General features: G+C 36.2%; 2 protein-coding genes across 2 annotated transcripts; one reads left to right on the plus strand and one right to left on the minus strand.

Annotated features, from left to right (window-relative positions):
- Nucleotides 1–7254: 7254 nt before the first annotated feature.
- Nucleotides 7255–7842, plus strand: LOC122298822. The gene has a single exon (XM_043108673.1). The coding sequence runs from the start codon at nt 7255–7257 to the stop codon at nt 7840–7842; it is 588 nt and encodes a 195-aa protein (XP_042964607.1).
- Nucleotides 7843–17279: 9437 nt separating this feature from the next.
- LOC122299269 lies at nt 17280–47735 on the minus strand. The gene is made up of 11 exons (XM_043109405.1): nt 47211–47735; nt 46264–46598; nt 44642–44719; nt 42845–42947; nt 29497–29585; nt 28371–28482; nt 26729–26782; nt 26576–26624; nt 19157–19257; nt 17997–18109; nt 17280–17751 (listed from the first exon to the last, which is right to left on the minus strand). The coding sequence occupies exons 1-11, from the start codon at nt 47625–47627 to the stop codon at nt 17403–17405; spliced, it is 1800 nt and encodes a 599-aa protein (XP_042965339.1). The 5' UTR covers nt 47628–47735; the 3' UTR covers nt 17280–17402.
- Between the last annotated feature and the right edge of the window lie 24354 nt (nt 47736–72089).

Consider the following 72089-nt stretch of genomic DNA (forward strand, 5'->3'; position numbering starts at 1 on the left):
TTTCTCACCTATAAAGAGTATTTATACCCAACAGTCAGTAAGAAAATTCTTGCCACGTGTGCAAGTGGGAATTTCCCTTTTCTTCTCTCTTTTCTTTTTATCTTTTCTTTCAATGTCATTCATTTAAACTCTGATACTTTTCTTTTGTACATGTGTCCTTTCCTTGTAATGCAAGTAGATCGTGTGTTCCTTCTTTATGATAATTGATCACCTATCACCCCTTGATGCACTTCATCATGCAATGTGAAATCCATTAGCTTGTTTGACACACCTCACACCTATTTCTTCGTGCATCATAGAATACATGATTTGTTTAGCGTATTCCTTATGCTTTTGACATGTGGCACCCTTTGTTTGGCTCTAGCCATTATGCCATTTGCCATTTCACCTTTCCATAACTGTCACCTCCTTTCTTCTTCTACCTCTCACACTTCCTTTTCTCACTCTAAGTATCCTTTGTGTTTGCTCACTTTCCTCCTTTTCTGCCTTCAAGTTTTTTGTGTCTTCTTTCTTACATTTCCCTCTCCTACCTTCAAATCTTCACATTCCTTTACTAGAATGGCTCCCATATATGCTTCCCACTATGCTCCTCGACCTTTTTTTACCACATCAGTCCCTAGATGGGCCTCGTGGTGCCGATTCCTCACGACATGTCGTTTATGAGGGGAGTTGTTGAACTACCACCACAATTCAAGTGGAGCTAGATTCTATGAGGGATTGGTATCATATCCCTAAATCAGTGAGGATGACCCCTTTCCTGATGCTTATAGTGGCATCGTTAACATTGAGGGAGTCGCTGAACATGTCGTGCTTTATTTCGGCATGTTTTTTATTGAGCTAAGACTCCCATTTTGTCACCCAGTCTATGACATCTTGTACTATTTGGGCATGGCCTCTACCCAACTCTGGCCCAACGCCTTGAGGATCATGTTATTCTGCTACATTGTTTGGAGGTTGTAGGAGAATAGAATAGTGGTGAGATTTTTTTCATGTCCATGGCGTTAGGTGGCATGATAGGAACCAACATAGCTTCCTTTCATGAACGAGCTATCGGGTTGTCCATCTAAAATCCCCTACTCCCACATTAACAATTGGGACTAGAAATTCTTTTTTGTTTCAAGAGTAGGCTAGGAGTTTCCTATTAGGGCCTCTCGGCACTCTGTTCATGACAGTCGTGATTTCATAGTTACTTCCACTAGGGTGATGGATTATTTAGACCTCTTCTACTCATGGGTTAGGAAAATCTCAAACTCTTTTGGTTCTAACATGGTCTTTATTCGTGGGAATATGGACCGTTTCTTGGTGGTTCCCAACCAATTGATGGGTCTAAGACCCTCTCGTGGGCACAAGAGGTCTAGTCCTACTCCATCAAACACCAAAGGGAAAAGACCTTGTACCAAAGGTGATGGAGTTAGGGTGGGTCACATGCCCCTTAGGCAGCTACGAAGAATCCTCGGCCATTGACTGCTCCTTTGTTTGGTAGCTATCAAGAAAACTAGCATTCACCTCCATCATTACATCCCAATCATCTTGTGGATGTGATTAATCAAGGAGCCCAAGACTTGGATTTGTTGTTGTACTCTAGTTTGAGACACAATTCTCGATGTCTTCTTGAGTTCCTTTCCCAAGGCATTATACGAAATATTTCTCTTTGATTGCGAGTGAGTCCGTTAAAGTGTTGAAACTTGGTGAGGAAAAGCCTGCTCCCACTATTCCCGTGACCATGGCGGAAGATATTGAAGTCGTTACTAACTTGCTTGCATCTGTAAGATAGACAATTGTTTTGTGCGAGAAAACTCTTGAGATTGTTGAAGCAACCTCTCCCGTGGGTGTTCACTCATTGCCATTCTTGGTGAGGAACTTCCAAGGGTTGTAATTGTTGTTAGTTCGACCCATTCCCCGTCATTGCGAGTGACTATGCTTCTACTAAGCTTCTAGGGAATCAATTCATGATTCCCTCCCTAAACATGGGGACTTCTCCTATTGTGTTCCCTCTAATGGCTTCGCCAGTGGCTCTTGCCAAATGGATAGACCATCCTTCACCTTCTCCGTCTCAACCTCAAGATCCCAATTCTTGCCTTGGGGCTTTTGGTTCCTCCTCAACTCAACCTAGTTGAACTATGGAAATTATATATATAGGAATTATAAAAAAGAGGTAATATATGTAAATCATAAACCAAATTTTGTATTTTGTTGAATAATGTATAGCACTAGTGTCATATATTTAAAAATTTCTAAGTATCATAATTACATACCGTGTAGTTAGCTATCCATGAGTGAATGTGGGGGCTTTTTTTTATTAAATATGTTTCACCAAAAGGATTACAAACTTTAAAAGAGAAATAATCTAATGTGAATATTATATTCTAATTTAATTTCTTGAAATAAAACAAGAAAAGAAAAAAAAATGTAGTTTAGATAAAATTTTAAGTGAGACCAAATTCCAATTTGATAATATATAAGAAAGACCTATTAAAAGATTGTTCAGAATTTGCAAGTGACCCTTTGAGACTGACCATTTAAGAGTATTGGTCATTCCATTTATGAATTGTGGACAGGAGTAACAACAGAAGTGACAAAAACCAAGAGAGACATACAAACTGGGCAAGATTATATATATATATATATATATATATATATATATCTTTTGTCAGAGTCGATGCCCTCCCCCTTCCTCTCGGCCTTGTCCCTAATATCCAGGCCTGGCACACGAACGAATCGTTTCATTAAAGTGGAACAGTTTGTTTCATTAAACCACACTATACCTGGTGTGGGCATTTGCCTCATATGTGATGAAACAGTGCGTAAAGGAAAACCCTTCGTCCTCATATCAAACCCTAGCAGAGAGTGTTAGGTGCGCCGTGAAGATCGCAAGAGCAAGAGGAGCATTAGGGTTTGCCTTGAGAGGAATCGGGGATTAAAGGGATATATATGTAGTGGGGTATTTTTATTAAATGTCAGGGGTTTAATTGTCTTTTGGTTATTATGTATGTAGTCCGTTTGAAGTGTCTCGGGTATGGGTTCCTGTTCATTGACTGGGTGCAATTAGTTACTTTCTTTCCGTAGGAATAATGGCCCATATTTGATAGTGGATCTCGTCAGTTATTTTTATTGTATTTCTATTTAAGGTTCAGTTCAACTATGAATGAATTTATCTACGTATTACAATTTACATAAACTGTATTGGAGGGATTGGCTCCTCCAAACGCCAGATCTACATTCATAATACTACCCCTAACAGTGGTATCCAGAGTCTCGTTCTGGCACCATGGCTGAAGGAACGCCCCACGCTCAATTGAACGAGTCAGTTGTTGCTTTGAAGACTGAAACTGAACAAGTGAGGGAAGAAGGACAGGCAGAAGCTAATGTTGGAAGGTATCTTGCAGCAGCTCAACAGTTTAGCATCCAACTATAAACATTTGGTGGTTAATGCTACAAAACAAAACTCAGAAGGGAGTTCATCAGGTAACCATCTTAAAGTTAATGGTAACCTTCTATTTGAGGGTGATGGGGGACTCCAAGCGAGAACTCTTCGTTTGGATTTTCCTAAATTTGATGGACCTGATCCTGTTGAATGGATCCTAAAGGCTGAGCAGTTCTTTCTTACTGCAACACTCCAGATGATCAAAAGCTTCAGATTGCTTTTTTTCATATGGAGGGAAAGGCCTTGACTTGGTATTGTTGGCTTGTGGAGTCCAACCCAGTTAACACATGGGATGAATTTGTTTGGGCACTCAAAACCAGATTTGGTCCTACGGCTTATGAGGACCCGATAGGAGTTTTTACAAAACTCTACCAAACAAGTTTTGTTGAAGAATACCAAAGTCAGTTTGAAATTCTGTCTAATAGAATTAAGGGGATTACTGAAGAATTTAGATTGAGTACTTTCATAAGTGGATTAAAAGATTAATTAAAAATTCTAGTGGCCATGTTTAAACCAACAACGTTATCAGCTACCTTTGGTTTAGCAAGGTTACAAGAAGTGGAGGTGGGAAGGAGGAGTCATGGTTACCAACCCAAATACCAGAACCCACAGCCAATAAACCACTACCAACCACCTAAATTACCAGCAGCCCCACCCATTCTTAGGTTGCCGGCACCTCCATCCAAATCAGACCTTAGAGACCAAAATAACAGCTTCAGATCACCCTTCAACCCAAACCGTAAACCAACTCTACCCATAAGAAGGATCTCTCCAGCCCAAATGCAGGAAAGACGAGAAAAAGGGTTATGTTATTTTTGTGATGAGAAGTTCCACCTTGGCCATAAATGTAGTAGACCTCGAATCTTCTTATTGGAAGGAATGGGAGAAGAGGAGGAGTTGAAGGAAGAGATAGGGGGTAGTTTGGCTATTATATAGCTTGGGAAGGGTAAGGAAGAGGAAACTGCTGAGCTGTTAAGCATCTCCTTACATGCAGTAGCAGGTTTAGTAGCTCCTAAAACTATGAGAATTCTGGGAAGATTGGGAAATCAGGAGGTATTGGTTCTAATAGATACCGGGAGTACACATAGTTTCATTGATCCAAATGTAGCAAGGAAGATGAGACTGCCAGTAGAAAAAAGTACACTGTCAGTACAAGTAGCCAATGGGGCTAGCCTTCCATGCTAGGGTTTATGTAGGGCTGTACCACTCCAACTACAGGACCTATGTACTACACCTAATTTATATTTACTGACCTTTTGAGGTTGTGAAGTTGTGCTAGGAATGGATTGGTTGAGACTCTTAGGCATTGTTTTATGGAACTTCACAGAATTGGTCATGACATTTCATTTTCAAGGTACTGACTTTACTTTGTGTGGAATACAGAGACCTGCAAAGGAAGTTGAAGAGGCTGAGTAGATTAAGACAATGGTTAAGGGGACTGCTAAAGGCATATGGTTACATTTAATAGGTGATGTTGCTGATGACAGGGAAGTTGAGTTGTCAAAAGATGTACTGGAGGTGTTATCTGAGTTCAAACAAGTGTTCAAGGAACCTAGTGGTTTGCCTCCACAGTGGAGTCATGACCACAAAATTCAATTATTGGAGGGTGCCCAACCCACTTGTGTTTGACCGTACAAGTATCCATACTACCAGAAGGAGGAAATTGAAAAATTAGTGGCAGACATGCTAAGAAGTGGGATTATCCAAAGTAGTCAAAGGCCCTACTCATATCCCGTATTACTTGTACGAAAAGCAAATGGAGGATGGTGTATGTGTGTGGATTATAGAGCTCTCAACAAAGATACAGTTAAAGATAAGTATCTCATTCCCAATATTGATGAGTTGTTAAATGAACTCCATGGAGCTCTTATTTTTTCAAAGTTGGATCTAAGGTCAAGTTATCACCAAATTAGGATGAATCCTAATGATGTGCCAAAGACTGCTTTTAGGACTCATGAGCGACATTATGAGTTCTTGGTCATGCTTTTTGGCTTGACCAATGCTCCATCAACTTTTCAGGGGCTGATGAACGAAGTATTCAGGCCTTATTTAAGAAATTCGTACTGGTTTTCTTTGATGACATTTTGATTTACAGCAAGATGATGCTGGAGCATTTGCAGCGTTTAAAATTGGTTTTGCAGGTCCTACAAGACCACTAGTTCTTCGCTAAAGCATCTAAATGTGTGTTTGGCAATAAAGAGGTAGAGTACCTCGGGCACCTGATTTCTCAAGCAAGGGTTCGAGCTGACCCCCAAAAGATTATTGCCATGCAGAGTTGGCCTTCCCCAAAGAACCCTAAAGCTCTCCGAGGGTTTCTTGGACTAACAGGCTATTACAGAAGATTTGTGTAAGGTTATGGGACCATTGCAGCCCCCCTAACCTCATTACTAAAAAAGAATGCATTTAGTTGGACTGGTAAAGCACAGGATGCATTTGACAAGCTTAAGGAAGCTATGATGAACCCCCCAGTTCTTCGGCTACCAGATTTTTCCAAAACTTTTATCATAGAATGTGATGCCTCTGGCTATGGGCTAGGAGCTGTGTTGATGCAAGAAGGATGGCCCATTGCCTACTTAAGTCAAGCACTTAAAGGTAAAAGCTTACATTTATCACTTATGAAAAGGAATTACTTGCTTTGGTGATGGTAGTTAGGAAGTGGCAGCATTATGTGTTGAGACAAACTTTCAAAGTTAGAACAGACCAATAGGCCTTAAAGTATCTACTAGAGCAACGCATTGGCACTCCAGTCCAGCAAAAATGGGTCTCTAAATTGTTGGGGTTTGAGTTTGTGGTGGAATACAAAAGTGGTAAAACAAATAAAGTTGCTGATGCACTCTCCCGATTACCAGAACCAGAAAACCAAAGCCTACCTGAAACACCAAATAACCCTCTCTTCCACATACTCAATTGCCACTCCACAGATCCCATTACCTCTTCACCAGATAATACCAAATCCATACATTCTTCCCACAATGGCAACACAAATCCTAAAACAGTGCATGCAATCAATATGATACAAAGTAAGTGGCTTGAGGAGTTAAGAAAATCTTACCCCCAGGACCCCCTGTTGCAGAAGCTGATTAGCTCCTACCATTAGGGCACCCTGGACCTTTCCCAGTACTAGCTTTGAAATGAGCTACTCTTTTACAATGGTAGACTCCATCTCGAATCTATGGTGCCTTACTAGCAGCAGATCCTGCAGCAATTTCATAGTAGTCCATTAGGGGGCCACACTGGCGTGCATAAAACAAGTTAAGAATTAAAAGGGAGTTTTACTGGCCTGGCATGCACAGTGTTGTGCGGAGTTTTATCAAAGAATGCGACACGTGTCAACGAAATAAGACTGAAACCCTCCATCAAGTGGGGTTGCTTCAGCCTCTTCCAACACCCAAGCAGAACTGGGCAGATATCAGCATGGATTTCATCGAGGGGTTACCTCCCTCAGGTGGTAAGACTGTGGTAATGTTGTGGTAGACCGCCTAAGCAAATATGCTCATTTCATTCCTATCACTCACCCCTACACAGCTTCAACCATAGCTAAGGTGTTTTTGGAGAGTGTGGTTAGGCTACATGGGGTACCTCAGACAATAGTGAGTAACAGGGATCTTGTCTTCACTAGTATTTTTTGGCAAGAGCTTTTTCAGATTTGTGGAACAGAACTCTTAATGAGCTCGGCATACCATCCACAAACGGATGGCCAGACTGAAATTACTAATAAAAGCTTGGAGTGTTATTTACGGTGTTTTTGCAGTGATAGGCCCAGGGACTAGATCAAATGGCTAGCACTAGCCGAATATGTGTATAATACTACAATGCACAGGTCCACCAAAATGACACCATTTGCAATTGTTTATGGACACCCTCCCCTTAGAATGTTACCACATGAACCAGGATCAACACAAGTGCAGGCTGTGGATGACGAACTGAAGAGCCGTGATTTCATCGCCACATTGGTCCGAGAGAACCTACACGAAGCAAAAAATAGAATGAAGCACTATGCGAACTTGAAACGAACAAAACGGAAATTCGAAATAGGCGACCGGGTGTATCTAAGGCTGCGCCCTTACCGACAGATGACCATAGCAGCTCGACGTAATCTCAAGCTCTCCCCCAGGTACTACGGGCCCTTCCAAATCATCAATAAAATCAGAAAAGTAGCGTATCGGCTGAATCTTCCAAGCGACGCCCAGATCTATCCTATATCGTGCCTCAAAAAGCAGCTCGGAGCAAAGGTACAGCCACTGCGTCAACTTCCTCAGCTTACTCCCGAAGGGACTCTAAGTCCTAAACCAGACCGAGTGCTTCAACAGAGATTACTGAAAAAGGGGAGGCACGCAGGCGTTGAAGTGCTCATACAGTGGAAGGGAGCCACCGCAGACGAAGCTACGTGGGAAGATTTGGCCTTATTAAGACAGTGATACCCAGATCTTGTGGGCAAGATCCTCTGAAGAAGGGGAGTGTGTTAGGTGCGCCGTGAAGATCGCAGGAGCAAGAGGAGCATTAGGGTTTGCTTGAGAGGAATCGGGGATTAAAGGGATATATATGTAGTGGGGTCTTTTTATTAAATGTTAGGGGTTTAATTGTCTTTTAGTTATTATGTATGTAGTCCGTTTGAAGTGTCTCGGGTATGGGTTCCTGTTCATTGACTGAGTCCAATTAGTTACTTTCTTTCTGTGGGAATAGTGGCCCATATTTGATAGTGGGTCTCGTCAGTTATTTTTATTGTATTTCTATTTAAGATTCAGTTCAACTATGAATGAATTTATCTACGTATTACAATTTACATAAACTGTATTGGAGGGATTGGCTCCTCGAAACGCAAATCTACATTCATAATACTACCCCTAACAGAGAGGTCGATGGTGGTGGAGGAACCTTGAGCCATGCATAGAGGAGCCTTGACCCTCACCATCACGAGCCTCACCAGTGAGTTTTAGACGTGAGGTCACGAACCCCACCATCTGGACACCAGATGTACGTCGCACTCCCTCCATCTCCTCAATTCACGCCTTGATCACGATAGGTGAGAAATTAAAGTTGAGCAAAATCTTTATGTATTTATGAGCAATATTTAGTCATCTTTGTTCTGAGGGAAAATCATTAAATGTAGATGTCACGATTATGAGAAATTTGAGCAAAATCTCCCAATCTCCTCATCTTTGTTCTTTAGCATTTATTGGTTGCAGACTTATTTTCATAAATGCTACATTTAATGAAATTGAATCTACCACAAGTTGTTGACTTCTTTTCTTTGTGTTTCCCCTTGAATTTCATACTGATTGACCATAGTTTGAAATTGCAGAGGTAGAGCACATACCATAAAAGTATAGAAATAGATAGAAGTGGCGAATTGTGCACCAGTGCCCACTGCCCATATGCATGATCTTTAGAACATAGTTATTTTTTGTACAAACAAATCTCAGTTTATTTATGTTGGAAGTATTTGGAAATTCAAGGAATTATGAAGACCAATCTTTAAATTTGTAAATATGCATAGAAGGAAAAAAATGGGTAGAGAGTTTAGGTGATGATTGTCTTAAACCTTGCTGATAAGAAGACAATGATTTGGTGAAGTCTCCATTCCATGTTGTTGCCACTTAGGTTAACGGTTTAAAGTGAAGTCATCTGTTAAATTCTTAGAGCACAGAGAAAACAAAGGTGGAGGAATGCAGGCTGCTGGGAAAATTTGCAGCAGGGTCTAGGTAAAATTTGAAGTCAAGGGCACTTTCGTCATTGTGTGGAGAATGGGCATTTCAGTCAGTAAACTCAGTTTATGGGTGGGCAATTTAGACCAAAAATTTCAGGTCTTGCGCGGGGTCTGGATGAAGGGGAACTATACCCAACACTTCTCTTAAATGAAATGATGCGTTTCATGGGTGTGCGCAGGGTGTTTCCATTCACGGAATGCAAGAAGAATTCTCCTTTATGAAGTTATTAACCTTTCTTGTCATTCTCCTAAGTCTTGCTCACTCTAAAATTAATTAAAGTTTGAACATAAAGACAGCCCTATATATGACCATACAAATTAACTAATTCTCCCGTCATTAGCCATCATTAATTTCTCACCATTCACTAATGCAATATCCAAAATTGATTGAAAAGTAAAAAATAATGCACACTTTTTTTTTTATCATTTGATGTTACCACAAAAACAGAAGAAGATGATCAAAGTTAAAACTACTATTAATATAAATGCTTTCTTGTGTTTTTTTTTTTTTAATTTTATTTTATTATCCAAAATGGTCCACAAAAAGTGAACTAAATATCACAACGTAATAAATTACGCAACTAAATTAAATTTTCCCATCTACAAAATTACACTTTACTATATTATAGACATCAAACAACCCTTACTAAACTATATATATTTATATATATGGATTTAAAAAAAACCAGTGAACCAGTAAACCGAACTAACAGGTAGGATCGGTCCGGTCCTGACTTTGGTTCAGTATAATACCAGTTTTATTTTTCTTAAAACCGGTCAAAATCGGTCCAGTTTTGATATTTCGTTTTCTAAAATTGGACCGAACTAGACTGGACCGGTTCATATATATATATGCTAGATACAAGTACATTTCGTGCACTAATTCGCATACTAATGACTTTTTTTATTTAAAAAAATATAATTTTTTTTTATAGATAGAAGAAATCTCATGAAAATTATTTTTATCTTCAATTCACATCATTTCATTAAACATATACATTGCATATCAATATTGGTGCGTGAATTGGTGTACAAAGTGAGCTTGCAAAAAGATTTTTCCTGTTTTAATTTTTTCTATTGTACATAATTTTTATATATAATTATATATAAAATAGTTTTGTATTAAATGATAAATTACTAATTAATATAATTTTAAATTTTAAAATCTTATACCATTATGTTTATTGTATTAATAGTTATACTAATATTATATCACTATATAGTATAATATATCATTATAGTACTCTATAATACAATTATAATATATATTATAATATACTACAATATATTACCACTATATTACAATATACTATATTATATATAATATAGTATATAGTATATTAAAACCAAAAAATCAAACTGAACTGGACCGGAAACTGATAAAACCAGAATATCGGTTTAAGAGGGTAACCAGTGTGTAATTGGTTTTGAAAAATGTAAAACCAGTACATATCAATTCAGTCATAAATTTTGTCCAAAACCAGACTGGACCGGACCTATTACATCCCTATATATATAATCATATCAATTTCGTACATATCATTACATGAATCTGATCATTGGATCTTATAGAACCGACTTTCCCTTTCTGTTGAATATTTTAATATAGGCTACTCATCAAAATTGGTACATCATGGAGACAAACGCTTTCGCATTGGCTACCTTTCTCATTCAAATCTTCATTTTCCAATATTTATATAATGTTTTCTTTTTCTAGAAAATAATGATTTCACTTGAAAAAAGATCCAAATCAAGGAAAGGAGTAATCATGGCCATTAATTGAATATTAAAAACCCATAATGATATTAAGACAAATGCATAAAAACAATTTTATACGAATTATTTGTTTACCTTTGTTTGGGATATCAAGCTGATAAAGCAAGACTCTTGCTTTATCACACCACTCCTAATAAACACTGGTAAAAGAGCATAACTTCTTCTAGGACCTTAACTTGCTGCCCCATTATTTATTCATTCACTTTTCTATATCATACATGAGACAGTGGTAAATGTTCTTTAGAGCTAGTTTGGAGAGTGAGATGATATAATAATTTTGTGAATAGTAGTAAGATAGTTTGTTAATAGTATTGAGATAATTTGAGTTGAATATTTTTTAGGTTTTGGGAAAGGAGAGTGAAAAAAGTTCAATAAAAAATATTATAAAGTTAAAATATTGTGATAATATAATTTTATAATATTATTTTTATTTAGAGATTTGAAAAAGTTGAAATTATTTTTTATTTTTGTCTGAAAGTTTGAAAAAGTTGTAATAATTAGTTTGATAATTTTATATTTGAATTATGTTTGAAAATGAGATGAGATCAGATCAGATGAAAATTTTATATCTCATCTAATGCCCGAACCTGCTAAATGGGTGCAAAGCTAATTAAAATAAAGAAGTAAATAAGTTTTTATCCCACTTATTTTTATTTCATTTCCTTATTGATTCTATCAAAAGCATCTCCTCAACATCTAAATGAACCAAAGGTCAACCAAAATCTATACGAGCTGAGTCACGAATTACTATGTTCATTTGCAACCTCATTGATAAGAGACATTCGACAACATGACAAGACATGCAACAAAGTAACATTAAAGATCAAACAATAATGCATGCAACAACTAAAGGCTGTTGGCCGGGGAAAGGCGGCATCCAACCTGACACATGTCATACAAAAAGATAAGTGGTCGAGTCTGGATCTCACACATGATCTCTCTTTAGCCATAGCATTACTCTCACAAAAAGCTACAATATCAAAAGAACCTTTGATATTTTCTCAAAGTACATGCATGTGCTAATTATTAGCAAGAGCATATGTATGCTAGCTGTATGTGAGAATTCTACTAAAAACTACAAACTGTTTTGAGTATAAACTAAAAACATGTTTGATATGTCTACTTGAGAGTCGAGAGACATAATAATGATTCCCTTGATCCATATGCTCTGATCACTCGTTGTAGCCTCATTTAATTTGCTCAGTTCGCATTGTGCATCTTCTCATTCAGCCACTTGGGAAATATTTGGTATGAGGTATGACCATCTTGAATTTGTGAAAAAGCATTTTTATATATATATATATATATAACCTAGTTGAGTTCATGTGGTCAGCACTATATATGATTTATACTGAAATAGACAAAACACATGCAATTTTTATTTTCAAAAGAAATCATTTTTAGCCAAGCGTGCTATTCTTGGTTTATAAAGAAATTTTTACAAACTGCATAATTTGATATAGTACGTTAGATTGTAAAAATAAAATAAAAAATAAAAAAAAATACTGTAAAAAAATTGACATCACATTAAAATATGCCAGTTTATAATAAACTTCATTTTATAAAATTTCTTTATATACCCAACTCTTGAATTTGAAGAAAATGGAGGTAGCTATGTATCGATTAGTGGCACATGGCTTTGGCCATGTATCGTCCGTACATATATATATATATAAAGTGAAGAAACTTTGTTCACACTCTTAAAATTAGTGGATTTCTTGTTTGTTTTCAGATAAGATTAGTTGATATAAAAGTTGAAAATTGAATAAAATATTATTAAAATATATAGTTTTAATATTATTTTTATTTTGAGATTTAAAAAAATTGAATTTTTTCTTTTATTTTGTATGAAAATTTGAAAAAATTGTAATGATTATAGATGAGAAGAGATGAGATGAAAATTTTTATGAAAGTGAACGAGAGAGCTAGCCTGCAAATTAAAGTTGACTGGCTGTTAGCTACATTAATTTTATCTATCCAACACAGTTTACAAATTGTGGGAGTACAAGTAGCTAGCGTTCACATGCAATGGAAAAACTCAAATCTGCATGAAATCTCTCATTCAAGCTATCAAATATGATGTTGGGATTAGACTTACAAATTACAAACAATAACGATTGTTGAGTGTTTTTTCTGTTTTTTCATAAGTAAATGTGCAAGTAATTATATTAGTCATTGATATATAGAGAACACAAAGGAATAACCAACTACAAGATGTTATAACTACAAAATTTCTATTTGCATATCTGCTTTTTGACACACCAAATACACAACTATTGAAGAAGCCTACCATATCAATTATCACAAAGAAACAGTAATACTAGATAAAGTTCTATGGTGTGCAAGCCTCTCGCACTCTCTTTGAAAAAAACCTTAAGGTCTACCATTAAAAAAATAATGTTTTCATATGAGTCCCAGATTTATCCTTTTTTTCAAAGGGACGCGCGAGACTTATAAATTATAAAATTACAAATATCATTTATCTCTAACTTAATAAAAATAAAGAAATTCTAATAAAAAAAAATTGGCATGTAACCTGCAAGCCAATGTGAGATCCATTAAAACTGAAAAATGATATTTGCAATCATTGAGTGTACAAGTGTTGTACAATCTCTTTAAAAAAGTGAATAAATACGAGACTCACATGGAATAAACGAATTTTTTAATAATGGACCCTACAATTTTTTAAAACGAATGCACAATCCTTACACGCACTCCACACTGTATGTAACATTAGTACTCATTAAAATTATAAATAATTCTAAACACCAATACTTTTAAAATGTCTGCAATTACATGACTTATTTTTTAATGCTAGATTATGTTGACACCAACGGTCATCTGTTGAGTGTGTCAATTTGTTAAGCACACGCACACAGCACTTACACTATAAATCTTAAGATTTCATCGAAGTGAACATAGTGGTAATGAAGTATAGGTCACGGAGCTGTTGGTAATCACCACTGCATTCCATAGGATATATACATATATATACATATATATATATATATATATATATATATATATTCCTTTACGCTTAAATATCGAGCAAACCACACTTTCTTTTGTTTTCATTTTTCTTTATCTTCTCTCTGTAAAACAATCTAGCAAGATACTTTTGGGAGGTGATTCTTTTATATTTTTTTATTGGCAAATCAGAAACAGTGTGAATGAAGCAAGTAGGTGGGGTGGGTATGGGGCGGTTTGTGGGACTGCTGGAGGTTGTGCTGCTTCGTCCCCACATACATTTATTAATGTATCATAACACCTCTTCAGCCCTAGTCTCCTCATTATATCCATATCTATGTATTTTTCTTTTTGTAAACAACAAACCTGCATCTAGAGATATAATTGGAGAGAGAGAGAGAGAGAGAGAGAGAGATGAACTAAGCTTGACGATGACTTAAGAAAACTTCTCTAGGGAGGCACATAGATATATATATATGTATATATCTAGAGAGAGAGTGAGAGAAGCCTCAGGGTTGATAATGACATGTCTCCTCACATGCACAAGTTGTGCATGTCCTTTCTTTCTTTCTATCGTTTTGTTCTTTTGTTTTTTGGTTTGTTTGGCTTTAGTTTCTTAGATCTTAACCCTATTGATAATTTGTTAGGACAGACAGATTCATGATTACTTGTGGGGTTTATTATTTTTGTCCGTTCTTGTTCTTGTTCCTGTTCCTATTCGGCTATTCATACATTCTTTAATTTAGTTAAGAAAAATCTAATTGCAAACATAATTGTACATTAATATATGCATCAATCTAATATGATTGTTCAAAAAGTAAATTTTATTAAAAACAGTGCTAATTTAAATTTTAAATATTAATTAATCAATATTAATATGGAGATTAATAAGCGACTTCTCTTATACTTAGCAAAACTCATTTAGTTATGTTTCAGAATTGTGATGTGGAGAAACCATGCCATTGATACTTCCTCTTTTGTTGCATTTAATCCATACTTTATTACCACTTTACTTGGTTTGAAAGCTGGACAACATAAAGCTTGGTATTTTATATATATAGGAGGAATAGCTAGGACAACCTATTTAAGCTTGCCATTAAGAAAATTGAATATGCTTAAAGTAACTGATATTGCAGACCAAAAGATTCTCATTGCAGAAATGAAGAACATAAACAGTGAAAGTGAGAGAATAACTCAAAATTTACTGTTTTTATTATTATTATTATTAATATTATGTTCTAGACTAAAATCTTAAAAGGGGATCTTAAAAAAATGAACTATCAAGAGAAGAAGCAACAGAGAAGTTGAGAAATTATAACTGATCTAGATTACTTCAAGGGGAACTATGTCTTCCTTTTATAACTAGGTTAAATTTCACCAAAATTTCATAACCAGAAGTCCTTGTACACACAAAATTCCCTCTACCGCTATTAACCCACTTCTGATACAGCATGAAGACAATTTATAGAATGTATCATGCAACTCTTCTGTATTGTATCAAGAACCAATCTTAGAATCACAGGGGATAAATAAAAATTTTCTCAAAAAATATTTTCAATATGAACTCAGAATATTAGCAGTAATAAACCACTCTCCCAAAAAGTTCTTCCATTTGCAAGCCGGTATGGAAAATAATATACCATCCACATCACTTACATAACCAGATTTGATTTATAATATCTAAATTTTAAAATTTATATTCTAAATCAAATCATGTTATATAAGTGCTTAGCTAGGTGCGTTATCCATACATAGTTATAAATAGAATTTTCCCTCTCCCAAATCATGACCATCGACTGCCTTTATGCATTACAATCAATGACTTCAAAATATAAAGGAACTCTAGAAACTAATACTAACAAATTCTAGAGTCCAATAAAGGCTTGATGCAACTCTATAAAAAAGCCTAATCTATTATGAATCTAACTCCCAGTCTAAAATAACCTAAAAATAACAATCCCTCGACTAGAAGAATTCCCGATTGTTTCAAATACTTAATACAAACTAATTATGACAGAATTCTACTAAATTTGGAATTCTTAAAAAATGTAGTTTCACTTAACCCAAGTGTCTATAGTGTATCTAGCAAACAAACATTGGAATACTCCCTCAATCAAACCTCAAGTAATCGTGTCCAGGCTTCCTAAGCTCAGTCATGCTATGGAGAAAATAATCTGATCAGGTTTGAAACTTTTAATATTCACTTTTAATCCAAACATCTTTAACCTCCAACATAAATTTTGACATCTCAAAGAGCTTCCATCTAATCTGAGTTTTCTCGGGAAAAGAAAACAAGCCAAGCAACTTTCACTAAAGCCCTTTTCTTTTTCAGAAAACAACTCAATATTTTATCCAAATAACTTCTAATTTTCTAGCTACCCACTTTGGCAAAGCCCAATACAAAATATATCTCAAAAACAATTTCCAATCTAGTTACTCGAATCTCAATTTGTTTTTACAAAATCCAATAAATTCCCACTTTTTAAGACATCACTTCATGTATTTCTTCTCTTTCTTTTTTAAAAGTAGGCCTCATAAAGCCTGCCTGATAAAGACCCAGAGACGAAATAGTTATTTTGTTGAACATGTTAGAATGTTGACCAAGGTAAATGGACTTGGAGTTGTGAGATATCACTTGGTTAAAGCACAATATCAAGCACAAAAGGGTCTTGAACTTGCGCTCTAGTAAACAAATTTTCAGACGAATATTGTAAGGAGAAATGCTACACATCATCCTACACCACACACTTTATATATTAAAATATTTTTTTTTATTTTTTTATTTTTTTTCATTTTATTCTTATTAAACTAATTGAATTATTTTATTTATCATCTACACACTACATATTTATTATAAAAAAAATGAAAAAAAAATTAAAATAAGTGTTGTGTGTAAAGTGTGAGGATGACAATAAGAATTTCCCTATTGTAATACCTTTCTTAGGGCGGTATATTATTATAAATAAAATAGAAATGACTATTATCAGGCGCATGGACCTAGCTTAAGGCCATATGCTCTATGAGCTCCTACTTAGATTTTGCCCTCAACTTAGGTCCAAGCACTATTCAATGTATTTGTTTAAATGCTTACAAAAAAGCAAAAAAACAAACAAAGCATCACGAAACAAGTAAACCAGATCCACTTCTATATATGTTAAATCCAATTCTGTAAGAGAGAGAGAGAGAGAGAGAGAGAGAGAGAGCTATATTTAAAATCATAGGAAAATGTAGACATTAAAAGAAGAAAGCAGAACCAAAAGAAAACCATTTAGAAAAAAAAAATGAAAATAAAAATGGACTAAAGGAAACAACAGTAACACGACTGTGCATGCGCGCGCATTCACACAAAGGGAGAGGTATTATTAGAACCTCTTCTTTCCTAAATATTGATTAAACAAAAATAAATGCTGAGAAAAAAAAAGATTATTGACGGCAAATGAACATAAATACGATTATACGAATTAAAGAGGACTGAAATGGTGAAATGGCAACCAAATAGTACGAATTGTAAATATACAAGCCCAAGGTCTAAAGGAAGTTTCTTTGGAAGGTTCCTGAAGAAAACCTGGAAGAAAAACCCTGCGCCATCTTGTCTTGATCCAAGTTTATACTTTTCCTCCCAGCTGACAAGTCCTTGTCACGATCCCAAGGCTTCCAAGGATGTTGCCCCACCCACTCTTCTTTTTCTTTCTCTGGCTGCTGCTTGGATTTTTTCTTTGAACGACCGACAGCAGACTCTTCTTGGTGCTTCTGCACCAATGATTTTGACCGTTTTTCTTTATTATATTTATCCACCAAATCCGCAACTGAACTTTTCTGTTTCTTTTGCTCTTCATTTGATGCAAGAGCAGCAGCCTCGTTATATGCTTCCAGATAACTGCGACAGGAAGCTAAATGCATTTAAAAATCCCCTTAAACTAACCTTGTTTGGTTACACAAATGAGATGGGATAAAAGTTAAAAGTTAAATAAAATCTTGTTAGAATATAATTTTTGTTTTGAAATTTGAAAAAGTGAATTGTTTATTATATCTTGTGTGGGAGTTTATGAAAGTTGTAATAATTATATGAAGGGCTAAATGTGTGTGAGCAAGGCATTCTGAAAACTAAAAAGTGAAACATACTTCATCTTTGCTTTCTGGGCTCTATCCGAAGGGGTATCCGTCCAAACACTAGTGTCCCCACGTCCTTCTTTCGTATTCCTGCTGAATGTTGTGGACTGCATAGTCATACCAGGCTGAGAAGAAAAGAACAAGAGTGAACTATTACTTTTTTAGCAATTAAAATGGGTAGCATTTGGAGTTACAGTAACAATGGAAAGTGAAACCCTACAAAGTGATATACACGGTAAAATAGGATTAGTGCACAAGAATCAAAACCAAATATACTTATCCTAAAATAAAACTAAAAAGAAATTGCAATCGCAGACTAATTCAAGAAACAAGAAAACAAGAAAGACATCTATAGCAGAGAGAGAGAGAGAGAAGGGGGGAGGTCGCAGAGAAAACAGCAGTGCTTCAAGAACTTGATGCGGTTGTTACTATAATTGAAGTTCCTTTCACTTGAGCGGCTGAACCATGACAAATTAGTCTATCTTAGCCACGGATGATTATAAAAAATGCATAATTAGAAACTGCTCAAGGGTTATCTTCGTTAATATATAACTAAGTACAAGGTGTATGAAATCATACACATTAAATTATCGTATCTACAAGATTTCTAACTTCTCCATGCGTTCCCAAGCTCCAAAGTCTGTAAGGTGCATGTGGTCATCTGAGTAGAACAGCATCTCAAGTTGGTGCTTTGAAGAACTAAAGTGACATGGAGGAAACAATGTTCATAAAAGTGTGCCAAGTGCGAAGTGCCAAGGCTGAAGCATGTTGCTTACCAAAAGTGAAGTGCATGCACTCTTATTGGTGCTTTTTGTGTGAGCTTACCAGTATGGAATAACAAGCATTTATCAAAGTAATACATCAAAATTTTCTAATACCAATCCAGAGGTACAATCCTCTTTCTCACTTATTAATTATTTTCTACAAAGAATTGGAGTTGCTAAAGAGTTAAAGTGGTACTTTAAAGTAGCTTTGATTCTGAAACAAAAGAATCAATTTTGTACAGAAGAAAATATCACACCTAATGCCTTGTAGGTAAAAATCACTATATTATAATTCATCTCTGAGGAGGGTGACATGCACAGGAATTCCAAGTTCTGGTAACTCAAGACTAAAGCTAAAGCTATTAAATTAACAATAATAACCAAACCATAATTGAATGAGGGTCTTACTTTTCTTTCGGGAGGTAGCGTTGTCATCCACTCATCTCGTTTAGGTTCCACTTTTACATCCAAGTCTGCCAAGAGCTCATCATCACCCTCAATTGATATACCTACAACACAATAGCAATCCTGCAGTCAGATCAACAGAGAACTTCTCAGGTCATAACCTATTAGACCCACTAAAGAAGGAAAAATAATAATAATAAATGTAAGTACTCATGCGTATAAAATCTTAGCTACACAAGGAACTGAAACAAACTGTACTGATATTTCATTATAAAGTTGTAAAATAATATATAGCACAATGCTAACTCAACTGAAGTATTAGTTTTCTATTAGATTAGAGGAATTGGGACATAACTATATAAGACTGGTCAACTTGGTTAAAATTAAGCAGCTTTAACTCGCTGCAGAAATGGCTATGGTGTATGGTGAAAAGCCATATCAGTTGTAGAGACATCTCTTATTGGGGAATATGGGGGAAATTAGATAGATGCATCAAGTGCTTTTGACTTGCAAGGTCTTAGCAGTCGGTTTCAATTAAGTTTCTGTTCCCAAGGAGAATGTACTTGTGCATTCTCGTCTTACCTACACATTATTCTATTGTAATAAAAGGGTGAGTCTCAAACTTACATGATCCTAAGCAAGGACATGACCAAGTTAGGTACATGATTAGAAGATCACACTAGTTTAATTAGGCAAGTATTTGTTTTGATTGATAAAAAATTTTTTATTGAGCATAAAGTAGACAAAGGCCTGAGTATATGGGATATATACAGGAGCGTCTCCTATATATGCGAGTTTAGCGATACAAGGAACTCATGAAAAGACATTCCGTTAAAATCAATTACAATCAACCAATGGAATAAGGAATTGAAAAATAAACTTCTAACCACTTCCATTGATCATTCTCGATCTTCAAAGCTTCTTGCATTCAACTCCCTTCAAATACACCACAATAGACAGATTGGGGACCATCTTCCACACTTTTGCGATCTAAAGGCTACCCGGATGCCTTGCCAAGAAGCTAGGAGGTCAATTACCCTTTTCGGCATCACCCAAGCTAATCCTACTCGAGCAAAGAAATCATTCCACAAGGTCATAGCAATCTCACAATGAATTAATAGATGATCTACAAATTCTCAACTCTTTTTGCACATACAACACCAATCCATGACTATGATGTGGCTTTTCATAGTCACAGAAATTTGCCTTTAGGGGTGCTTTTGTCTTCCAAATACTCTTCCATGGGAATGTCGTCGTGTTATGCATGATCATGGCATGATAGTAGGAGTGAATTGTGAACTTCCCTTTATTAGAAGGGCGCCAAAAGATATTGTCTTCAGCTCCCCTTATTATAGGGGTAGAGTACACTAGATCATAGAACTATGAGAAAGTGTCAACTTCCCAATCTTGTGCATTTCTAAGTAATGTAACGTTCCATTAGAAATGGTTAAGAAGTCTACAATTGAGGCTTCTTTCATTCTTGCTAAGCCATAGAATTCTAGTTAAGCTTCCTTAAGTGTTGTATCGCTACACCATACATCATGCCAAAATTTAATTTCGGACCCATCACCCACCTCAAAACGGATATTTCTTGAATATGTGTCCCATCCTCTTCTTATGTGTTTTCATAAACTAACCCCATATGTCCCCTTTACCTCATTTGAACACCATCCCCCATGGTTCACCATATTTTGATTCTATAACAGCTCTCTATAATTGTAATACCTTAGTCTTACTTGAGTCTTTAAGTCATTTTATTTTATTCCTTAAGTTAAATATGTTCATGTAAAGATTTTTATTATTTTATTTTAGATGGGTGTGCTTTTATTTTTAAGTGCGTTGTTAAAATAAATTAAGTACATGATTTTTAAGGCCTTATAGTATTTTCTCTTTAAACCCTAAAATATTATAAATCTAACGTCGTTTTCTACCCTTAATGTTACTTCAAATAACTACCCTCTCGACAAATCCTTACAAGAGTAACATAAGAAGATAATTAATTTAGTTAACATAACATCAAAACAGCTCCATATATATATATTTAATCACTTAAAACATAACATAATTATATATATATACAAAACACAACATCAAAACAGCCCCATATATATAATTAATCCTTTAAAACAGAGCATACATGTAGATATACAAAACATAACATCAAAACAGCCCCATATAAATACTTAATCCCTTAAAACAGAGCATATATGTATATATATAAAACATAACATCAAAACATAAACTAAACAATTTAGTTAGCTTCCAAAACCACATTAAAATCAAAGGAGTCAAAATAGGATTTTTACCTTAAGCTCCTAGATTCTTTCAAGAGGTGAAGTGAAGGTCCAAAGCTTGAAGAAAATGAGAGGAGTTTGATTTCTTGAAGAGGAGAAGCAAAGAGGGAAGTGGCGTTGGCTAGCATGGAAAGGGAGGTGAAGAAAACTTGTTCTTCATTTCTTGGGTGTAGACCGATGGTTTGAAGGGGAAAAAGGGACTTAAAAATTGATTTAATTGAACTTATCCCATAAGTCTTCAAGTAGGCAATGGAAAGGAGGTTTCATGCTTATCTCATAAGCTTAAAGATGAGCCAAACAAATTTAAGGAAAAACAACTAGTTTTGGTCAAAGCTTGTCTCACATGTTTGCAAAGATGACCAACGGTTTTAAGATAGATTAAAGGTGCCAACAACTTTTAGTAAAGGAGACCTACGGATTCAACATGGAATAAAGGTTTAAAACTTGGTCAAAGCTTCCCTGGAAGTTTTTAAGCTTGATGACCGATGGTTCATAAGAGAAGAGGACTTAGTTAAATTTTTGGTCATTAAAAACTTAAGGAAATGGAGGGCTAGGATTAGATTTAGGAAGAAGGACGAGATTATTTTAAGGTGGGGAGAGTTGTAATACCTAGTCTTACTACGTGAGTCTTTACGTCATTTTATTTTATTCCTTAAGTTAAATATGTTCATGTAAAGATTTTTATTATTTTATTTTAGATGGATGTGTTTTTATTTTTATGTGGGTTGTTAAAATAAATTAAGTACATGATTTTTAAAGCCTTATAGTATTTCTCTTTAAACCCTAAAATTTTATTATTTATGAAAGAGCACAAATGATTCCCACCACAGGATTGGTAGTTGGAATAATTATCTTCCTAAATCTAATCCTAGCCCTCCATTTCCTTAAGCTTTTAATGACCAAAAATTTAACTAAGCCTTCTTCTCTTATGAACCATCGGTCATGAAGCTTAAAAACTTTCAAGGGAAGCTTTGACCAAGTCTTAATCCTTTATTCCATGTTGAATCCGTAGGTCTCCTTTACTAAAAGTTGCTGGCACCTTTAACCCATCTTAAAACAGTTGGTTACCTTTGCAAACATGTGAAACAAGTTTTGACCAAGACTAGTTGTTTTTCCTTAAATTTGATTTGCTCATCTTTAAGCTTATGAGATAAGCATGAAACCTCCTTTCCATCGGCTACTTGAAGACTTATGGGATAAGTTCAATTAAATCAATTTTTAAGTCCCTTTTTCCCCTTCAAACCGTCGGTCTACACCCACGAAATGAAGAACAAGTTTTCTTCACCTCCCTTTCCATGCTAGCCAACGCCACTTCCCTCTTTTCTTCTCCTCTTCAAGAAATCAAACTCCTCTCATTTTCTTCAAGCTTTGGACCTTCACTTTACCTCTTGAAAGAATCTAGGAGCTTAAGGTAAAAATCCTACTTTGACTCCTTTAATTTTAATGTGATTTTGGAAGCTAACTAAATTGTTTAGCTTATGTTTTGATGTTATGTTTTATATATATACATATATGCTATGTTTTAAGGGATTAAGTATTTATATGGGGCTGTTTTGATGTTATGTTTTGTATATCTACATATATGCTCTGTTTTAAGGGATTAATTATATATATAGGGCTGTTTTGATGTTTAGGTTTGTATATATATAATTATGTTCTGTTTTAAGTGATTAAATGCATATATGGAGCTGTTTTGATGTTATCTTAACTGAATTAACTATCTTCTTATGTTACTCTTATAAGGATTTGTCGAGAGGGTAGTTATTTGAAGTAACATTAAGGGTAGAAAACGATGTTAGATTAATAAAATTTTAGGATTTAAAGAGAAAATACTATAAGGCCTTAAAAATCATGTACTTAATTTATTTTAACAACCCACATAAAAATAAAAACACAACCTTCTAAAATAAAATAATAAAAATCTTTACATGAACGTATTTAACTTAAGGAATAAAATAAAATGACGTAAAAACTCACGTAGTAAAACTAGGGTATTACAATAATGCTCCTCGTTCATTATGGTATCTCCATAGCCATTTGCCAAGCAAGGCTTTGCTAAAAGATAGGAAGTGCTGGATTCCCAATCCTCATTTTGGGACAGGGGAGCACACTGTGGCCCATTTTACCAAGTGGAATTTAAATTCCATATGCATCATCTCCCCCACCCCCCCAAAAAAAAAAAAAATCTCGTTGAAGTTTCTCCATGCATACAGCCACCTTGGTGGGAAGCAGAAATAGTGATAGAAAATAGGTTAGCAAGTTGGATAGGGTACTTTTGATTAAAGTGACACCTCTAGATAGATACATCCTCTTCCAACTCACCAATTTCCACTCCATTTTTTCTAGTACTTCATCCCAAATAGATTTTTATTTGAACGGGCCACCCAAAGGAAGACTCAAATATTTCGTCGGCAGTTGGGACATCTTGCATTCCAATTTGTTAAGCATGCTCTCCACATTCGGAACGTTCCCCACTGGGAATACTTCTGATTTAGCCAAGTTCACATTCAGCCCTGAAATAGCTTCAAAGCATAAAAGGAGTGCCCTCAAAGCTCAGATTTGATTATGACTAGTGCCACAAAAGATTGGGGTATCATCAACAAATAATAGGTGAGATATGAGAAGTGAGCTTGTATTTGCCTCCCCCACTAAGAATCCAGATAAGAACCCGCCCTCCACAACCCCTGAGATCATCTTGCTAAAAGCTTCCATAACAAAAACAAAAAGTAGCGGAGATAGAGGGTCACCTTGTCTCAAGCCTTGTGCGCTTTCAAAGAAGCCCTGTGATGTGCCATTCACCAATACAGAAAAACAAACAGTAGAGATGCACTGTTTGATCCAAGAAGACCATTTCAAACCAAAGCCACATCTTTCGAGCATAAAAAGCAAAACCTCCAATTGACTCGGTCATAGGCCTTCTCCATATCAAGCTTACACGAGCCCCAGCACCGACTTGAGTCTACTGTCCAGGCATTTGTTGGCAATAAGCACCGAATCAAGAATTTGCCTACCTTGAACAAATGCATTTTGAGGCTTTGAAATTAGCTTCTCAACCACCATACTCAATCTAATCGTCAAAATCTTCAAAAGGAGCTTGTAGATTCTGCTCAACAAGCTAATAGGGCGATAATTTTTTTTATCTCTATAGCACCAGGTTTTTTTGGAATGACAGCAATAAATGTTGCATTGAGACTCTTTTCAAACATACCATTTTCATAAAAATCATAAAAGACCCCCCATTATATCTTCTTTGATCACTTCACAACAACTTTGGAAAAAAGCAATTGAAAGTCCATTTGGACCTGGAGCTGTCGCCTGCCATGCTTCTTAACACTTTTCTAATTTCTGTTTCTTCAAAAGGCCTCTAAAGCTGTCCTGCTTCTTGCGAGTCAAGAGCATTAGATTGAAGCCCATCTATTCTCAGTCTCCAATAGAATTGTTCTATATTTAAACTAACATACGCTTGAGTAGATGTTAATGTAACGGTGCTTATATATAGGTAAGGGCATATTGCATTGCCAAGATAGGCACAATGGTAGGGAACCCAATGATGTCATCCTCATGTATGGATTCTTAATCCAGGACCTTGGGCAGGATCGAGATCATAAGGATCACTAACCCAAACTCACGGGAGTCAACAGTGAGTACCGGCCAACAAGTAAAGTGAAAGACAAGTTTAAGGCATTATGATAGTTCATGTTACATGTATATACATTTTTTCAAGGAAACCTATGTTCAAATATGTTTACTGTAAAATATGTTACTAATTGAATATTCAACTCATTTTCATTTTAAATGTTTTAAAATGTATTGCGGGATGATTTATATGAGAATGGCAGGACATGACTTGACTTAGGGAAACAAGGCAAAGATGCCTAGGCAGTTATGGAGATTTCAGATTTATGCTTAAAAAATTATTTTGTTAAGCACAAGACTTTGAATTTTTTTTTTTTTTTTTTTTTTATAAGAAGAATTTATTAATCCACATAATTAGCCAAAGCCCAAGTACGCAAGAAGAGAAAAACATAATTACAAGCTAATTGCTTTGAAAAGCAACATGAAAGTCATTAAAGCTAGTCCCATTCAAGACAATAGCAGATGCGCAGGATGACTTTGAATTATTTTAGTAAGTGCTTCCATTGACTGTCTTTAATTTTAATGAAGTATATTTTATTTTAAAACTATGGAATCTTTTATATATGGTGCATAAGAAAATTTTTAAAGGCTAGTAACATTTGGTCCCTAAAGTTTTTCTTAAACTAATATTATAGAGAGAGCCTAGGGAGACGAAATCTTGATATATATATATATGTATGTATGTATGTATGCTTCCAAGATAACACTGTATCACAGGCAAGTTGCGAGAATTGATCCTTTCAGCTTGTTCTGCAGCTCTATGGTCAATCCATACTATGACATTTTTTCTTGAATTAACACCCCAAGAAACTCTGATGGAAGAACCATAGGCATCCACCACAGCTGAAAGATGTAAAAATAAACTTATGCCAAATTTTTCTTTTTCAAAATAATACGCCAAAACAAGCTACCTCAAATTACACAGTGAGAAAACAAGTAGCTGTAAATCCCAGAACCTTCACTTCCTCCACCACAACATCAGCAAGGGAGCATGCTCATTTCACAGCCGCACAAATGGCATGCCAGAAATCATTAGAATAGAAAAGCAAATATTCTACTTCCTTCCACTTTTTTCTTTTCTTCTCTCTCTAATTAACAAGTTGTAGCTGTAGTTGGAGGGTCTTAAATCCATGACCTTACTCTCTAAACTAATATTTCCTCTATAAGAGTGAATTCTCACCTAATATTTCCTCTATGAGAGAATCTTCACTAATAAGCACTAAAGGTGCAATCCAAGTATACAAGATGTAAAAAAAAAAAAAGCAGAGAGAGAGAGACCTATCTAGGAGAGATTCAAGAAAATCATGAAACTGCAATTTGATCTTAAGCTAAAACATCAACCTAACACATTCTTTTCTTTTTTAAGTTAATACATACCAGAAGAATTTGCACCCACAAGTATACCGTCCACACAAAAAAACAGACAGACGCACAGAGATCAAACATAGAAAACCAAAAAAGAACCCTTAGTAACAGTCAGAAAGTGATTAACCTTGCAATCTTCTCCATTGTGCAGCCTCACGCATCACCTTCAACTCAGCCTAAAGGAGCAAAAAGAATTAATACATGCGCATACACCAAGAATTACTTAAGATATTACTTCTGTAGGAAATACCTAAACCACTACCACAGCGAATAGGCGTACCTTAAATGCTTCTTGTTCTTCCTTTAGTTTAATTTTCTCATTCATAGCTTTCCTCTACAACAAGGAGATCGGGTTAGAAAGAAACACATGACAAAACTGAAAATTGTTTTGTGATGATGCCACAGTACAACTAATATTACCAAAGGAACACCGTGTGAAAATATCAGTTCGAAGCAAATATAAGGTTTTTATACTTGCACTTAAAACCTGCCCAGAAACAAGAATTTGGAAAAACTTTGAAGGAACTGAACCGCAATTGATGTGATTCTTAGGCTCCAAGCCTGCAAGCATGTTGGTGCTTATGCATGGCATGCATTTAAAGACATTATTGTGGATTTTAAGATCTCTTGTATGTTTCAAATAATTGACTAAACTACTATATTGTTACAGTCTACCTCTCGAAAGGCAAAATTAAGATCCATCTCAGAAATTGAGTAGCTAAGTATTTGACTTTGGATTTCCATTTAATATTTGCTGCATAAACCGATTACAGAAATGCAGCAACTAGACGCTACTAAAAATTTTGATTCCAATATACAGGTTTAAGATCATGTTGGTGCTTATGCATGGCATGCATTTAAAGACATTATTGTGGATTTTAAGATCTCTTGTATGTTTCAAATAATTGACTAAACTACTATATTGTTACAGTCTCCTCTAGAAAGGCAAAATTAAGATCCATCTCAGAAATTGAGTAGCTAAGTATTTGACTTTGGATTTCCATTTAATATTTGCTGCATAAACCGATTACAGAAATGCAGCAACTAGACGCTACTAGAAATTTTGATTCCAATATACAGGTTTAAGATCAATGAAAATTATGGCCATCTTCCATTTTCTTAGGTTTCAGTTAGCAGGAAAGAAATGTTTGTTAACATTGAACTGGACATTACGAAAGTCTTTGCTTGTCCCATACAGGCAGTAAAATGCTTTCAGAGTAAAACCGTGTCTCCCTCTTTGTAGTTAATAACTACATATTTAAAAAAGTAGTAAGAGTTTCCGTCACATCCACCAGTAATACTAGTGCATCTGACCCACCAAAATATCTCAAGCAAATCAAACTAAAAGAAGGAACGACTGTAAAAGAAAATATTACATAGTATCGCAACAAGCTACAACTAAACAACAATCATGCATAATAACTGCTACTTGGATGCAGACTTTAATATTTTTCATAAACCTATTATTGAACTAAAAGAAGGAATGGCGGCAGGACACAAAGTGAATTGTTGATGCCTTCTATACAAATTGATAAGGACAAAGAATCAAAAAACTCTATCATGGAAGAATGAGAAAGTACACCACCATATGTCCACTGCAAGAAAGCACTCAATAACAGGCATTTGAACCTATCATGGGAAAGTTCAAGACCATCCAATGTTCTTTCATGCCATTCATACACATGAGATTAAGGCACTACACTCCAGATAATGGAACAAATCCAACACCGTCATCAACATAACTGATTTAAGACAGATTGATTATAATATAAGTGACCACAAATCATAAGCAATAGAACAATTGAAATTCAAGCATATGTTTATGACCAACCCAACAGTAGCAGAGTGCTAGAAGAAAGTGACCACACAAAATAGATCTTTTATACATTCACATGCGGACCATATATACATAAGAAACTCACCTTATCGGGATCTTGCAATTCTTTAAAAGCTTTATTCAACTTAATAAATGCTTGGTGGGCCTGAGGATGAGGGCATTTATCTGGGTGCACTAGAAGAGATAACTTCCAGTACCTGGATCGCAACAGTCAGTCATTAGACAAAAGAAAATACCACACACAAGCTGCAGGTTCAGAACCATATAAATATCACTGAAATATAAACAAGCATTGGCCATATGGTGATGAAAAGGCGTTGCTTTTTCTTTTTTTCACATGCAGCTATTCCACTTTCCAGCATGATAATGTGTAAATCCTTCACCCTGATTTTCAAATTTGTATTGATGAAGTAAATAAGCATGATTCCACAAAGAAAACATCATTCATGTTATGATGGTGACAACTGTACAACCCAAAATAATGTTTTAATCAGAAAAGACCACTGAACAAACTTATTGAAATATTAAAAATACTCCGTACATCTAAGACATGTTTTTAGGTCCACTAAATCAGTAGATTGCTAGAGAGACTACAAATCACTTTATTCTAGCATCTCAAAATCAGTATTTGGCAAAAGATCCAATAAGCCAATTTTTTCTTCACTGTAGATTACATGCTAAGGTCTTTGTTCTTTAGCCTGATGCTATTAGCTAGTTACCCCCAAGACATCTCCTACTCACAGATTTATTTTTTAGCACTAAGGGTGCTATGAATATATGGTAGAAAACATCTTGTTTACAAGTTAAGAAATACCTTCAAGCCTTCTGAAGCTATCTAAGAGTTCATTTCTTGTGACCATTTTATTTGGAATATCAGATTTCAAAGTTGTTGGCAAGCCCATCTCCTTTAGTACTCCAGATTGGCTGGCTGTTTTTATTGCTTTCAGACCAAATCTCTCGGTACTCTCTCAACTCTCCATACCTCAGTGTAGTTAAGGACAAAAGACGCTTACTGAGGTAAGGCAGGCATGTTCAAGGTATCCGGCACAGGAGGTATAACTAAGATTATTCAACAGAAAATAATAAGACCACCCAAAAAACAACACTTCAGATGAACTTAAAAATTTCCATCCCAAAATTATTTCAAGATTTGAAGATCATAAACAAGAAGTCAAGTTCCATTATTTCAAAGATAAAATCAAGAAATGAACCTTTTTTTAATGTTATCCGTGGACATATTTACATTGACACCTACAACATCATATGGACAATCAGCCTCAGCTCCCATGATTCTGGTAACCTGATAAGATAAATGAAACTAGTAGATGAGTTATTGCATTCAATTGCAATCACTACCATACCATCCAAGATGCAATATATATGATCAATACACAAGATATATCTCCACAGACAAAAAAGAAAGGAAAACAAATAAACAAAATATATCTGAAGCTTACATCATCATAGTTCATAAAAAATAAATATATAATGCTTGAAATAGGATATAACATTTTATACAACTTTGCTTGGAGAAGAGGCATTTTTGACTACCACAAATTAAACATAGGTCCTAAGGTTTTTGTGTTAAATTTAAGAGCAAAAGAAGTAAAATGGCAAAGAAATAAGAATTTGGATGACTGGGGGAAAAGAGTGTAGGATTACTGAACAAAATAACCCCCCTAACATAAAGTAATATTTTTTTTACTGACAAGGAGGAACCCTAGAGATTGTGCAAACGCAACATGTCCTTTTCCCCAATTTAACCCCAAATCAGTTTGATGTAAGCCCGCATCACACAGATCAGGTAAATCAATAGCTTTTCCATGATGGCAAATGGTCCCAAAAATTATTTGTACTCAAGAATTTGAACTTTAGACTTGGGCAAAGCATACCCCTAAACCAAGGCCCTTACCGCATGAGCTAACCCCAAAAATGCTCCAAAATTATTTTGCACAATAATTGATTTTAGATTACTACTATTCTAAGGCCTCTACACCACACACTGCTTATGTGGCATAATTTGATTTAGAAGATAAATTTTCAAATTTCTTTTTTTAAGTAAACGATTAAATTATATTAGTATGAATAGGCATAGCCCAAGCACACAGAGGGTATACAAGAGATAACACCTATTTAGAAGGAAGAAATAGAAATAAAAAAATCGTGAAAGTCGAGGCCATTGAAACTTACAGCTTTTGCCCAAAGAAAAAGTACTCTTTATCAAACTGTTAAAATCATTATAAAGAGCAACCACCTTTTTTTCTCTCCGTACACATGTAACTACTCACGGTGGTGAGGGTGTCTTGGTGTAGGTGGTATAGTTTTCCGGTGTAGTTTTTAGCAGTTTTTCTTGGTGGCGCGATGGTAGTTTCACATGAAGTAGTTGTTGAGTCCAAGTTGATTACACTCACCAAGGAAGGTGTTAATCTATGTTTATCAGAATATGGATGGAAGGAGAGGTACGATCTTCTGGTGGGTCAAAACACAACTTTGTAGATTGTAAAAGTGCTGGAGGACTGCCTGAAGGGGGGAAGGAAGGAGGTGTATTCGGTTATCAGAGAGGGTTATCGCAACTTTGTTGCTCAACGCTGCTCAAATAGGCGTGGGAGATATTTGTCGATTGCCGAATATGGAAAGGAAGGAAGAACAAGGATGCTCTGTTTTCCAGAAGGCAAAGATGGATGGGGATGGAGGAAAGTGAAGAACCTGGCCATAGAGATGGTTCAGCCAAGTGGAAATGGGCATGGAATAGGTGGAGGAGGGCAGAGAAACAGAGTGGATAGGGCTCCAAACATTGCTGCTAGAACCTTCAAGGAGGTCCTCACAACGGGACCGATGAATGCGCAGTGGGGGCTCGTCGGTGGTGTAGGTCACATCGTTGAGGGAGAACGTCAAGCCCCACGCCTTACACGAAATGTAGATCTGGCAGGCTAGTTGGACAGGAGACGTGGGTGTCCAGTAAACGCCTGCTAGAGCTACAGGGGCAGTTGAGGAAGTTGCAGAAGGAGTTGGAGGAAGTCAGAAGCCATGTCAGGATGTTTACGGAAAGAGGAGGGAGATGGGAGGATGACAGGGAGAGGTTTGATATGGTGGTGTTTCAGACTAAGGGGCTTAATGAATCACAAGAGGCCGGGCCTCTCTTAGGGTTGGAGACATCACAAGACACGGGCCTGGGGCCTCGGAATCCAATAGCAACATACGGGCACAAGGCCTCCATGAGTGGAGGGCTTCGTTTTGGGCCTGGGCCTCCTCAGCCTAGGTCCTTTTCTAAAGACCCAGACCCGGGTCCTTATTCCTCCAATCCGGGTTTTCTCAACCTGATTTACTGCGACTCCTCTAAGGGCGCAGAGGCTTCACCGAGGCAGCCGTCGACCGTTAAGGTCACGGCGATGACCCAGAACTCGCCGACGGTGATACCGGAGACCATCGACGAATTCCTGGCGGCCTTGAACGAGAAGGAGACGGCCCCATGTCTAGAATCGAGCCCGTGCTTACATCGGGATGGGTATTTTCCGGTGCAGGAAGGATAGAGGAGCCCGATAGGCTCAAAACCACTGTTTTTGGGCTCGGTGGAGGCTTCTATCACACAGGTGGTGGCTGTCGATGAAGAGGGGAGGGTTTGGAGGAGTATGAGCAATTGGTGGATGAAGAGACTGAAGATCTTACCTTCCTAGATGAGTGTCGACAGTTAGGGCTGGATGACTTACCTGCAGAAGGAGATTTTCTTGGCTTTCAGATCAGTAGGGTGGAGGAACCGGTGCCATTGAACTACCGCTTACCACCACAAGAAGAAATTTCAGATTGGGTCTTCCACAAGGTGAGGGAAATTCAAAAACTTGTGGGGATTAAATGTGAAGGTTATGAGGAGCAATTTATGGCCCTATTTACAGCAATCGAAGCAGGCCACAAACAAAAATCTAAAGGCGAATCGAAGAAGCATAGGGAGCTCAAAAGATTGAATTGGTCGATGAACACGGAGAGTAGTGCTAGTAGGGGAAGGTTGAAAGGGAAGGGGCTGTCTGTTCCTCAATGAACCCTAAAATTGTGTCATGGAACGTCCGTGGGCTAAATGAGGCAAATAAGCGCCTACGGGTTAGGAATCTACTTCGGGAGTGGAAGGCAGATATTGTGTGCTTACAAGAGACGAAGCTGAAGTTGATTGATAGGAAAATTGTGAGGAGTTTATGGAGGGGTAGCCATGTGGATTGGTCATTCTTGACATCAAACGGGGCATCAGGAGGGGTTGTGATAATGTGGGATCGACGGGTGGTAGAGAAAGTGGAGGATTGCATTGGGCAGTATTCGGTAGCATGCTCGTTTAAGTGTGTCACCGATAATTTCTTATGGACTTTTGTAGGTGTTTATGGCCCCAACCTAGATCCAACAGGAAAACTTATGTGGGAGGAACTAGCAGGGATTCACTCCTGGTGGGGACTTCCTTAGTGTATAGGGGGAGATTTCAACATGGTAAGGTTCCCGAGCGAAGTCTCGGGCACTAGAAGATTGAGACCAGCCATGGAGGAATTTTCGGAGTTCATTTTTGATCTGAACTTGGTGGATTTTCACTTGTTGGGGGTATCGCGACTTGGTAAAACAATCAGTCCTGGTCCAGATTGGATCGGTTCTTAATTTCTCCAGAATGGGAAAGTCACTTCCTGGATGTTTGGCAGAAACGTTTGCCACGTATTGGTTCCGACCACTGGCCTATTCTGATCGATTGCGGAGGAGTTCACAATGGTCGTCGGCCGTTTAAATTCGAGAACATGTGGTTAAAATCGGAAGGGTTTGTGGAGAGGGTTAATCAGTGGTGGTCTTCTTATCAGTTTCAAGGTACTCCTAGCTTCATTTTTGCAGGTAAATTGAAGGCCCTAAAAAGAGACCTAAAAGAATGGAACTTGGAGTCTTTTGGCAACGTTAGAGTAAACAGGAAAGCTAAGCTGTTGGAACTCCAAGAGATCGAGAGGCTGGAAGGGGTACAACCACTCACATAGGAAGAACAAGACAGGAGATCAGAGTTGGTCATTGAGATTGAGAGATTGATTCTGTTAGAAGAGATGTCCTGGCGGCAAAAGTCCAAGGCACTGTGGTTGCGGGAAGGAGATCGAAGCACAAGTTTCTTTCACAGTATTGCAAATTCTCATAGGAGAAATAATAATATTAAGAAGCTGATAGTGGACGGTGTGGAGTGTAGTGATGAATAGGTACTGCACAATCATGTAGTTGATTATTATGAGAATCTTCTGACAGAGCAGGAGGGTTGGCGGCCTCCCTTAAATGGGATGGAATTTGACTCTATTGGGTCAAATGATGCTTCTCGTTTGGAAAGGGAGTTCGAGGAGTTAGAGGTTTTTGAGGTAGTAAGGAAGATGGCCAGGGATAAAGCTCCAAGACCGAACGGTTTCTCAATGGGCTTTTCTCAGGATTGTTGGGAAGTAATAAAGGAGGATCTCTTGAAGGTTTTCCAAGAGCTCTTTTTGGCTGGAAAATTTGAGAAGAGTCTAAACACCACTTTTCTCACACTAATACCCAAGAAGGTGGGGGCTATGGATCTAAAGGAGTTCCGGCCAATCAGTCTAGTGAATGAGTTGTATAAGATAATTTCGAAAGTTCTTGCAAGCAGACTGAGTGAGGTTATGGGGCAGCTTATTACGAAACCCCAGAATGCCTTCGTAAAAGGCAGACAGATCTTGGATGCAGTGTTAATTGCCAACGAATGCCTTGATAGTAGATTGAAGGACGGAAAGTCAGGGATCGTGTGTAAACTAGACATGGAAAAAGCTTATGATCATGTAAACTGGGATTTCCTCCTACATTTGCTAAGGAGATGCGGTTTTGGGGAATGGTGGAGGGCATGGATACACTAGTGTATATCTATAGTAAAGTATTCTATGTTGATAAATGGAGTTTCAGTTGGTTTCTTCCAGAGCTCTCGTGGATTGCGACAAGGAGACCCATTGTCACCTTTACTGTTTGTTATAGTCATGGAGGCACTAAGTAGGATGCTCTCGGTGTTGGTTGAAAATGGACTCTTAAAAGGGTTTCCGATCGGTAACTCGGACAAGGATACTATTACCATTTCTCATCTACTATTTGCAGATGATACTCTTATTTTGTGCGAAGCCAAGCAAAACCAGATGCAAGTGTTAAAGACTTTACTTTTCTGCTTCAAGGCCGTATCTGGGTTAAAGGTGAATTTGAAAAAATCAGAGTTGGTGCCAATTGGGGAAGTCCCTAATATTCGTCATCTAGCGAGAACGATGGGGTGTAAGATATCTTCATTCCCTATGACTTACTTGGGACTTCCTTTAGGGAGTGCCTCGAGGGCGTCCGTGGTTTAGGATTTCGTAATCGAAAAAATAGAGCGGAGATTGGTGGGGTGGAAGAGGTTGTACCTGTCAAAAGGTGGAAGGATTACTTTGATAAAGAATACACTCTCTAACTTACCTACCTATTTCTTATCTCTCTTCCCAATACCAGCAAGTGTGGCGGTTCGTATTGAGAAGCTCCAACGCGATTTCTTATGGGGAGGCTTGGGGAGGAGTTCAAGTTCCACTTGGTTAAGTTGGAGCAGGTGTGTCGTCCTACATCAGGGGGAGGCTTGGGGGTCCAAAACCTTAGGACTTTCAATCGCGCACTATTAGGCAAATGGTTGTGGAGATTTGCCAAGGAACATAACTCTCTATGGAAATTGGTGGTTGAAAAGAAGTATAGTAGTCTTTGGGGGGAGTGGTGTACTAGAGAAGTAAGGGGAGCTTATTGGGTGGGGTTATGGAAACATATAAGAAGAGGATAGGAGGTCTTTAACCGTCATGTAAAGCTCTGTGTGGGCACGGGATCAAGGTTCAAATTTTGGGGCGATGTATGGTGTGCTAGTAGGGCTTTGAAAGACATGTATCCTACCTTGTTCCAGTTGGCTAGAGATAAGGAGGCTTCAGTGGCAGATGTCATGGAGTTAGAGGGGGGCCAGACCCTTTGGGACATTAATTTTAGCAAGGCTGCACAAGATTGGGAATTAAGTACTTCCGCAGAATTCTATAGCCTCTTATACTCCATAAGACCAAATAGCCAGCAAGAGGATGTGTTGTAGTGGACTCTAACAAACAAAGGTGATTTTTCAGTTCGATCTTTCTATAAGGCCCTCACCAATGAGCCCACTTCTCTGTACCCCTGGAGAAAAATCTGGAGAAACAAGGCTCCTCCTAAAGTATCCTTCTTTGTTTGGACTGCCTCCCTAGGAAAGATACTTACTACAAATAATTTGAGGAAAATGAAGATTATCATCGCAGACTGGTGTTGCATGTGCAAAAGAGGGGGAGAGTCAGTAGACCATCTCCTTTTACATTGTGATACGGTAAGGGTCCTATGGAATGAGGTATTCTCGCGACTGGATATGGCTTGGTTGATGCCTAAAACAGTGGAGGCGATGCTGGCTAGTTGGTCAAATATAAGGGGCAGAAAACCAATTAAAGCTGTCTGGAAGATGATCCATCTATGTATTATGTGGTGCGTATGGCAAGAGAGAAACGAGAGGACCTTCGAGGACCAAGAAAGATCAGTGGAGGAGCTTAAACTTTTATTTTTTATAACACTTTGTAGCTGGGCCATTGCTGTGGATTTTAATGGCATGGCCATGCCTGATTTTCTTATCTCTAATGTGCCTACCTAGTTAGGGCATTTGAGTTGTAATACTGGCTTTGCCATTGATCAATACAATTTATTTATTTATCAAAAAAAAAAAAAAGTACTCTAACAAATAGTAATCTAATCTCCTCCAATGAACACTCCTTGCCTTTGACTACCTGGTCATTTCGTTTCTTCCAGATGCACCATAGAATACAGATAGGAATCATCTTTCACACAACTGAAATTTGTGGAATACCGCCAAGGTTTGACCAGCATGCCAAAAGCTCGACCACTATAGAAGGCATAACCCATACTAACTCTACCCTTCTAAATACATCAACCCTTAGTGCTCTAGCAATCTTGCAATGTAGTAGAAAATGGTCCACAGTCTCACCACTTTGTTTACACATACAGCACCATTCCACCACCATCACCCCGCATTTGCATAAGTTATCCATCGTCAAAATATTTTCCAAAGACGTCATCCATGCAAAAAATGCCACCCTAGGAGGGGCCCTGTTTCTCCAAATTCTTCTCCATGGAAAGTAATTATTCTGCAATAAAAATGAAGGCCTTATAGAAGGAACAAACTGAAAAGATACCTTTTCTTGTAGGTATCTACCACAAAGTATCAACTCCTTGAATGCTTGGTCTCATGGAGTATAGGAGCTAGAAGAAATCTTCAAAGTTGCTAACTTCCCAATCTTGAGCTGCTCTAATGAACCTCACATTCCACTGGAGTAAATCACCATCCCTCTTCATGAGGTCCGCCACTGAAACTTCTTTCTCATGTGCAAGTATGAACACTGTAGGAAATGAGTCCCTAAGAGATCTATCTCCATGCCACCTGTCCTGCCAGAATTTAGTTCGAGCCATCTCCCATCATAATTCTAGTATGACGGGCAAATACTCCCCACCCTCATATAATGTGCTTCCATATACCCACGCCATAAACCCCACTTACCTCCTTAGAGCACCATCCCTCCCACAAGCCTCCATATTTATAATCAATCACCAACTTCCATAAAGATTCATATTCCATATTGTAGCACCAAAACCAATTGCTGCCACACTCACAGGAATTGGGAACAAGGATAAAAAATAAGTAGGTAGATTAGAAAAAATGCTTTTAATCAGAGCAATCCTACCACTTTTCGACAAATACAATATCTTCCAACATGCTAATCCCATTCAATCTTCTCAACTACTACATCCCAAATAGTTTGTCCTGCAAGTGGCCCCCAAAGGAAGCTAAAGGTAATTCATAGGGAAAGAAGAGATCTTACAACCAAGGGTGTTAGCCAACAGCTAAATATTACGAACGTTGCCAGCTGAAACCAACTCTAACTTGGATAGATTCAGTTTCAACCCAGAAATAGCCTCAAAGCAAAGTAGAAATGCCCTTAGTGCCTAAATCTAGTTTAGATCTATCTCGCAAAAAAATAAGAGTATCATCTGCAAACAACAAATGGGAAATGTGAATAGTACCCTCAATGTATATCATCAGCCAAAAAACCTGCCAAAAACCCATTGTTACCATCACTGAAATCATTATGCCACGTCTCCATGACTGACAAAAAGTAGTAGGGACAAGGGATCACCTTGCCTTAGACCTCAAGAGCTGTTAAAAAAACCAATTGGGCAGCCATTCACCAAAACTGAGAACCGTGCCATCGATATGCACCACTTAATCCATGTGTACCACCTCTCCCCAAAGCCACACTTCCCAAGCAAAGACAACAAAAAATCTTAGTTAACATGATCATAAGCCTTCTTCATATCCAATTTGCACAAAAGACCTAGATTGCTTGATTTTAATCTACCATCTAAGTATTCATTGGCGATGAGAACTGAGTCCAGATTTGTCCTCCCTGTACAAATGCGTTTTGGGGTTTCGTAATGATCCGCCCTAAAACTCCTCTCAGTCAATTTGCAAGCACCTTGGAAATGATCTTATACACCCCATTCACAAGGCTAATGGGCCGATAATCCTTAGCCTCCGATGTCCCAACTTTCTTGGGAATAAGTTCAATAAAAGTGGCATTGAGACTTTTCTCAAAATTCCCCACCAAGAAGAATTCATGAAATACCTTCATTAAATCATCCTTCACACTTCCCAACAAGATTGGAAGAAACCCATAGAAAATCCATCTAGCCAGGGTGCTTTGTCTTTTACCATCTTTCTCACCACTTCATGAACCTCAGCCTCCTCAAATGGCATCTCCAACCAATTGACATTCTGCTGCTCAATGGACTCAAATGTTAGCCCATCAATCTTCTACCTCCACCCCTTTGGTTCAGTAAGCAATTGCTCAAAATAACCAACAAGAAGTTCTTGGATCACAGGGATCTTCGTACAAATAGCTCCATCAATATTCATCATCTCAATGGCATTAGTTCTCCTATGGGAAATTGCCACTCCATGAAAAAACTTCATGTGATACCTTATATGATAAGGATAGGATAGGTGATGTATGGGATCCCACATTGCTTGGGAATGAGAAGTTCTTGCTCTTTATGAGGTTCCAATAGGGCTACAATTATATCATTGACTAGCTCTTTTGGAGTATAGGCCATGTGATTTGGGCCTTCCATTGGGGCGTTACACTTCATGCTCTGATCACCCTCTTTCAACCACAAAGCTCGAGATTTCTACCACCAAGAAATCTCCTCCAATAGGGTAACCCTTTCTAGTTATGAGACTAGTTCTATCCTTCGAGCAAGTTCCTCCAATGAAAGGGCCCGTCCCTCCTGTGCCCTCTCCACCTCATGAAGCTCCTCCAATAGTGACTTCTTGCGGTTGTCGCAACCTGCTATCTCCCGATCTTTCAATTGGGAATCTAACAACATGGAAGTCTCCGCCTATACACCACAGAAGGTCCCACTAGTTGTGTAACCCGATCAACTCTTCCCATAGAAAGTTTCTACTATTGTCCATCCAAAATTATCCTCCACATTTTGAAATGTACAAGCCACTGTGTATTCCCCAATATACTCCTTTCATTTTTTCCACCACTCTTTTATCCCACATAACTAGTACTCCACCTAATGCTCCAATCAAAACAAGAAAAACCCAGTCAACATATGGATAGCTCCACAAATTTCTAATGATGCTTCTTGAAATCTTTTCCATCTTGGTTTCCTACAAGCACACCATATCCCTTCCACTCTCAGATAAAAATTTTTATCGGCAAGTGCTTATTTACTTCATTAAGCCCTTGGACATTCCATGATATAATCTTGGGCTTCATGGAGACAATGTCAACCCCCTCCCTTTTGACCTTTCTTGACTTGAACTACCCTCATAATTCATAGACCAAGTTAATCTCTTGAGCTCCCTCTGTTTTTTTGAATTGGATTTCTTGATCTGAATATTTCCTACTTCAATGTCAGTTAACAAAGCCATAAATTGTTCTTCAAAACCTTCGCACTCAATCCCCATGCAACGCTAGATTTCCTGCACCTTATCCATAACCCAGTCCAAAACAGTGTGCTGACATGGTGGTAGAAACTTCAGCGATATAGGCTCCCCATCCATCCCAACCCCTTCCTTTGATGTCCACTTCGATGTCGCCAGCAACCCTATCTCCTCCTTAACAAGAGAAGACCTGCATTCCTAGTCAATAGTTTCATGCAAAGGGTCTGTTAGCTACAACGCTTCTTTGTTGACATCCCCGACACCTCCAACCCTCACTAGTTCCAGTTCTCCTTCTTCTATGCTACCCATCGACCCTTTCTGTCCACTATATGCAAGAGAATAGACAACCAGCTGCAAGGGGGATGGGTCACTCATGTCTAGGACTGCCTGCTCCACAACAAACATGCACGCCGGAGGAGATTCCACAAAAATTTCCACTCCCCATCGGTCCCTTTTGTCCACTCTATGCCTAGTAACTGTATGCCTATTTTCTCCCTCAATGCGTCTAACTACTTTTTCATGTCCATACGAGTAGATACACCTTCCTCTGCTAGGTAGCCCAGGCTGACAGCACACCTGCCACCACCATCCTGTCTCTATGCACCTACTATACCAGCAACACAACCAGCCCTCACTAGACTAAGAGCTTTGCTCAAACTTCCCGAGGTGTCAGCCCTTCCACCCAGCCTGTTTTGTTCACGAAGTGACCAATACCCTCGATTGTTGGAGAACCTCCCTTTATGAACGTGAGGGAGGTTGGTTCATAGCCACCATCTTTACGAGCAGCGACGTGCAAACCTGTCCACCCTTTCTTCTAGCCTCCTTCAGTGCCTCCACCAATTTCCTCCAACCCTAATTGTCCCTCTCCTCTAGATTGAAGATGAAATTCAGTCGACAGAAACCTCCATACTCCACTAGTGACATGTAATAGCCTGGGAATTAGAACATCTCTGTGCAATGAAACCTATATCTCCCTCTTGATGAGTGGTATAGAACTCTCTACTTTCACCCTTCAAGAAGTCCTCCAATGCTTTGGTAAACCAGAGTACCGTGGCCACCCCAAGCTCATTCCTTTCACAACTCTCCAACTCCCCCTAGTAATGTGCAAATATCTTACATCCCTTGTTACCTCAAAAACTTTTGATTCTATTACTACTAGTTTCAAAAAACCCATATTCCCCGCCAAGACAATAGAAAATCTCACCGTCAAACACCCTCGGCCACCATTGTATCCTTCAGTGTACGGAGAGAAAAACTAAGTGTACGCCGTCCCTTCAAGAGAGGAGAGATCTCTACCCTATGTTCCTCAAATAATATTAAGTAAAGAAACTTTAAATTTCATAATTTGAATCTTACAAATCAAATCTTACCATTTAAGTGATGTAGATGATGTGCTCTACACACCAGCTTGAGAATATAGTAATTCTTGATTTTATTGTCGCATACAAATTTTATACTGGCCTAGATAATTTGTGGGAGGCCTAGTCTTTTGCAGTAAAAAATAAGAAAGTATGATTATGGGCCAGCAAGATGCGAGTCTCATACACTTTCTTCTTCGATGGCCATTGTAGTTGTTCATCATCATTGCTCAACCATAGTTAGCTTGATAAGGAGTTGAGTTTTATATTAATGATGGGTTTTTCAAAAGAGTATAAAATCTTCAAGATTATAGTGGTAGGAGAGTGTTTGACACACTTGGTAGAGAGAAGCAAAAAGGTGACGAATTTTGGGAGTTTCAACTATTAAGTGGCTGGTGAACACCCTGGAGGAGGTTATTTCTGAGCAGGAAAGGAAGCAATTTTATGCAACATACCAAGCAAGTAAAAATGTTTTCACATCCAGAAGTGTTCAATTTCATATCGTCAATATCTAGAATTAGTAGAACACGCGAGTGGTTGGAGAAGGGGATTAATCATTATCCCTAAAGAAGTGAATGGGAGAGGATGGAAGAGACTAGTGTTGGACCTTAGGGAGGCAAGCTTCAGCATTGTGAATGGAGAAAGTGGGACAAAACAAATCCAAACTCACAAAGAGTTAAGAGTTGGGCTATGAGAAAGAAAGCACAAAGTCATACGTGGAGGCACTCATCTTTGAGTCCAACTTCCACCACCGGAGACGTACATAACAGAGGGAAGGAGGTGTCAGTGAGGGCTGGCTCAAGAGCAGAAGGGGCAGTATTAGAAACATAGTAGAGGAGGACCATTGTTGAGCCAAACCGAAAGAGGTGTGTGCCATTTGGCTTCCACAAAACTTACATAAAAATGGGTGGCTCACTGTTCAAGGCCAATTTGGCAGCAAAGTGAAGCTGCTGAACTTGAGGTATGCGGTCACCGGACATTAGAAAACTGGGATCGGTTTTGGTTTTGGGCTTGGGCTTGGGCTTGGGCTTGGGCTTGGCTTTGAAATGAAAGGGAATGGGTCTATAGTTTCAAGAACCAGATATGGCCCGCAAAGCAATGGATTTGCACAATATGCATGTTGTTGGAGAGTTGGAGAGTTGCCAAGAATCTGCCATCAAGCCCTTCTTATCACAGGAAAATCTTAATACCTCTAGAAAACAACCTTCAATCGCTGATCGGCTGATCATTGTACCAAACACAACGCCAAAATTTGTTTGACTAACACAAACCAAAGAATTGGTGTTTACCTCCATACCCTACTAAATTAGAGACTAGACTCTTAAGGCATACATATTCCCTCTACTATGGTTCTACCATAACATTTGGATCTTTGTAAGCTAGATCAATCTTCTTGTGAAAAAACCAAAACCCATTCTATGCCTCACTCAAAAGTTTTAGGATGAGAGTCCAATAAAAATTTGTAATTATTCTTCTCTCCTCTGAGCCATCAAAATGATTGCAAGCATTTGCAACAACTTTTATGTCGCACAAATTATGCCTCCTTAAATCATCCTGGCTTTTTGTTTCATTTTGGGAAGGGTTAGCCTAAGGTTTTATACAACATAGTTTTCTCAAGTGCATTGAAGCTCATATTTACCTTCTTCCAATCTAAAAAACTGAAAATTTAATGGAACCGCACAATTCAAGAGCCAAAATAATATTTTGGTTAATTTGTGTCAGCTACTTAGAGAACTTAGCTCATACAATTATTTTTTGATCGAAACTTAGCTCATACAATTATTATACTTTCAACATTTTAAATAATAATTAGATGACAAGATTACTTCCTTACATGTTTCAAATAAAACAATGGATTTTAAGAAAAGTGAAAACAGTGCAGAAGTTCAACAGGTTGGTACCGGACTACCTCAAATAATTAAAGCCTTCAACAGTTAAGTAGCTGGTGCATTATCTACAACCAAAAGTAGTAAAGGTCCATTCAACCAAATCCTTACGCTTATTACAAAACAATGGAAACATAATAGTAGTCAACGTAATATTCCTAATTGAGGATCTTATAAAAAAAATTACCAATATACTATTTCACAATTACAAATCTGTCACGAAAATCAGCTGGAAAAATTTGATGAGTATGCAAAAATAAAAGGATTAAAATACCTCTTCGAATCGTTCTGCTTCATTTGCTGATGCAGCCTCAGCAACCACAGCAGGTGGTGGGGGTCCTATAAAATTCTCATCATCTTCCTCCAACTCAGCCTCTCTGCAAGTATTTGTTAGAAACCCTTGTAACATTTCATCTCCATTCCAAAATATTTCAAAATTACATATCATTAAAAGTGTTGGTAAAAATGTGCTCAAAGCACTCTAAGCAAGCACATTTACAAAAGCACTCATTTTGGTGCCCTTTTTCAGTGAGCTTAAAAGATATTAGCATCAATAACTACAATATTTGTGCTTTTTTGGTCACTTCTTCCAGGTGTATTTCTCTTTTTTATATAAGTAAGAGATAAATATTATTGATATGAATGAAATAGGCATAGCCCCGTGTACACAGGAAGTATACATAAGAACACCTAAATACATTCTAAGAGCAATGAATTAAAGACAGGAAATCATTAACATTCTCCCCGTTTAATTCAATAGCGGAAAACCAAAGCAGTAAAGTGTGGAGAAAAGTACAAGAGATAAAATTCTATGTTTGAATTAAACATAATTATCAAAAAAATATCCATGTAATTTGTTGATTACTTGATTGGCATGGTCCAAAATACTCAAATGGATTGAGTTAATAATCTAAATGTATAATTATCTTGCTCATCTAAACCTTTTTATTTTATTTTATGAATATTTTGTTAGAATACATTGGTTTTGAAAATGTGCCCCATATTTGTTTTGAAAATGTGCCCCATATTTGAATCAAACATGCACTTCAGCTTTGCACTAAGGCTGGGATTGTTTTAGGAAAAAATATTTGCAGGGAAATGCTTTCATCTCTGGGTCTGTTTGGAAAGGCCAGAAAAGAAAGGTCAGTGAAAAATGACTAGTTGGTCAATAAGAAAATCATGTATGGGGTGAAAAATATAGTGATACCCCATTCTGGTAAGTGATAAGGGTAGATGGTGTATGAGATCTCACATTGCTTGAGAAGGAAAAGTTCCTTTATAATGTTTCAATGAGGCTCCTATTGTATTATTGACTAGTTCTTTTAGAATATAGGCCATGTTGTTTGGGCTTTCCATTAGGGCGTTATAAATGGTATTAGAGCATTTCCCAACTAGAAATGTAAGGCTTGAGCCATGCCACCTACGACAGACTAGTTCAACGAGGACGTAGAGAATATTGGGGGGGGGGGGATGATTGAGAGATACCCCATTCTGATAAATGGGGCAACACTACGTTAGCAAGGAATAAATAAAGAACTTTCAGGTTGGTTTTAGGAAATATATTCTTTTAAGAGTTGTATACCCTAATTCATGGGTAGCATTGTTAGAATAGGACTTTTATAAAAGTTGAGCATCTGTTGTTTTCTTTATTATTAGGAGTTTCTAGAGAGTCGTTTTAGTCCAAGACTAGTAAATTTTAGAATTCTCATAGGATTTGTGTTAGATTTTAATTCGGTTTCAAGAGTTTTAGTCGTTTACCTTTATCTAAGGCAAATTTTGAGTCACATTGTTTGGTGGTTGATTATTACTTTTATTTATGAAAATATTCTTTTGAGAGTTTTTCAATATTCTCTATGATGCCAAGATTGGTTATTTGGGTTTTACAGAAGATTTGTGTGATCTGAGTGTTTCAACATCTTATGCATTTGTAGTGTCAGATAAAATCTACATGCCGCATCAAGGTTTTTGCGCTTAAATGTACCTGGTGGTTTCACCAACACTGCACTAAGATGTCCCAAATTATAATATCAACTAAGTCCAAAACCAGCTGTTGAATTTTTCAAAGAAATACCTGAGCTCATCCTGAGCTTCTGTTAACTTGGCTGCAGCTGCAAGTAACTCAGCTGATGGCATCTCAGGGCCAATTATTCTGCAACAAAAAGTCACAAAGAAGGGAGAAAAAAAATGCTCATTTGATGAATGTTGGCATGTATATCCTCGTAAGTAGTGTCATAATTGTAGTAGAGCAGAGCATTTATTTTACTTATCAAAAAACAATTATTAGAGCAGTATGACTAGGGGGTGAATCTCTTTCCTCCCTTCTGTGATTGGGTATACTCAAACAAGATGAGATAGGGAGGGGAAGGCAAACAATTATGGACTTCTTCCAAAAAGGGGGTGTTTAAAGCAAGGTCATTCCATGCTGCTTTATTTCACCAGCAAAAGTACTCCTTTCCCTAGAGAAATATCTAGTGCAGTAAGGCTCCTCCGGGGAAGCCCTTTTTGCTTATTAATAAAGTTCAATTTACTTATCAAACATATATAAATATATATACACACATTCTACATCTCAGTATAGAGAGTTTATAAAAGACTCACAATTACAGATCATAATCTATAGCAGATGACTCATAGGGCAAACATAAACAGCTAACTGTTTGAGTTCTTTCCTCTTAGGCCAGTTATTAAATGCAGCATATACCAGCATCAACCACTACATGTAGAGTCTCACAACACCTATCAGAGGAAAAAGTTTATTTTTCCCCTAGTGCTTTACCCACACACACGTTGGGTTTTGAACTGACAACCACACAATATATCATTTGAGTTCAGAGGCAAAGAAAAAGCCTCTCAAGATATCAGATCCAATAAATGATATGCCTGGGAACAAGAAACTCATGAACTCCAACTAATGAGAGATCTGGATAAACTGACATTTCAAGGTAGTCTGTTAAGATGTAGTCCCAATTCAACACTTAAACTGTACCTTTTCCCTAAACAGACCAAAGAAGATCTTTTTTCTCTTTTTGATGCACTTGACATCTTTAACTAGAATATCAGAGACATGATATAAAGGTCATAATAATAGATTGAATGAGAGGTGTCCCAATTCTAGCTATCTTTTCTTCTGTTCTTCCCCTTTTCTCAATATTTCCTCGTCTTTCCTTTCTTAACTTGGATAAATTTTGTTAACAATCAAAATCATTAAAATGTTTATAAAATAACTAAAATTTATTTCTCCAAAGTTCATCATGTGTTCCCAATCCAAGCACTAGATTTTACTCATCTCCAATGCCCCCTTTCTGATTATTTCAAAGAAAAAGTATCCACCGTGTAGCTACTAACCACAAATAGATGATATCCAGAAACTGTATATGTTTAGCACTTGACATTAAAGATTATGGTTCTTTCATATAGGGAATTAGATAAAAAATTTACCACGGGGAAAGAAGTTGCTGAATTTTGTTGTAGTATGGCATGTGATAACAAAAACAACAGAAAGAAAGAGGCAAAGAGCACAGCACACGAGTATACACCTAAAGTTTCCCAAAGTTGGTTATTTCTAATTAAAATGAACAGAAACAGTAATCGACTTATTCAATCGTCTATATTTCTGGTTCTTTAGATTAAAACACAGGGTAACAGGAACCGCATCTAATTAGGTGAAAAATAATCTAAATGTATATTATTTACCTTCTTTTAGGAGCACTAACACCATCCTCAGTACTCGGTCCTGCCACATTGTTTTCATCCATTACATGGCTGCAGCCCGCATCCTCTGCAACCAACTGTACACCATTTTCTGTTATAGAATGATCAACTTGTTGCTCTTTAGGTTCCATATGAGCACGAATCAGGGGTCCTACAACTTCTAAAGTAGGACGAGCCTTTGAAGGTAGTAAAAACACCCTATGACCATTCTCCTTGAGTCTTAACGAAAGAAACAGCCTCTTTATATGTTTTATCAGAGATCTTTCGGATATACCCTTTATGTCAACAGCTTGCCCATCATCAACCATTTGCAAAAGCTGTACATCAAAAACATGGCTAGGTGTAAACCAAAAATGATACCGGTGTCATGAAAATAGAAAGGTCTGCAACACACGATTCCTATGGTCAGAAACAGAGGTTGTATGTCACAAAGACCAAAAAAAGAGATTGTAGCACAATTACTTTGGGCATGAGAGCCCAATAAAACATCAATTTCTAAGTTCTAAATGCCTAATAGCCACATGGAAACCTCATCACACAAGAGGAATAAAAAATAATGCAACTTTCGCAGAAAAAGAAAGGTATGCTATGCAACACACGATTCCCATGGTCAGAAACAGAGTTTGCATGACACAGACCGCCTAACAAACAGTCATAATAGCAAAAATCTTACGAAAACATGTCATTATGAAATAGCGAAGGCATGAACTCAAAAACAGATAATGGCACAATCCTTTGGACATGAGTGCACAATAAACATCAATTTCTAAGTTCTGAACGCCTAGTATCGAGTTACCGACAAGGCATCCTAAGAAAAATAAGGTTCACTGCTGAAAACCTTATAATCTTCTACTGATTTAGCTTCAAATTTATCCACCAAAAAGATTCAATCAAAGAGAAAATTGTCTTTTCATTTAAATAAAAAATACCAGCATCAAATCATTGCCAACACTAGGGAATTCCGTCAACATGTCTCGCACCACCGCTTCGGGGTCGGCCTCAACCCGTTCCGGATCACTCTCATCACTCGAAGACACGGACCCGGATTCGGATCCAGACCGGGACTCCTCATTCTCATAAACCCTACGCTTCTTTCCGTCTTTTCTCAATTTCTTTCTCTTTCGCTCTCTCTCCCTCTCCTTTCTTCTTTTCTCTCTCCTCCTCTCTTTCTCTCTCCTCGAATCTTTCTCATCGCTTCTGTGGCGGTGACGGTGCCGACGGCGCCTCTTCAAGGAGTCATCATCAGAGCTAGAAGCGGATGCCGATGATGAACTCTCTGTGTCCTCTACATGCTTCTTCGTCTTCCTCTCCGACTTCGTCTTGTTCTTCTTCGATTTATCCCCCATTTTAGGACGCTTTCTATTTTTTTCGCAGAATCGAAACTATTTCATTATAATACATACATGTATTAGCTTCAAGTTGGAATCTTTAGGTTGTCGTTGGAGATTGGGTCGGGTCAGTGATTCCAAACCGGTTGGGTCCATTTGAACTCCCAACTGGTCGGGTTGCTTTGTGGCTATATATATATTTTTTATTTATCTAATAAATTGTCCGTACAATTAGGATATCAAGTCCACGAGCCGATCCGGTTCTTTGATTGCGAAGCTCGAGCTCGAATCCGAATTTGAGATTTATATCTAATATTTATTGAGTATTTTGATTTGGTGAGTTAAGTTTTCAATCTCTTTGAATTAAGTTTGAGTTGAATTAGGTTAAGTTAGAGTTATAAAATTAAGTAGTCTCATCTTAAAATTTGGTTTGGTAATAAAAAAATTTTATATTAAATTCAAAATTTTCATCTCATCATTACAACTTTTAAAAATCTTTATACAAAATATAATAAATAATTCAACTTTTTCTTAACTTTTTCAAATTCTAAAACAATAATAATATTAAAATATAATATTTTAATATTTCATCTTAAATTCAAAATTTTCATATTACGTACCAAGCAAAACCTAAACTTCTCTATGAAAGAGGAGGGATAGATGGAGTTTACAATCTGATTTTATTACTAGAGTTTCCATAAACAAATTCTAGTAGTGAGAGAGAAGAGTATCTTAGTCTGTCTGTTATTAAGGCAGAGAGGTGAAGGATGGAAGATATAGAAAATATGTGGTCTAAGTTGAGGCTATCAAGTCTGATTGATATTGATACAAACGAGTTGGAAGATGTCATGAACAAGGGAGGGAGAAAAGAGTCTTGTAGGGAAATTGAGTTCTTATCATATTATAGGGAAGGATATTGTGAGAATAACTATGGCAAAAATTTAGAAAGTGAGTAAAAATTTTGCTTTTCAAGAAATTTGACAAAACTAGTTTACGGTAACTTTTGAGAATAAAAATGATAAAGATTGAGTTTTAGCAAGGAAAACATGATTCTTAGATAATAGTTTGTTTATTTTGAAGCTTTTTGATGAGCTTACACCCCTAAAGCAGATGAGTTTTAGTTATGAGGAGTTCTAGGTGCAACTGCATAATCTCCCGCTTGCATGTATGACAAAGGAAATTGCTACTCTAATAGGGGGCACTATTGGATCAAGGAAGGAGGTTGATGTTTGTGAGGATGGAATTGCATAGGGAAATTATATGAGAGTCTGTTTAGAAATTGATCTGAGGAAACCACTTGCAAGGGGGCAAATGTTTATTTGCTGAGAAAGAAAAGCTAGGTTCTTCTTCAATATGAGAAACTGACTCGGGTTTGTTTCAAATGTGGCAAACTGGTGCATGCAAAAAATGGTTAAAGTGCTGAAAACTAACATACAAAGCAAAGTCAATTAGGGAGGAATCAATTTGGTGCTTGGTTGAGAGCAGACTCAAACCAGAAAAAGAAGATTGTGACTAGGTGGCAAGATGCATGGATGGGGAAGAAGTTAGAGGAAGAATATGATTCTCGGCAACAATCCTCAGAGAATGGTGGAAGCTCAAGCATCATAGGGCGGAGGAGTCTCAGGAGGGTGGAAAGCAGTTAGAGAGGATATCAAGAATTCAAAAAGCTATTATGTTGAAAAACGAAATGAAGAGATAAGGATAGAGAGAGAAGAACCTGATCAATTACTGACCTTATCTAAATGTAAGTATAAGATAAGAACATAAGAGCAGGTGAAGGGGGATTCAAATGGTGAAATACGTGTTTAATATCAAGGCATCAATTTGAACAAAGAGAGGTTATCTGATAAGAAGTTGATGGGCCTAATTGACTTGATAGAGGAGGGTCAAGTAACCAATATCTTAGGCATGAAAGATAACAATTTTAAGGGGCTCGAGGATAATAGTGTGAGGGGTATGGGCTTGGTGGAAAAGCTAACTAATTAGGTTGAAGTAAATAGAAATGATACAACTTTCAAAAGACTTTTGGAATATGGATGAACATACCAGGAACAAAAGAATATGGAAGAGGTAGGTTCCAAGAGGGGTAGGCAGAATATGAATAAGTGGATAAGAAGGGCACATTGTCATGGTAAGCCACTTGCTACTATTCCTAGTAATTCTAGTAAACGAAGTATAGAAAATGTTGTATTTAAAAATAAAAGTGAGGAAATGAAGAGAAGAAGTAAAGTAAGTAGGGTGGAGAGGATAATTCAAACAATTTGTTAATGATGGATGCTGCTGTGGAGCCCCACAGGCATTATGAATTCCTTAAGTTGGAACTGCCGGGTGATTGGAAACCCCCAAACAATTCAAGACCTTTGTCTTATGATAAAGGAAAAGGGACCCAAAGTAGTTTTTTAATGAAGACAAAACTACTTGCAAAGAAAATGGAAAGAATAAAAAGAAGAGTAAAATATGATGAGTGTTTTGTGGTGGAACTTGTGGGTAGGAGTGGTGGATTAGCAATGATGTGGGAAGGTGAGTTAGATTTGGAAATTACAAACTACTCTTAGCACCATATTCATGCTAGAATTTGCTATCCATATCCAAGCATGCTTTGGTGGCTAGCTGGGTTTTATGGTCACCCTGAAGAGTATAGAAGGAAAGAAACATGAACTTATTAGATTTATTAAAGCCTAACATAGACCAAGCTTGGTGTGTGTTAGGTGATTTTAATGAAATAATTTCCCAAGGTGAGAAGATGGGAGGAAGATAGACTAGAAGATCAAATGGAGGAGTTCATAGAAGCTTGGTTTGGAAACAACTTATTTTACTTGGGATGGGTAGGAGATAAGTTTATATGGAGTAATAAGCATGAAGATAATTCTTTTACAAAAGAGAGGCTAGATAGAGTAGTGGTTAATCCTAAATGGTCAGAATTGCTAAGACATGCTAAAGTAGAAATTCTTCAAGGTCAAAGTTCTGATCACAAGTCAATTGTGTTATCCATCATAGAAGAGGGGCTAGGAAAGAGGAGAAAAAAAATGGTTGTTTAAATATGAAGCAAAATGGTTATTAGAGGAGGAATGAGGGGTAGTTGTATAGGAGGCTTGGGAAAGGGATGCTAATGTATTAGACAAATTTAAAGTGGTTGAGAAAAAATTACAATGGTGCAGAAGGGCTCTATCACGATGGGACTCAATGAAGAAGAAAGCTGCACAGGAGGATATAAAGGCTATTAATGGCAAGCTCAAATGGGAACAGATGAGAGAAGGCCCTTATAATGCAGGTATTATCAAAGATTTACAAAGGAAATTAGGCCTGCTACTTGAACATGAAGATATAAAATGAAGGCAAAGGGCAAAGAAAACCTAATACAAGATGGGGGACAAGAACATTAAGTTTTTTTTTTCATACATGTGCCAGTTAAAGGAGGAAAAGAAACTGGATTAAGAAGATCTTAGATGCACAAGGCAAAAGTTTTAAAGACCAAAAAGATATTTCAAAAGCTTTTACTATGTATTTTGGAGATATATTCAAGTCCACTAATCCTTCAGCAGAATGTATTGAAGACTGTCTACAATCAGTTGCACCAAGAATAACAGTGAGCATGAATGAAGATTTGATAAAAGAATTCTCATCAAACGAGGTCAAAGCAACCTTGAAGCAGATGTCACCACTTAAATCTCTAGGGCTTGATGGCTATGGAGCTTGTTTTATCAAACATATTGGAATGTAGTAGGTGGTGAGGTATGTCAAGCTATTTTAAGTTTTTTAAATTAGGGGGAAGCTAGATGTTGGTATTATCTTTACATATATAACCTTAATTTCTAAGATCAAATGCCCTATTGTTGTTAGTGAATTCAGACCAATAAGTTTGTGTAATATATTTTACAAAATTGTATAAAAATACTAGCAAGCAAGTTAAAGAAGTTCCTACCATCTATCATATCAAGCTGCTAAACTGCCTTTATCCAAGAAGGCTAATCATAGATAACATCATACTTGCATACGAGACTTTAAACACAATGAAGACTAGACAAAAGGGCAAGAGAGGCAGCATGGCTCTTAAACTTGATATGTTTAAAGCATATAACAGAATTCAGTGGATATTCTTGGCGGCAATTATGAGAAAGCTTGGTTTTGATGAAAAATGGATAAACTTCATGGAATGTGTTACTATTGTATCAAATTCTGTGTTGATGAATGGGTAGCTTGGAGAGAAGTTGAAACCCTTAAGGGGTTTAATGCAAGAGGACCCCATTTCCCCTCACCTTTTTATCCTATGTGCTAAAGAATTGAGTTCTCTAATAGAGGCATCAGAAAGGAATGGATAATCAAAAGGAATTGCTGTTACAAGAAGGGGTATTAGAATTAATCATTAATTGTTTATTGATGATTGTGTGATTTTTAGGAGGGCAATGTTAACAAAATGGCAAAAGAACCAATGTTTGTTGAACAGGTATCGGATGGCTTTAGGGCAATTTCCAAATAAACAAAATACTACAATCTTTTTTAGTTCAAACACTGAAGAAGCTACAAGAAAACAAATATTAGAGATAGCTAGGGTCTCAACTAGTAGTAGTTATGAAGGATACTTAGAATTAGGGTTGAAAGTTTAAACTGAAAAATCGAAAACCCGCTTAGACCGGCTCGGACCAAACCGATTAGTCCAGTTTTGGATCGGTCTAGTCCGGAACTGGTTCCTATATTGTAAAAACCAGCCAGATCAGATTTGATTTTAGTTATGTGCTTTTCGGGACCAGACTGATTTAAAAATATATATAAATTAAAATTTGAATATTATATAAATAATAAAATATTTTTTATATATAATTTATATATGTAATTGTTGCCCAGATGACTAACACAAGAGGGGGGGTGAATTGAGTTGTATTAAAAAAAATAACAATTATAAATCAAATATATAATATAAAATATAAACAAAATATGAAATAACAATAAATATAAAGAGTAAGGGTAAGAGAGAAGCAAACTTAGTATGTTAACGAGGTTCGGCCCCACTGCCTACGTCCTCGCCTCAAGCTACCCCTTGAGGATTCCCAAATTCACTATTCAACCTCCTTCAGGTGGAGATAGAAACCTATTACACCTTTGAACAACACCGCTACAAAGGATCCGTGTAGAACACCCTCTACACTTGCAATCACCTTACACGTGGTGATTCAACTATTCCCTGTGTAGAATACTTTCTACACACACAAGGGTTATACACACCCTTTTTCTGATACAAAAGCTGATAGTGGGTAGGTTATCAGAAAACACTCCTCAACGAGTGAAATAAGAACAATACAGCGCAAGCTATATCTCTCAAAATGAACAAGGATTAAGGCTCAATGTTTAGAGAAGAGAGAATGAAAGCTTTGAATGAATGTTGTATGCTCTTGGTGTTGTAAATGTGAAGCTCTCAAATGATCTATTTATAGGCATATGAGACTTCATATTCAAATTTAAAAAGATTCACATGTCAAAGACAACATCATTCACTTTTTCAAAAAATTCAAATAAAAGGTTCTTCTTTTTCAATTGTCAAAGACAACATCATTCACTTTTTCAAAGAATTCAAATAAAAGGTTCTTCTTTCTCAATTGTCAAAGACAACATCATTCACTTTTTCAAAAAAAATCAAACCTAATCTTTTACTTTTGGCATATGACAAAATGAGCACACTTTCATTTTCAAAAAATTCAAACCTAATCTTTTACTTTTTGTATAAGTCTAAAAAAGCATCAATCACTTTTGAAAATATTCAAATAAAACATGCACATGTGAAAGATAATAATCAATCATCTTTAATATTTTCAAAGTTCAACCCTTTAATCAAGGCATGCACATGCAAAAGATGACAATCAATCATCTTTCAAAATTTTCAAATTTAATTTTCAAAAATATTCATGCACATGTGGAAAATGTATTTTAATGCTTTATGATAAAATATTAATTTTGAGCATTAATCCTAATTTCGAATTTTGAAGAGATTTACAACATTACTCTATAATTTTAATGTGAACTTATTCCCTTCTTGCTCATGCTTGTTTCCTTGATGTGCTTGACTCCATTGTGTAGACAACTTGAGCTTGAGACTTCTTTATTCTTTGAATTCATTTGTTATCATCAAAATCCATGTGTAGATTTATAATCACATGAAACTTGAAACCTTGAGTTCAACAATCTCTCCCTTTTTGATGATGACAAATATTTGATAGAACTTGAAACCTATATTAATACTTAAGCTCCCCCTGAAAATATGCGTTAGTTTTTCAAGCAAAAGTATAAATATAATTCCAAGCATATATAACAAGTTTAGCAATTTAAACAATGTTAATGTTCTAGTCTAACACTTCTCCCCCTTTTGGCATCATTAAAAAGGATCCGCAACAAGTAAATGGACTGAAGAAAACGATGCGTTTAATAGTCACTGTAGATAGTTGAAAAATGGAGCTGTCCGTGACCCGACAAGTGCTGCAAAGCCTCGAGGCCTAACTCTATGAATTTAATACGGCTGAAGATTTAAACAATCGCCTGATGTTGTTGACAAACGGGATTGAAGGCTCCGAGTTTCTATAAAAAAATGATCATTTTCATCTATCGGATGCCAAAAAAATAATCACTTCTTGACCTGAGTTCTGTTTTTCCACAACGATAGAATGACTGAGCAATTCTCTTCCACTAATGTTCCAGACTTGAATCAGGAACCCTTGACGCATCAATCATCAATCTTCTCTCCTGAGGCCGTCAATACCATGATAGGAGCAGTGAACCGTTTTTCTAGTAAGGCTGATTCTGAGATTATTGCAGAATCAAGAATGCTCAGTAATCAATATGCTGCCTCTGTTACGATCATGTCTCGAAGGTTAATGGCGAGGGTGAGTGAGATTGATCATCTTAACATGCAAATATCTGAGTTACGACAGAAGCTTGCTAATAAGGATAGTGAGAATAAAAGGCTAAAGCAAGAAAACCAAGAGTTGAAAAAATTTGCAGATTGGTATGCTCATGATCTGCAACCACGAATAGAAGAGCTGGAACGAGAAAGGGTTCAGATACAAGGTCAACATCGGCAGATAACAGCAGAGGTTCATCGTTTACTAGAAAAATAGGGACAATTTACTGTTAATCTCGCTGGCTTAGTAAGAAAACTTTTGACAATGTGTGTCCAGCATATCTTGTATTTCTTTTGACTAAATAAGATTTGAAGAGAAAATAGTTTGTCTTATTCTTTATGCTATCTCTATAAAATCAGTCCTGAAGTTCATCTAATCCGCATCAAGTTTTCATCTCATCTCTATAACTCATCTGCATTCCTTCAGCATTCTCGTTTTAAGCCTTCTATTCTTTTCTCAATGGCTCATTCTTCTAACATTTCTCTAGATCCATCCATGAGGCATTCTGCATCTCAACCTCCTGTTCTTTCTGCAGCTACCATTGGTGCCATGTTGCAGCAAGAAAATAATAATCTGACTAATAAGTCAGATTCTGATGCTATTTATGACTTGGTGAGTCTTGGGACTCGCTACTCTTCCTCTATTGTGGCTTTTTCTCAGCGGCTACAAGCCAAAAATCACGAAGTTGAAAAGCTCAAAGAACAAATTGTTGTACTTCAACAAATTGTTCAAGAGTCTCACACAAGGGAAGGAATCATTCGGCAGAAGAATAAACAGTTGAAATCTTTATTAGATTCTTCATTCCGCTTGCCGGTTCCCATGAATAAGAATGACATGATATTGTATGAAGAGAATGAGCGTCTCAAACATGAGGCTAAGAATCTCAAATTTATGTAAAAGTATTAAAAAAAATCTATCTCTATTTTTATTGACTCTGGTCTATCTTTTAAGAGATATTCATAGCATGCATCATACCTATTTCTCTTCTGATCATACATAATCTATCTTCTGGTAAAGGTTTTGTGAAAATATCTGCTAACTGATCGTGTGTGTTTGTGAACTCTAACATTATATCACCTTTTTGCACATGATCTCGAAGAAAATGATACCTTATTTCAATATGCTTAGTTCTAGAATGTTGTATTGGGTTCTTTGAAAGATTTATAGCACTTGTATTATCACATTTGATTGGAATGTGATTATACATGAGTTTAAAATCTTCAAGTTGTTGCTTCATGTAGAGAACTTGAGCACAACAACTACCCGCAGCAACATATTCTGCCTCAGCAGTAGATAGTGCAACAGAATTTTGTTTTTTACTAAACCAGGAAACTAATGCATGACCTAAGAAATGGCATGCTCCACTAGTGCTTTTTCGATCTATTTTACAGCCAGCATAATCTGCATCTGTGTAGCTGATTAGATCGAAAGATGTGTGCTTAGGGTACCATAACCCTAGGTTAATTGTACCACTAAGATATCTAAGAATGCGCTTAACTGCAATTAAATGTGATTCTTTTGGAGATGATTGAAAACGTGCACATAAGCACACACTAAACATAATATCTGGTCTACTGGCTGTTAAATATAATAAGCTACCAATCATACCTCGATATATCTTCGAGTCAACTGGCTTACCGGATTCATCTTTATCAAGTTTAGTTGATGGGCTCATTGGTGTTCCAATTTCCTTAGCATTTTCCATCCCAAACTTCTTCAGTAATTCCTTAATATATTTTGATTGATTGATGAATGTCCCACTTTTTGCTTGCTTAATTTGCAATCCGAGAAAAAATGTAAGTTCACCCATCATGCTCATCTCAAATTCTTCCTGCATAGTCTTAGCAAAAACTTGACACATATTTTCATTAGTAGCACCGAATATTATATCATCAACATAAATCTGAATCAAAAGAATATAATCATTTTCATATTTAATGAAAAGAGTTGTGTCGATTTTTCCTCTTGAAAAACCTTTTTCAATCAAGAAACCACTGAGTCTCTCGTACCAAGCTCTAGGAGCTTGTTTAAGTCCATATAGTGCTTTTGTGAGTTTGAAAACATGATTTGGGGAAATATGATTTTCAAAACCTGGAGGTTGCTCAACATATACCTCTTCATTTATAAAACCATTTAAGAAAGCACTTTTAACATCCATTTGAAAAAATTTGAAATCTTTATAACAAGCATATGCAAGTAGCATTCGAATAGCTTCTAATCTTGCGACAGGTGCATATGTCTCATCATAATCGATTCCTTCTTCTTGATTAAAACTTTGGGCTACAAGTCGAGCCTTATTTCTAGTAATGACTCCGGACTCATCTTTCTTGTTTCTAAAAACCCATTTTGTTCCAATAATAGTATGATTTTTGGGTCTAGGAACAAGTGTCCAAACATCATTTCTTTGAAATTGATTCAACTCTTCTTGCATAGCTAGAATCCAAGATTCATCAAGAAGTGCGTCATCAATATTTTTGGGTTCAATTTGAGATAGAAAAGCAATATGATTGCAAATATTTCTAAGAGATGATCGAGTACTTACACCTTGTGAAGGTTCTCCCAAAATTTGTTCCACTGGATGATCTTTCACAAATTTCCACTGTTTGGTTGCATCTTGTATTAAATTTTGATGATCTTTCCTTATGGCTCCATGTTGAACTTCCTCTTGTGTTTTCTCTTTGTTGAGATTGAGACTTTCTGTGTTATTTATACCTTCTGTTTCTTCATCAATAGATTTCTTGGAGAGTGGAGAATTAGATTCATCAAATACTACATGCATAGATTCTTGTACAGTTAAAGTCTTTTTATTGAATACTCTATAAGCTTTACTATTAGTAGAATACCCGAGAAAGATACCTTCATCAAATTTTGCATCAAACTTGCCTAAATTATCCCTGTCATTCAAAATAAAACATTTGCATCCAAATACATGAAAGTAACCAATGTTGGGCTTTTTCTCATTCCAAAGCTCATAGGGGGTTTTATTTAATTTAGACCTTAACATAACTCTATTTATAACATAACATGCAGTACTTACCGCTTCGGCCCAAAAATAACTAGGCAAGTTGTTCTCATTGAGCATTGTTCTTGCCATCTCTTGAAGAGATCTATTTTTCCTCTCTACTACCCCATTTTGTTGAGGAGTTCGAGGAGCAGAAAAATTATGAATAAAACCGTTTTCATTACAAAATGTTTCAATATTTTTATTAACAAACTCTTTTCCCCTATCACTTCGGATACTTGAAATAGTATAGCCCTTTTCATTTTGAATTCTCTTGCATAACTTGGTAAAGGCATTATGTGCCTCATCTTTATGAGCAAGAAAGATGACCCAAGTATATCTAGAGAAATCATCAACAATAACAAATGCATAATATTTTCCTCCTAAACTTGCAACTCTATTTGGTCCAAAAAGATCCATGTGTATCAGTTGCAATGGTCTAGTAGTGAAAATATGTTTCTTAGTTTTAAAAGAAGTTTTTGTTTGTTTACCAAATTGACATGCATCACAAATTTTGTCTTTAAGAAAATTTGTTTTTGGTAAACCTCTCACAAGATCATTTTTTGAAAGTTTGGAAATAAGTTCCATATTGGCATGACATAATCTTCTATGCCATAACCAACTAGTTTCATTTTGAGCTGACAAGCAAATAGCATCTTGTGAGGTAATTTCTTCAAAATCAATTGTATAAACATTATTGTTTCTAAAAGCAATAAAACAAATATTACAATCATGATCATTCAAAATAATGCATTTATCCATTTTAAAAGTAACTGTAAATCCTTTATCACATAATTGACTTATGCTCAAAAGATTATGTTTTAAACCTTCAACAAGTAGAACATCTTCAATTATGAGAGAAGATTCATTACCAATTTTACCTATTCCCACGATCTTCCCTTTCGAGTTGTCTCCAAATGTCACGTGTCCTTCTTCTTTAGATCTAAGATCAAAGAACTTAGTCTTGTCTCCCGTCATGTGTCTTGAACATCCACTATCTAAAAACCACTTATTTTTGCTTGTGGATGACTTCATGCATACCTATAAAAACAATTAAAATGATTTTTCTTGCTACCCAAGTTCTTTGGGTCCTTTATTTATTAGTATTAGAAGAAACAAGATTTTTAGGTACCCATATGGCCCTAATAGTCATTGTATGATTTCTTCTAATAGGACAAGTATGATAATTATGACCATTTCTATTACAAAAATTACAAATAGCATGTGACATATATGAAAAACTTGAATGATTATAATAATATCATTTTTTGACAAAATTATTTTTATGAAAAGAATTTTGAATATTAGCCTTTGAGGTAGAATGATTATCAAAGAAATTTTTATAAGGTTTGTATTTTTGTTTTGGCATATATCCCAAACCTGCCTTGTCAAAAACACATCTTTGACTACCAAGAAGTTTTTCAAAATTTCTTTTTCCATTCGTAAAGTTTTCAACAATATTTTCTAAATCGGTTTTCTTCTTATTCAATTCAAGATTTTCATCTTTCAAAATGATACTTTCTTTTCTTAAAATTTCAATTTCGTTTGTTAAAGAAGAATTTTTCTTTTTCAAAGCAGTATACTTGATACCCAATTTTTCAAATTCCTCATAAATCTCTTCTAAAACATTTTGCAATTCTTCATATGAAGGATTTTCAATATTATCAAGATTTGTTACCTCAATGTCATCTTTAGCCATAAGACAAAGATTTGCTGATTCTTCATTGCTTGCTTCACTATCTGAGCTACTTGAATCATCATCCCATGTAGCTTTCATTGCTTTCTTGCCCTTGTTTCGATCTTTCTTTAGCAGAGGACAATCTGGCTTGATATGACCAGGTTTATTGCATTTATAACAAATTAAAGTGTCGTTTTTACCTGAATCTTTCTTGGAAAACTTTTTGAAAGATTTCCTCGGAGGAGTTCTATTTTTCTTCAAGAACCTCTGAATTCTTCTTGTTATCATCGCAACTTCTTCATCTTTATCGTCATTTTCCTCATCTTCATCACTTTCACTTTCATGAGGAACAGCTTTAAGTGCTAAGCTCTTCTTTGGCTTTCCTTCTTCTTCTCCTCTTTTCAATGTGTACTCATGGGTGATAAGTGACCCGATGAGTTCGTTGACTTCGAGCTTCTTGAGGTCTCTAGCTTCAAGAATCGCTATAACTTTTGATTCCCAACGTTTTGGTAAAGAGTTGAGAATTTTTCTTACTATCTCCACCTTGGAATAAACTTTGCCAAGAGCTGTCAAGCTGTTTATGATGTTAGTAAAACGAGTGTGCATACTAGAAATAGATTCATCATCATTCATCTTAAACATTTCATATTCATGAGTAAGAATATAAATTTTTGATTCCTTGACTTGCGAAGTTCCTTCATAAGTTACTTCCAAGTTATCCCAAATTTCCTTTGCCGTAGCGCAATTCATTATTCTATTAAACTCATTTCCATTAAGAGCATTATATAATAAATTCATAGCAGTTAAATTTAAAGTATAAAGTCTATCGTCTTCACGATCAAACTCTTCTTCTTCCTTTTTGACCTTTACTCCACCAACCACTTTTGTTGGAATATAAGGTCCATTTACAATACATTTCCATATTTCTCTACCTTGAGCTTGAAGAAATATTCTCATTCTAACTTTCCAGAATGAGTAATTATCTCCACAAAAGAGTGGAGGCCGACTACTAGATTGACCTTCACCAAATGAAGCTGCAATGTTAGCCATAAGATCTTAACTCAAAAGATAGTTAATCTTATAATAGAGCTCTTAGCTCTGATACCAATTGTTGCCCAGATGACTAACACAAGAGGGGGGGTGAATTGAGTTGTATTAAAAAAAATAACAATTATAAATCAAATATATAATATAAAATATAAACAAAATATGAAATAACAATAAATATAAAGAGTAAGGGTAAGAGAGAAGCAAACTCAGTATGTTAACGAGGTTCGGCCCCACTGCCTACGTCCTCGCCTCAAGCTACCCCTTGAGGATTCCCAAATTCACTATTCAACCTCCTTCAGGTGGAGATAGAAACCTATTACACCTTTGAACAACACCGCTACAAAGGATCCGTGTAGAACACCCTCTACACTTGCAATCACCTTACACGTGGTGATTCAACTATTTCCTGTGTAGAATACTTTCTACACACACAAGGGTTATACACACCCTTTTTCTGATACAAAAGCTGATAGTGGGTAGGTTATCAGAAAACACTCCTCAACGAGTGAAACAAGCTATATCTCTCAAAATGAATAAGGATTAAGGCTCAATGTTTAGAGAAGAGAGAATGAAAGCTTTGAATGAATGTTGTATGCTCTTGGTGTTGTAAATGTGAAGCTCTCAAATGATCTATTTATAGGCATATGAGACTTCATATTCAAATTTAAAAAGATTCACATGTCAAAGACAACATCATTCACTTTTTCAAAAAATTCAAATAAAAGGTTCTTCTTTTTCAATTGTCAAAGACAACATCATTCACTTTTTCAAAGAATTCAAATAAAAGGTTCTTCTTTCTCAATTGTCAAAGACAACATCATTCACTTTTTCAAAAAAAATCAAACCTAATCTTTTACTTTTGGCATATGACAAAATGAGCACACTTTCATTTTCAAAAAATTCAAACCTAATCTTTTACTTTTTGTATAAGTCTAAAAAAGCATCAATCACTTTTGAAAATATTCAAATAAAACATGCACATGTGAAAGATGACAATCAATCATCTTTAATATTTTCAAAGTTCAACCCTTTAATCAAGGCATGCACATGCAAAAGATGACAATCAATCATCTTTCAAAATTTTTAAATTTAATTTTCAAAAATATTCATGCACATGTGGAAAATGTATTTTAATGCTTTATGATAAAATATTAATTTTGAGCATTAATCCTAATTTCGAATTTTGAAGAGATTTACAACATTACTCTATAATTTTAATGTGAACTTGTTCCCTTCTTGCTCATGCTTGTTTCCTTGATGTGCTTGACTCCATTGTGTAGACAACTTGAGCTTGAGACTTCTTTATTCTTTGAATTCATTTGTTATCATCAAAATCCATGTGTAGATTTATAATCACATGAAACTTGAAACCTTGAGTTCAACAGTAATATATAATTATATATGAGATTTTTATATAATATATATAATTATATTAGGTGAGAGCAACGTGCAAAGCACGTTTGCCTAGTTTTATGAAATGGATATCTGCAAAAAGTAATATATATTTTATAAAAAAATTTGATTTCACTTAATAATTTAAGGCATATTGGAGAAGATAAAAATATTAGTACAAAATATCATGTAATCCAATACATGTTTATAACATCCATAATTTTAACAAAGATGCATGCAAAAAGTTTAATAAAAATCCAACAAAAACAAGGTTGAAAATATATGTCGTTTGATATTTGTACTATGATTCATCAATTTGTATCAAGTTGAGTCTTTCAATTATTGCTTGGACTTGTAATTATATTTTATATTATATATATAAATATATTCTGTTTTGCTAATATTTGCTTGTAATCTTTAGCTTGAATTACAATCCCAGCAATAATTGAAAATAATTTAATAACTGAAGAATAGTAATGAATATATTAATAAAAAGTAATATTTAGGAGTAATTAAAAAATGTATAAATAAATTTAAATTCTAAAATATATTTTGAAATTTTTGGTTGAATTTACTCTATCATCTTAAAGAAATAAAACATTTCTTTTAAAATATATTATTCTAATTATGATTTATTTATTTTTCAATATATAGGAAATTCTGGATTTTTTATTTTAATAATAAATTAAAATATTATTGTAATTATGATCTATTTATTTTTATTTTTTTATATATAAGAAATTTAGAATTTTTTATTGTAATGGGGATGGGTTTGGTTTCAAGTTTGGTAAATGTTTCAGGAGTAGTAATGAGAAATGAGATTAAAAAATAAAAAAGACGTCGATGCCACTCTAGCTTTTCATTATTTACTGTTGATGTGTCAGAGACATTGGTTGAAAAGTAAAAAACTCATAGATTAGATGAGTTTTAGATAATGGCCATTTGGTTAGTCGGTGAATTTCATCCGTATAGTTAAGATAAGATAATTTCATTTAAACTAGCTAACCAAATCAAGAATTAATTAGTTTTTGAGTTTCTTGATTTTTAGATCATTTCAAAGAGAATGTTAGAAATAATATGCTTTTTATTGAAAAATTAATTTCAATAAATTATTTAATGAAGGAAAAATGTAAGTCCTGACAAATATTTTTATATATAATTGATCTTAAAATTTTTAAAAGTCAAAAATTTCGTATGTTAAAAGTATTTTTTGCTTCGGTTTCTTTCTTTGTTGTTAGTTTGAAGGAGGCTATTTTAGTTTTTGGTCTGTGATTGTGATGTTATGGTAGGAATATTTTCCTTAGATTAATTTCACATCACACAAATCCCTCTCTCATTCTCCCGAGCTTTCTCTCTGAACTTAGACTCATTTCATTTGGCGTGTATCTCTTGGCAAAGATGAAAAACTTTTCTCCTTGCCGATAACTCCTGCCCAAAAAATTTTCTTTTCCCTCTCTCTCTCTCACTCTCTCTCTCTCTTGAAGGCTCTATTTTTTATTTTTGTTTTTCGCAGACACCAACAAATCTAGATGTTTTAGTCTAGATCCGAAAAATTTGAACATCTATTATTTGTTTTGTATCGATAGATCTATATCTATTCTTTTAGATATGTTAGTTTTCACTTTTAATGTGCACTTCAGTTTAAATGTGTCTTCATCGTAGTTGTACATTGTACATGGTAGCAGATCTGTTTGGCGGCACGGAGCTAACCCGAGAGTAGTCTAGAAGGTTTTTTTCCTTTCTTCCTTTGTATACGATTTTTTTATTATTGATTTTTAAAAATCTTAGGTGAAAGTAATGGTTTAGGTAGTGAAAAGTGACGAGTGTGATGCTTGTTGGGGTATTTGGTGGAGGTGTTGTTGTTATTTCTGTTCAGGAATTGATTTTGACATTCATTTTTCTGTGCACGTTGATGAATGTCCCAAGTAAACAATCCCCTATATAATATTTATTATTTTTATTTTATATTCTTATAAAATCTTTCAATTTAGTTCTATTTTTTTCCCTTCATCTTGGAGGTGAGGAGGGTTGATAAACAATCATGTTCATTAATAGATGGGCTGCACTATATTGCATTGCTTGGAAAATCTTCAAATACAAATGCTATTCTTGGGCTTTAATTTCAGCTTCCGTCGAAGGCAAACTATTTACTTATTTTGATTAACTTTTTGAGTCATGCTAGAGTTTCCTTTAGTTTTTTTACTTGTTTATGCATTCACTCAGTCCTAATTGTTCGTATATTAATTTTCTGTACGATGATTTATCTAATTGCATGTTTACAAAACATTTTGTTTCTTTGATAGAGTAAAACAACCCACAAAGAATTAGCATAAAATGTAGAATAAAACAAGAAATGATAAAATGCCCTTTCTTTACCTCAAAAGATAGATACTTATAAACATAAAAATGAAGAATGCAACTTGAGACAAACTACTAAGGAAAAAGAAGCCTGGAAGGGAAGGGAAATCAGAAATGTCGTTTCTTAGCTTGTAGGGTGCACTGTACTACCCTATTTAAATTGATTAGCTGAAGTCAATAAAGAAGAGGACGTAAATAAATAAACTAACCAAACAATTAAATTTAAGTCCAGTCCTACTAACATGAAATGATATAGTTACCTGACATAAGGGCCACATTGGGCCCTAGAACCTAGGTTAAAACCCAGAATACAATGGCCTAGAACTCACACAACTTACACTTAAGGTTGTGTTTGGGTGTTGAAGTCTCTTCAACACTTCTTAACACTTCTCACTACTATTCATTACTTTATTATTACTTTTCACCTACTTTTTTTACTATTCATTACTTTTTACCTACTTTTTATTACTATTCATTACTTTATTATTACTTTTTACCTACTTTTTATTACTATTCACAACTCTCCTCAACACTTCTCAACACCCAAACCCACCCCTAAACCACATAAAATAACTTACACTTAAACCACATAGAACATAAAACAACAAAAAATGGCATAAAACAGAACACTTAAACCTCTAAAAATGCAAAAAAAAAAAAAAAAAAAGAAAAAAAAAAAAGAAAAAAAGTGACGGCAAAAAACTTATATAAAACTTATATAAAGCCTTTGTTAGTACTCATGTCTATTTTATACAAGCCTCTATAAGATTATATAAAATTTTATATAAATTTAAAAAAGAAAAATTAAACCTTCAGCAATGGTACTACAAATTTATATAATTTTTAATGAAAAAAATGAATGACACGAATCACTTTGTACTGATTTCACTGACATAAAAATGACATAGGTGGCAAATACGGAGGCCAAGAACCTGGGTTAAAACCCAAAGTACACTGCCCTAGAATCTGACACCAACTGACACAACTTACACTTAAACTGCATAAAATAGAAAACAACACAAGGGCATAAAACAGAACACCAAAACATAGAAAATTTTGTGTAAGATACAATGCTTAAGATTAAAGCCTTCTTGACTCTTGAGTTAAGATTAAAGAGCCATTCTCCTGCCTTTGCCTTTTTCCTTTATTTATTAACCAAAAAATAAAAAGTTAACATTAAAAAATAAAAATTGAACAACTGAACAATTACGTTACATCCTTAATTCTCATGAGATTCTAGACGTTGCTGCATGCATGGTCTAACTGGCTCAAATGTTTTCTTCTTAATTCTGGGTGCGAAAAGTATTACATAGTAGTTTTCCTTGGGTATTTTCCTCCTGCAAGATAAAAGTACCCAGAGTCTAAACAACAAAGAGTATAGTTTTTCTTACAATGCTTTAGAGTCTAATATATTTTCTCCTTTTCGCAGATATCACGGACAGAAGGAAAAGAAGCTAGCATTTGGAACTGGAAATTGGCAGTTCCAATTCTGTAATAAAAATTCTGTAACAAGTAAGCTTCATATGTTAGCTTAAGAGTCTAATTAAATAGTTTCTTTTCTTATTAAATAGATGTATATAAATATTGTAATAATTATAAGTTGCACGGACACGTAAAATCAATCTAATGAAAAGGCATTTAAATCCCAATAGTCACAGATCCACATGATGACGTGTCAAAATTGCCAGGATATAAAATAATCAACACAATCAACACTAATTTACTACTCATTAGACACGGGCTGAACATGAAAAACAACAAAACTACTATTTATTACTGTAGCCAGCACGTTAGGTCATGGTGAAACAATTTTATCTCATAATTTATAAGATAAAACTTTAATCTTAAATATGAATATTTGTAATTTATTTGATCATCTATTATTAATATAAAATATATATATATTAACTATATTTTATAGCCTAATAAGTTTTCAACATATTCATTTTGATAAATGTATAATTCATTAGTAATGCTAATATTAATATACATTAATATATTAATTACCTTTTGTTTTAATTAATTAGCATACATTACTATACTAATGTATATTAGTATATTAATTAAAATCGAAAAACCGGACAGAATCAGCCTTGAATTGGAAAAACAAGAAATACTGGTTTAGGAGGGTAACCGGTACATAATTAGTTTTTGAAAATATAAAACCGATGTAACCTGTTTGGTTCCAAAAATTCTATAAAACCAGACCAAATCATACTCGTTACACCCCTACTTGGGATTATTATCTTTTGTTGGTAAATCCAAGTATAATATATTCACGCATTTAAAGGACAGAGTGTGAACTAAGATCAATAGTTGGAAGAATAATTTTCTTTACTAGGTTAGGAAGGAGACATTGATAAAGGCTGTCATTTAGGCTTTACCTTATCTACCTGCTCAATGAGTGTATTGAAGCTGCCTCGAAACTTGTGTAATGAAATAACAGCAATGATGTCCAGATTCTGGTTGGGTCTAAAGGAGAATGGTTCAAAGATCCATTGGAGAAATTGCAAGAAGATGGGAGAATCAAAGAAGTATGGTGGCTTAGATTTTAGAGATTTGAACAGTTTTAACAAGGCATTACTAGCCAAATAGTGTTGGAGATTGATAAGAAACCCCTCATCTTTGGTTGCATTTATATTAAAAGAGAAGTACTTTAAGTTGAAGTAAAATTAGGGGCTAGGCCATCTTTGATGTGGAGAAGCTTGTTGTTAGCAATGGATCTGATCAAAACTAGGATGAGTTGGAGAGCAGGTGATGGAAAAAGCATTAAAATTTGGAGTGACAAATGGCTGCCAATGAATTCTTATAGCAACATATATTCACCAGTGTAAGTATTGAGCAGGGAGGCAAAGGTATGTGAACTCATTAATGAAGAAACAAGGCAATGGAAGGTCAGTCTTTTGAATGAGTTATTTAGCATTGAAGAGGCAGAAGCTATAAGAAATATCCCATTAAGTATGACTGGAGCTAAAAACATGAAGATATGGGGCACAAGTGAAAAAGGTATTTTTTCCGTGAAAAATGCTTACCATATAGAACTAAAGAGAGAAAGAAGAGTTAATGGGGAGTACTCAAGCTGTTATGAAGAATAGGTAGATTGACAATTATTATGGAACCTTAAGGTGCCTAGGGCTATAAAACATTTTTGTGGAAGGTAGCAAATGAAATTCTGCCAACAAGGGATAACTTATGGAAGAGAAATATTATTGATTCAAAATTATGCCCTATATCCCAAAGAGAAGAAGAAACTACAATTCATGTACTTTGGAAGTGCCCTACTGTAATAGATGTTTGGATTGATACTGCTAAGTCTATTCAAAAGATGTCGATAGTTGGTATTGATTTATGAGTCCGTGGCAAAAGATCATTGAAAAACTGAAGTTAGATGAAATTGAACTAGTGGCATGTGTGATGAGGAGGCTTTGGCGAAGGAGAAACTCTCTAATTTTTTAAGACGGCTTTGAGAATCAAAGGCAGTTATACAAGTCTGCTAAACAAAGACTATTGGAGTACTAGTCAGCTCGAAACAAGTTGTAGGTTGATTTATAGCAGAAGATCTTAGTGAGACAAAAATCCAGATGGAAGAAACTAATGGGTTGTAGTAATATGAAGGCATATTGGGATGCTGTTGTGAATTCAAAGGAAAAAATGCAGGTATTAGTGTGATTATAAGAAATGCAGAAGGGGAAGTATTGCCTTCATGATGTGACACTGGACTTCTCAAGCTTGCAAACATAGGTAGGAAAATCTGGATGAACAAAGCCTTGAGGTTGCTTTATATAGACTTCCTCTTGTAAAACACCATGCAAGAAAGCATTAGAAACATCCAATTGTCACATTTTTCAATCAAAATGAACAACAAGAGCAAGAAAAACTCGAATTGTGGAAGGTTTAATAACTAGACTGAATGTCTTAGTGAAATCTATGCCACATTCTTGTTCAAAACCTTTAGCCACTAACCGGGCTTTAAGTCGATCAACCTGACCATTGGATGCTTGTTTAACCTTGTAGACCCATTTGTTATCAATAACATTATGATTCAATGGTCGAGGGCAGAGTATCCATGTACGGTTTGCAATCAGAGCATCACATTCCTCTTGCATAGTCGTGCACCATTCAGGATGCAACGAGGCTTGTTGGTAAGAATGAGGTTCAATTGGCATTATTATACTGGTGAGAGCCTTAAGAGGATGTTTGTGGAGTAGAATGTCTTATACTTAGTGAAGGTGCAGGGCTTGAGATGGCTTATTTGAGACTGAGTGGTCGTAGGATGGAATCTTTGAGATGCAAGAGGAATTATAGGTGCGGTTAAGGAGTGAGGTGAATATGAAGAAATATCTGGACTTGAACTGGATGTGGGAGGAACGAAATCATATGAAGATGATAGATGGGTTTGGTTAGGAGAATTATGAGAGGTAGATGAATCTGCAAGAGTGCTAAGAGATAGATCATATCCAATATTAGAGAGAAATAAATCAGAATTAAAATTTGAAGGAAATGAGATAGGGAAGGACTTACCATGAGAGGTAGCCACCGTGGAAGGTTGTGAGGACTTCAATCTATCCTTTGCAGAAAATGTAAGTTCATCAAAAATCACATGACGAGAGTTAAAAATTTTATGAGAAACTAGATCTATACACCTATAGCCTTATTGATTGGCACTATAACCCAGAAATATACACTTCTTAGTATGAAATATGAGTTTGTGGGATGCATATGGCCTTAAAACGGATAACAAGCACATCCGAAGGTATGAAGAGAAGTATAATTGGGAAGTTTGCCAAACAATTTGAAGAAAGGTGTGTCATTGTTAAGAACCAATGTAGGCAAACGATTAATAAGGTATATGGCAATTAAGAAAGCATCAAGCCAGTATGTGAGAGGTAAATGAGATTGAGCAAGTAAGGATAATCTCATTTCAGTAATATGTCTATGTTTTCTCTCAGCAATACCATTTTGCTAAGGAGTGTGGGGACATGTGATGCGATGATGAAAGCCATTGGTCGCAAGGAATGATTGAAATGGTTTAGACATGTATTCCCCACCTCCATCCGTTTGGAAGTTCTTAATTTTGCAAGATAATTGATTTTTAATAAGAACTTTAAATTTGAGAAAACAAACATAGACAACAGATTTATTTTGAAAAGGATAAAGCTATGTAAACCGAGATAAATCATCAATGAAAAGAACTAATAATGGCAACCACTAAGAGATTGAGTTGAGCAAGACCAAACATCGGAATGAATAAGTTCCAAAGGTGAACTTGTTATTTTATGAGAACTTAAAAAGGGAAGCTGTTTGCTTTTACCAAGTTGACAAGACTCATAGACTTTACTATTATTCAATGAACCAACATAAGGTAGAGAATGTTTATTTAATAACTGAGTGACAACTGAACGGGAAGCATGTCCTAACCTAGAATGCCAAACTGGAACCGATGCTTTGACTCCTACTACCGCTGCCATTGCAAGTGGTTTATTGAGAACTAACGACTGCAAATTGATGGATAAAGTCCACCACTACTCTTTCCTTCCAACTAGGGGTGTACAAGAAACCGACAAACCGGTCGTGACCGACCGCAGGAGTCTGGAACTGGCCGAAATCACTAGGGAACCGGTCGGCGGGTGGCAGAAATTTAACAAAACCGACTAACTTTGGTTTGGTCTCGATTTGAGGCCGGCTCAAACCGCTGAACCGACCGATTACATATACTTTTTTTAAAAAAATTTATACCTATATAAAACGACATTGTTCCACTTAAGTTTAAGTGGAACGACGTCGTTTGATGCCTTCAGTTGTGTTTAAAACACATATAAACGATGCCGTTTGTATTAAACCAAACGGCGTCGTTTTATCTATGAGAAACGGAAAAAAAAAAAAAAAGTGGAATGACGCCATTGGATTTAGAACCAAACAACGTCGTTTAGATCTTCTTCTTCCTTCTTTTTCTTCTTCCCCAATTCACGTCCGTTTCGCATCCTCTCTCTCTCTCTCTCTCTCTCTCTCTCTCTCTCTCTCTCTCTCTCCTCTGTAACTCTCTCTCTCTACTCTCTCAAAGAATTAGTGCCGCTAAGGGAACCGAGAGCTGACCGTGAACCACCAGAGAACTGCCAGAGTAGATACGGACAGTATTCCTCCTCCCCATTGACTGGTTATAGTCGGTTGCTCCGGTATATCTCACCTTGTCGGTCGGCGTCGATTTTACCCAAAAACCGCGCTAATGATGTTGGTTTTCATCTCTACTTCCAACAATGTCTTCCCTATGTGGTTGTCCTTGACAAAATAATGAGAAGTAGTTAGAATGAAGAAACAATGATTGTTAAGAAAAAATTGATTAATAGAGAGTAAATTAGCAGAAGCTTGAGGGCAATGAAGAACATGACTAAGTTTAAGTGAAGAAGTAGGAGTATGATGAACAATGGAACCAATATTTTTGATATTCAAACCTTGTCCATTACCAACAACAACATGTTCCTACCCAGTGTACGATTGTGCAAGAGTTAGCTACTCAAGATTGGCTATAATATGCTGATTGGCCCCACTGTTAGCAAACCAAGGATCTTCGGCAACATGAGTACTATTAGTTTGAGCAACTATAGCTACTAATTGAGTAGGAGGATGACGACCTTGATAAGCATAGTCCATGCAATGAAAATAGTCAAGTGCCTGGTGGTTTGGTTTGCCATAGATTTGGCAAGGGGTGTGTGGGGTATTAAAGGTTTGCTGAGGATGGTTTGGTCAAGGAGAAAGATAAGATTGGGTATTAGGTGCTGGCTTTTTGGAGTAGTATGGAGGCTAGAAGGTTTGCGGGTGGGGTTTTGTGGGGTATTTTGGCTTTCCGTTGTAAGGCTACTGGGGATGTTTGGGAGCAAACAAGGCTAAATGATTTGTTTTAGGTGGGATTGAATGGAGTTGAGTTTCTAGAAGTAACTCACAAGATTGTAGCTCTGCTTGGAAGTCTTCAAAGTATGGTTTTAAATACCATACCGTACCGGCCGGAATATTCCGTACCAGTCACTAGTCCGGTACAAGTATTGTACCTGTTTCGTACAGGTCTGAATACTGGCCGATCGGTCGTACCGACCTACGTACCGGTCCGTACTGGCCAGTATTTTGGTCTTTCATTGTTTTTTTTCATTTTTCAAACTATAAACTCATTTTTTGATTCCTAATTCATACCAGACTATTTATAATTTATATATATGTATTTATGTATAAATTATTCATATATAAACTATTATTTTAGAATATAATATATATATATTTATACATATAATTTATTTATATATCGACTATCCCGAAACGGTACCGGTACCGAAATATTTCATTCCAGTACTTTGACCGGTACACCATTTGTGATGACCCGCTTTTGCGTGTTTTTTTACTGAAATGTTGTTTTTAATTTAATTAATATGTTGGTTTATTTATTTTAAATTAATATATTTTAATTGGTTTTTAATTTGTTTGATGTTGTGTTTAATTTATTTTAGTCGTTTTACGGTTTTTAATATCGTTTTCGGCAGATCAGTTTTTGGTTTCCGGAGTGAGAATTGGACCTCATTTCTTTTCTTTTCTCTTTTTCTTTTTTCCTTTTCTTTTTCTTCTTTTCTTTCTTTTTCTTCTTCTTTTTCTTCCCGTTTTCTCTCTCCCCGCGCAGCTCTTCTTCCTTTTCTCTCCTTCCGTCGCCGCTTGTTTGTCAGCCCGGTGCGCCACCGTCCGGCCGCCGTCGTGTCGACAACCGGATCGTATGATACGGTAACGCTGTCATGTCAACTCCGTGGTCCCTAGAGTGATGAGGACTAGAGGATGGCTTGGCCAGGTACGCGCTGGGTGCGAGTCTGGGCATCGCTCGTTTAGGTGTCACACGCGTAGTCGTTGCCTGCGGTGTGGCACAGAGCCAGGGTGTGCGGATGATCCCTAGGGGAGATCATGGTGCATGCATAATTGGATTGTTTTTATGGTTTTCGGATACGGGCCATTTTCTGGAAAAATGGTGAGGATGTGTTGAGGCTTTTGATCCATTTTCTGGGAAAACGGTGGTTTGGGCCATTATCTGGGATAATGGCGAGGTTTGGTTTTAAGCGATATGTTTTTGAGCCAAATGGGTTTTT

The sequence above is a fragment of the Carya illinoinensis genome, chromosome 16, assembly GCF_018687715.1.
Source record: "Carya illinoinensis cultivar Pawnee chromosome 16, C.illinoinensisPawnee_v1, whole genome shotgun sequence".
Lineage (NCBI taxonomy): Eukaryota > Viridiplantae > Streptophyta > Magnoliopsida > Fagales > Juglandaceae > Carya > Carya illinoinensis.

Bases quoted from the DNA above. Each gene is read 5' to 3' on its own strand.
- LOC122298822 (XM_043108673.1), top strand. From the start codon at position 7,255: ATGACACCATTTGCAATTGTTTATGGACACCCTCCCCTTAGAATGTTA.
- LOC122299269 (XM_043109405.1), bottom strand. From the start codon at position 47,627: ATGGGGGATAAATCGAAGAAGAACAAGACGAAGTCGGAGAGGAAGACG. The intron at 28,483-29,496 runs GTTCATTTCTTG...GTTGCGATCCAG, and splicing joins ACGGATAACATTAAAAAAAG to GTACTGGAAGTTATCTCTTC. The intron at 26,625-26,728 runs GTACGCCTATTC...TTGCTCCTTTAG, and splicing joins AAGAACAAGAAGCATTTAAG to GCTGAGTTGAAGGTGATGCG.